General features: G+C 34.4%; 2 pseudogenes; one reads left to right on the top strand and one right to left on the bottom strand.

Annotated features, from left to right (window-relative positions):
* The first annotated feature begins 2,981 nt into the window (after positions 1-2,981).
* Positions 2,982-3,785, top strand: LOC130457406 (metalloreductase STEAP4-like; annotated as a pseudogene).
* Positions 3,786-12,261: 8,476 nt separating this feature from the next.
* LOC100017840 (SWI/SNF-related matrix-associated actin-dependent regulator of chromatin subfamily E member 1-like) lies at positions 12,262-43,034 on the bottom strand (annotated as a pseudogene).
* Between the last annotated feature and the right edge of the window lie 29,055 nt (positions 43,035-72,089).

Below are 72,089 nucleotides of genomic sequence, written 5' to 3'. Positions count from 1 at the left end.
CACTCCTGCCTTCTTTCTATCAGTTGAGGCCCAGAAGGTCTTACTCCATCCTTTAATTCTGACCTTGTGGGTGTCAACCCGCCTCATGTGTGTTTCTTGAAGACAACATATGGTAGGGTTTTGGATTCTAATCCATTCTGCTATTCGTCTACGTTTTATGGGTGAGTTCATCCCATTCACGTTCAAAGTTATGATTGTCATTTGTGGACTCCCTGGCATTTTGATTGCCTTCCCTAATTCTAACCTTTTCTTCTTCGGCTCTACCTTTTAGTCCAGTGATTTACTTTGAATCAGTCCCCCTTGTCCCCTCCCTTGATGTTTCCCTTTTTAGTCCCTCCCTTTTTGTTCCCTCCCCCTCCCCCCTCTCTTTCCCTCCCTTTTTGTTCTCCCTCTCCCCCTCCCCCCCTTGGTTTTCCCTTCTCCTTACCCTTGTTGGGTAAGATAGAATTCAAGATCCCAATGGATCTGGATGTTTTTCCCTCTCAGAGTTGATTTCCCTGAGATTGAGGTTTAAGTAAACCCCCCCCTCTCTTCCTCTCCTTCTTATAGGAGTTTTCTTCCCCTCCCCTTCCCCTGTGAATCTTTGTGTGAGAACCATTATTCTATTTGGTCTTTCTTTACCCCCTATTTATACATTACATTTTCCCCACATATTAGTATACATAGGTTGATATAAATGTAGTCCTTATAGAAGAGAGTTTGAGTAAAAGAAGATAACATTTTTCCCCTTTCCTTAATATTTACCTTTTCAGGTATTCCTTGCTCTTTGATTTTCAGTATCAAACTTTCCACAGAGCTCTGGTCTTTTCTTTGCAAAAAGTCGGAAGTCTTCTATTTTGTTGAATGCCCATACTTTCCCTTGGAAGTATATAGTCAGTTTTGCTGCGTAGCTGATTCTTGGTTGGAGACCCAGCTCTCTTGCCTTTCTGAAGATCATGTTCCATGCCTTACGATCATTCAGCGTAGAACTTGCAAGGTCTTGGGTGACCCTGATTGGCATTCCTTTATATCTAAATTGTCTTTTTCTGGCTTCCTGTAGGATTTTTTCTTTTGTTTGATAGCTTTGGAATTTGGCAATTACATTCCTGGGAGTTGTCTTTTGGGGGTTTAGTGTAGAAGGTGTTCTGTGAGCTCTGTCAGTGGCTGTATTGCCCCCTTGTTCTAGAATCTCTGGGCAATTTTCTTTGATTATATCTTGTATCACCATGTCCAGTTTGGTGTTTATTTCTGGCTTTTCTGGGAGTCCAATTATTCTTAAATTTTCTCTTCTCCCCCTGTTTTCCAGATCTATCACCTTGTCGGTGAGATATTTTATGTTCTCTTCTAATTTCTTGGTGTTTTGGCTTTGCTTTATTAGTTCTTGCTTTAAAGCCTGGTTTTCTTTTACAGTTTGGTCAAACTGGTTTTGTAGATGCGTGAATTTCTTTTGCATCATTTCCCACTTTTCCTCCCAGAGGGCTTCCATCTTTTGGGTCCTTTCTGATTCAAATTCTTCATGGGTTTGTGGAGAGTTTCTATTTCCTTTGGAAGATTTTGGAGAATTTTCTTGTATATCTTCTTCTATCTGCTCTGTATTTTGTATTTTGGCTCCATAGAATGTGTCCAGAGTCGCCCCTTTCTTCTTATTTTTCTTGGTATTTTGGGGCTTCTGTGCTTCTGTGGAGTTTGTCATCTCTGAACGTGGAGGATTGGCTTTTCTTGTCTTTGTCTGGTGATCAGAGGCTTTAGTCCTGGGCAGATGTTGGTTCTATGAGCGTTCCCTGGGTTAAACTGAATATGCCTCACTGGAACTGGAATGGGAGGGTCGGACCACGAGGCCACACTCTCCCCCTGACTCGATTTCCGGAAGTTGCCTTCAGAATCCCTGGCCGTGAGGCTGTTTCGTAGGCCTGTGGGGGGATGGGCTGCCGCTTCCCCAAGCTCCGAGAGCACAGACTTTCACTGAGACTTGGATAGCAGGATCCAGCCCGTGAGGCTGTCTTGCCCGCCCTGAGGGTTGCTGTTGTTTTGACCAGCTCTCTGCAGCAGAGGCCCCAGGCAGTAACTTTCACCCGGACCGACCAGCTCTTTGCAGCGGAGGCCCCAGGCAGTAACTTTCACCCGGACCAACCGGCTCTCTGCAGTGGAAGCCCCAGGCAGTAACTTTCACCCGGACTGGGACTTGGGTAGAAGACCCTGAGGGTTGTTGTTCCTCAGACCCTGCTCTCTGAGCCCGGCGCGGCTGCCGCTTCCGGGAGCCTTGGACTCTGCGCTCCTACCCCTGAGGTCCGAGGGATCTCGGGTTCTGGCTTTTAAGGGGAGCCATACCTTTTGAACCGGGTCCAGGTCCAGGAGGAGGGTTCCCAGGGTCTGTGCTGTTGATCGTTTTGAATTTCGGCGCCTTAGGAGCTTCTAGTTTGAGATCGGTTGGGAAGGGTTTTCCGGAGATCTGAACTTCAGCTTTCTCTAAGCCGCCATCTTAACCGGAAGTCCAAAGAAGTATTTTTAACAAATTCCTTTTATGTCACAAATATAGTACTGATTCCAATGCCAGGAAGACCAAAACCAAGAAAGAAAACTACAAACCAATCTACTTCATAAACATAAATGCAAAAATATCAAACAAAATATTAGCAAAAAGACTCCAGCAAGTGATCATGAGGATTATTGATTATAATCAGTTGGGATTTATACTAGGAATGGAAAGATTTTTCAATATTAGGAAAACCATCCATATAATTGAACATATCACTAATGCAATTAATAGAAATCACATAATTATCTCAATAGATGCAGAAAAAGCCTTTGACAATATAATACACCCATTCCTATTGAAAATACTAGAAAGTAGGCACTGAGTAACAAAGCCTCCCCACCTCAGGCTGCTTCTGACAGCTGCCAGCAGCAGCAGCAGCAGTGGCAGTGGCAGTGGCAGTGGTAGTAACAGAGGAAGCTGCATGCAACAAAGTTACAAACTTGGAATCTGGGCTCCTCTCACAGTTATGGAGGAAAACTCTTCCAATGAGAAGTCTCTTGCTATGAACAGGAACTTTCCACCCAACCAAGACACAGTGTGTGTGTTTGGAATGGGAGACTTTGGAAGGACAATTGGCAATAAGATGTTCAAATGTGGCTATTCTGTGGTCTTTGGCAGTCGAAACCCTGAGATGTCCGGTCTGCTCCCCAAAGGAATGAGCATCTTGAGCTAGGCAGAAGCTGCCTGGAAGTCCAATGTTATCATCACAGCAATCCACAGAGAACATTATGATTTTCTTACAGAATTAGCTGAAGAACTAGAAGGAAAAATATTGGTGGATGTCAGCAACAACCCTAAAATTAATCAGTATCCTTAATTCAATGCAGAATAGCTCACTCAAATGGTGCCAAGAGCAAAAATTGTGAAAGCATTTAAAATAGTCTCAGCCTGGGCTCTCCAGTCAGGCACCCTGGATGCAAGCAAGCAGGTATTGCCTGTGGAGATGACAACGAATCTAAGCAGAGGGTGATGGATATTGGCTCTACACTTGGGCTTACTCTGGTGGATCAAGGAAGTCTCATGGTAGCCAGAGAGATTGAAAACTACCCCCTGCTTTCCAATGTGGAAATTTCCTATATACCTCTCTGCTGCCTCGTGTATTTTCTATTTTGTTTACTGTGTGATAAGAGAGATCATCTACATGTACATTAATCAAAAGAAAGACTTTTCATTTCTCTTGGCCATTTCTGTTCCAAATCATATCTTCCCAGGGATGGAACCAGAAGAGGAAACTCTCTTCTTCCCTCCATTCCCCACAAAGTCAAGATGAGGTGGATCCAGATAAACAATCTGGTATTGTTTTCTCATGGATCAAGTTGTACTTGTTGCTTCAGTATGCTTCATTATATGTATATGTCCAATTCATTCAGGGCTGACAACATGTAATATTATCTTATTACACAATCCACAGTAATGATTGTTCCTATAACCTTATCAAAACTCATTCTTACGGTAAACAATGAAATGTAAAAGGAAAATGTAGACATGCCAGATCTAGGGGTTAGTTGAAGGACTGGTGGTATGTGAGTCTACAAACATCAAGATAGGTGGGAGATGACAGATAACCTCAGATTTCTGAAGGGCTCCCATGTAGAAAAAGGAGCATAGTTGGGTGATGCAGTAGATAGAGTACTGGGGATGGAGTCAGGTAGACCCCTCTTCAAATCCAGCCTCAGATGCTTATGAGCTGTGTAATCCCACAAAAGTCAATTAACTCTGTGAGCTTCAGTTTCAAACGACTACAATATCTATCTTTGTTAAAAAACAAAACAAAAACAAAAACAAATGGTGTCAGAAAGAGTCTGACCTGACTGAAAAATGGCCAACAACATGTAGAAAAGGGATTAGACAGATAAGTTCTTGTCTCCAGAAAACAGAGGAAGAAACTAGGAGAAATAAAGGGATGTAATAATGTTTTAACAACCAGCTTTGGGGGAGAGGGAAACATTTTAAAATATGATCTATATTATTAACCTTTTTTCCCATCACTTTCGTAAGTCTGAAATGATCAACAAAACAATAAATCAAAAGCATTGTTTGTGAAATTTTGACAATTTCTGATGTATAAGTGCTTACTCTAGAAATTTAACTGTCAGCTATTGGTTGAAAGTCCAGGCCAGTCTGTCTCTGGAATAATGGGTAGAAGATGCAAAAGCACAAGATATGATTTGGTATCAAGGGAAATACCCTAATAATGAGACCTATGAAAAATCTAATTAAAAGTCATCATGCAAGATCTGGATAACCATTTGTTTAGCATAAGGATCTACTGTATCTCCTGTACCTAGTATATGCATGGCACATAATAGGAACTTTTAACAAATGTTCATTTCTTAAATCCTAACTTTCTGTTTTGGAATTGATATTATCAATTCCAAGGCAGAAGGTGTGTGAGGACTAGGCAATTTAGGTTAGGTGACTTGTCCAGGGTCACATAGCTGGGAAATATTTGAGTCCACATTTGAACTCAATTTTTTTTGTCTTCAAGTCTGGCTCTCTTATCCACTGAACCATCTAGCTGCCCTGATAAGTGTTTGTTGATTTGACTATGGATGGGACTTTTTATTTCAAATATTATTGGGTTAGATGACCAGCAAGCTCCATTCCAAATTCTAAAGTGCTAAGATTTAGGGTATTGTGATGATCAAAGATTATGGAAGATTCCAAAGCAGTTAAAAAAGATGATGGTCAAGAAGAAACAGTACTGGAGGAAGAAACAGAACAATTTTTAAAAAAGGAAAAGAAAGGAGAATGGGTTGATATAAAAATACAAAGAAAAACAAGTCTGGAAGGAAACATGAACAGAACAATTTTGTTTCTACCATGATAAATTTAATACACATTTTGAGAAATAAACTGTACATAACGAATTTATCATGCCATATTCATGTTTTTCACTTGTGTATTAAACATATCTTTGATTATGTTTATGAAAAATAAAAATTTAAAGAGGAAAAAAAAATACCAGAAAGTATACAAATCAATGGGCCTTTCCTAAAAATAATAAAGAGTATACATTTACAACCATCAGCAAGCATCATCTGCAATGGGGATAAGTTAGAAACCTTCCCAATAAGATCAGAGTGAAGCAAGGATGCTCATTATTACCTCTATAATTTAATATTGTACTAGAAATGTTAGCAGCAGCAATTAGAGAGGAAAAAGAAATTAAAGGGATCACAATTAGAGATGAGATTAAACTATCAGTTTTTGCAGATGATATGATCATCTACTAAAGGAATCCTAAAGAATCAACTAAAAGGCTAGGGGAAATAAACAACTTTAGCAAAATTTCAGGCTACCAAATAAGTCCACATAAATTATCAGCATTTCTACATATTTCAACACAACTCAGCAGCAAGAGATATAAGGGAAACTCCAGTTAAAATCATTCTAGATAATAGGGCTTTACAGGTGTTGGATTTTCTTTCAATGAAAGGCTTCAATTCAAGACCAGATGACAACTGTCTACAACTTTTAAAAAGAGAATGTTTGGAAAGGCATATCCTGAAATAATTAGCTGTTGTTGTCTCTAATCTGATATTTTATTATTCATTGAATTTTAAGTTTAAATGGGTTCCAAGATTTTATTGGTAATGGTATGGTTATATATATATATATATATATATATATATATATATATATATATATATATATATATATATATATATATATATATGTGTGTGTGTGTGTGTGTGTGTGTGTGTGTGTGTGTGTATGTGTGTTTAAAATATTGTTATTAATATTTAGTGTGGACAAGGACTGTGATAAATTCTTCTGACCTTTCAGCCCTTGGGCTTTGAATAGCAGATTTTTTTTTTAGTTTTCTCTAGTTTTCTAACAATTGAGGGAGAAGATAGTGTGTGGGGCTCTGGGAGATTTTATCAAGGGGTAAAAGGTGAGAATGTTCAGCAATCCATGTTAAATACTGAATATTTAAAAGGGCGACAGCAATACAGACTACTCTTTAATTCTTTCAAATTATGAAGTGCTAAAATTCAAATACTTTATTCAAGTTTGTAATGAATGTGATACAAATTGAACTTATTATTATGACAGGGATTGTAATGAGATTTGGAAATGGTATAAAATAATAGGACAGAAATATTTTTCTCTGGATTTCTTTGATTTTACTTTTTTATTTTTTTTTCGGATCAGGGCTGGGCAAGTCAATAATATCTTTGGGAACAAAAGGTTATAAAATAGAATAAAATAAAATTAATTTAAAGCAATGGATTGCTCAGTACAAACAAATCTTATAATTTATTCAGTGAAATTATAGAGTGAGAAAACAAATCCCATGTTAATATCAGAGTCTTTTTATATCATGAATTTATACATTAATAAATCAATGAACTTGCATGTGCAGTATATTCAACAGACCTGAAAACTTTCTATGCTTTCTCCATTCCCTGTTTTAATTTGTTCATGTTTTCACATGAATTTTCTGTAGAAGAATGATAAATTACAGTGAAGAACTGAATTATTCCTGAATTGTAGTACAATAGATTTGTCACTTGTCATCCCAAAGCAGTGGCTATGCCATACCTAGATTTGACGCTCCTCATGTGCTATATGAAAAGTGGAAGATAAATTAGGCAAATGAGACTGGACTCCATCTTAACTATGAAATGACTGACAGAGAAGAAAGAAAAAAGAGCATGCCATGATTATTGAGTATTTTTGAAAGATAGAAATAATTTTGTCTCAATAGAATGAATAAACTTAACAGTTCTGTAATTAGTCATACTTTGAATATAGCTTAAGAGAGTCAAAATTTAAATTATTATTTAAATTATATTATTTATTATATTATTAAATTATATTAAATAATTAATATCAACTATTTGTATGTGTTTGTGGACATAAATCTTGTTTTTTTTACTATTTGTGTAACAAGAATAGATTAATAAATACATCCCATAAAATAAGTTTAAGAAGTTATCAGTGAATCCTTAAGAAAAAAGTTTTAGGACCACATAGTTCATAAGTGATTAGTACCAAACATTTTAAGAACAATTAATTCTAATAATAAATAAATTATTCATAAAAATATCAGAGGAAGAAATTCTACCAAATTATGTTCATGATACAAATATGGTACTGATCCCTAAAGAAAGAAGGGCAAAACAAGAGGAAGGAAGCTATAGATCAATGTCCCTAATAAATATTGATGCAAACATTTTGAATTAAATACTAGCAAGAAGATTAGAGCAATATAGCATAAGGTTCATACACTATGGTTAAGTAAATTTAACATGAGAAATTCAGTGATGGTTTAATAATATGGAAATTATTCATGTAATTGACCATATCAATAACAAAACCAACAGAAACATATGATTATTTAAATAGATGCAGAAAAAAATCTTTTGAAAAAAATACAGTACCCCTTATAAAAAACACTCAGGAACCTTGAAAGGGATAAAACATTCCTCAAGATAATAAATGACATTTTTCTAAAACGTTTAGCAAACATATATAATGGGGAAAACTAAAACCTTTTTCAATAAGATCAGGGATAAAACAAAGATTATCACTAGAACTAGACAATATGTACTAGAAATGCTAGCTATAGCAATGAGAAAAGAAGAAATTGAAGAAATTAGAGTATGCAATGGGTAAATAAACTATTAATCTGCAATGATATGATTACATACCTAGAAAATAATAGAGAATCAAGCAAATAACTAATCAATACAATGAACAACTTTAGCAAAGTTGAAGAATATAAAATAAACCAACAACAAATAATTTACATTTCTATACTACTAAAAAAGCCCAACAGCAAAAGATAGAGAAGTCCCATTAAAATTTAAAAATAAGTAAAGACAATATAAAATACTCAGGAAACATACCTGTCAAGACAAATCCAGGAATTATAGGACTACAACTACAAAACACATTTTCATGTAAACAAATCCAAATCTAAACAATTTAGAAAAAATAATTTCTCATGGCTAAACAAAGAATATACTGAAAATTATACTTCATTCAAAATTAATTCATTTATTCAGTTCCATACCAATCAGACTAACCAAAAAATATCTCATAGGTCCAGAAAAAAAGAAAACAAAATTCATATGGAATAACAAAATACATTGAATGCCATAGAAATTAATGATAAAAATATGGAAAAAAGGAATTTAGCTATATTGATCTTAAATTATAGTTTAAAACAATAATAATGAAACAATCTGGTGCTGGATAAAAATAATATAATTCTATTCCAATGGAATAGAATAGACACTACACACAATGATAAATAACCATAAACTAGTGTTTGACAAACCCAAAAATACATGTTTCTTTAAGAACTTCCTATTTGATAAAAATATCCTGGAAAAACTATAAAATAATCTGGCAGGAATTAGGCATGAATAAACATCTCATACCATATATCAAGGTAAAGACAAATGGGTATATTATTGAAAAATAAAAGATAATACCATAAACAAATTAGTGAAGGAAAAAAATAGTTTACCTGTCCAACCTATGGAGAAAGAAATAATTTAGTTCAAAACAAGATGGAAAGAACATTTGAGATATAAAAGAGATAACACTGTTCATTTTAAATTTAAAAGTTTCTGCATAAAGCAAAACAATGCAACAGAGGCAAACAACAGACTGGGAAAGAGGGACATTATAGCAAGTCTCTCTGATGAAGGCTTAATTTTTCAAGTATAAAGGTAACTGAGTCAAATTTATATTTCCCAATTGAGAAATGGTCAAATGATATGAAGAGACACTTCTCAAATGAAGAAATTAAAACCATCTTAAGTCATATAAAAATTCTCCAGATCACTATTGATTAAAGAAAAACAAATAAAAAGAACTCTGAGGTATCATCTCATACCTATCAGACTAACATGACATAAAAGGAAAATAATAAATACTGGAGGTGATGTGGGAATAAAAAAAAAACACTGGGATGTTAATACGCTGCTGGTGAAGTTGTGAATTGATAAAACCTTTGGAAGAACAATCTGGAGCATACTCAAAGAGCCATAAATCTGTGTACACACTTTGACCTTTGACCTAGTAATATTACTAATAGGTCCATATCCCAGAGAAATTAAAGATAGGGAGAAAGTACCAAACTGTACAAAATATTTATAGCAGATCTTTTGATAGTGACAAAGAACTCCTAACTCTGAAGTGTAACATTTAAAATTATATCTCTACTAATAAAAATATCATATTTTATGAGGTTTATTAAGAATCATTAAAAGTCAAGCAAATAAGAAGATACAAAATAAAAAGCCACATGCCAATGACTGATGAGCCCATTTAAAATCCCCCCACTTAGCTTACAACTATACTTGCTACATCATTGCAATGAAGGAAGAGAAGAGAGCGTGGAAGGCATAACTGCCAGTTAAATACCAATTGTGATCTCGCCAATGTGGAGACTCGGGTGAGATTACAGGGAATTCTGGGAAATATCAAGGACTTCTGGAGAATGAAGTCTAGGGTTCAAACATCTCCATTTATACAGAAGGGATGTCCATCAGTTATGGAATGACTGAATAAGCCATGGTATATGTTTGTATTGCAGTACTATTGTGCAATAAAGGATGAAAAACAAGATGATCATAAAAAATAGCTGGAAAGACTTATATGAGGTGATGCAAGTGAAGTGAGTACAACCAGGAGAATGTTGTATACATCAACAAGAAAAATATATGATGATCAACTGAGAATAACTTAACTTTTATCAACAAATCAATGAATGATAATGGACACCTATAAGAGACTCATGACCAAAAAAAAAGATATTCACCATCACAGAAGGTATAAATGAAATTTGAAAGCATATTGAAGTTTAAAAGGTTTATGCAATTTAGATTATTTTCTCCATGAATGTTTCCCTAGTGTAAACAATATCTTCTTTCACATGACAAAAATGACAAAATGTATTGTATGATAATATATTTAAGATCTAAATGATAGTATCTGTCTTACTGTAGAAGTTGGCTGGGTAGGAAGGAGAGTGAGAATACATATTGGAAAATATCAGAAAATGAATATTAAGAAATTGAATTGACAGGTAATCTGATAAAAATGATATTAGAAAATAAAAGATATATAACTAGAGAAATTTCAATTTTCTCATCTGCCAATTCATTGTGCATGTCTTTAATTCAAGATTTGTTCTTGGACAAAAAGGGGCAATTTGATTAAAATATCAAAATAATCATCATCATATCTTTATATCTTTATATATACATATATAATCTTTATGATCATGATGGTAGTTATTACGACTCTATATTGACTATGTAACATTGAGGACTTTGAAGGAACAATCTGAGTAAAACTAATAAAAAATGTGATAAGCAGCTACGCGACTTATCCAGTGGGGGCATGGAGTATGTACAGGATGAGGAAGAGCTTTCAGGAGAATGTAGTCTGTTTTGAAAGATATTCTTCATATTATTGTGGAGAGTTTCTCTTTATACTTGTTAGGTTGGAAGGCTTATCACATTTGGATTAAGAATTATTTGAAAAGAATCAAGGAAAGCCCATGAATTCCTTCATTCCTTCCTCTCCTGATAGATTTTCATGTTCCTTTTACCTCTAAGTCCTTTATAACAATTTATGGATGGAAAAAATGAAGAAAAATACTTTATATTTTTAATTCAGATTCTTATTAAGCCCATTACTTTCCCTTATTTTATCGAGGCTAACTTGTTGAATATTACCTAGCCAAAAATAAAAAAAAAAATAGTTCTCATTCCTTCTGCTATCATATCAAATGGGAGCTTGTACCATATTAGTTCATTTTTTTTCATTTTTAATCATATAGCACTCTTTTGAGGACAGGGGATGCTGCATCATTAATAAAGTATTACAATCCTGAAAAGGCAAGGGATTGATAGCATATAATTTCTTAAAATTTCTCAAGAGGATGACAATATCCACAGTAAGGTTATGTCTGTTCAACACAAAAAAGGGCAGATCTGGCAATTATCCAGTTAATTGGATCAATGCAGAAATTCAAATTGGATTGCAGAGACCACAAAAGTGTACTTTAGAGCTTTAGATGTCTGGTTTGTCTAATTTAATTGATCCAAAGATAATGGACACTGAAGCCAGCTGTAGAAAAATGAATTGTCCTATCCCAATATGTTTGTGTAGTGAAAATCCATTTTATCTTTTGGGACAAAGCTATTTCACATATGACTTTTGAAAACTCAGCTGTAAGCAATTGAACATAGCATGTGGCAGGCTAGTCAACTGATAAGTATATTACTAGCTAAGATATCAACTCATTAACTTAAGGAATACAGTGCATAAAGAAGCTTTAAAACAAATGGCCCTGGGAGAAGAAGAGAGCAACATAACTAAAGGACAAGAAGATAAAGTTAATGTCCAAAAATTGGGGGACTCTGTGATTCTAGGTATTAGCACTTAGATTTTCATAGCCAGATTCTATATAGATTTAGACAATTGCCTGGAAAATTAACTAATTAATAAAATAAAATAAATTACTTAGCATTAAATTTGTACCAAGTGCTGCACTAAGCCCCATCATTAGAAAGATAAAAATATAAAAGAAAAATCTGTTTAGTTAGTGAATAGGAGATAGAGAGAGAGACTGACAGACAGAGACAGAGTGACAGAGACAGGGAAAAAGAGAGAGTGCTTGGAATGGGTTTAAGACATGAAGTACACCCGGAATCTAGTAATTATTACTAGATTTTATGACTTCCATAGTACACTGTTACCTTTTTTTTAATTAGTCAACATTTATTCTTCTCACTGTCCTTTGGTGTATGATTTGTCATAGGCTCCTCCATGGTGACACTGTTGCCCTCTTAACCAGTGTTGCTGTCACTAGGACCTTCTGCCATGCTACATTCTATTGGCCACTCTCTGTATCTTCAGGGGCAGATATTCTTTCTTCACCATTCTGTTCACTTTCTCTAGCTTCTTCTGGGTGTGTCTCTCATGTTTCCATCAGGGTGCTTTCCTCTTCCTTCTTCTTATCACCTTTGCTAGCTGTCTGGTCATCCTTTGCAGTGGCAGTGGTAGCAGTGGTGGCAGAGGCAGTAGAAGAAGCAGAGGCAGCAACTAATACCAGTCTGACTTCGCTCTGCTTGCTCCATTGCTTCTTTCTCTCATTTCCTACTGTAGTTTGCAGGCTTGTTCCTCTTCCTGGATCATTTCAGCTGCTATTTTTTCCATGTCTGCCTCCATCTTTAAGTTGCATTACCTCTTGGGTTCTTGTTAAAGGAATCTGTGCTTTCTAAGAAGGTCCTCTTTCTTTTCCTGGTGACATTCTTCTATTTGTAAGACTTGAGCTTCTAATTTTCTCTGGTGGACCATTACGGACTGAACTTGTTGTTTGAGAACCTGCATTCTGGCCGTGGTAACCTCTAAATGAACTTCTGGTACCACAATTTCACTTGATATCTCACAGATTAAATGGTGGCTTCTCTGGAAATGGACAGTGGCTCTGTGATTCATTGAAAAACCATCATCATAGCTATCTGCATCTTTGCTGGTTGGATGCTCATATAAGGTTCTCCTTATAAGTTTCAGTCACATATGCTTCAACGTATTCACTCTGACACACATGCACATGTTAATCTTACACATAAGCATGATCCTGTAGTTCTGGATATCTAAGATTGTCTTTCAAGGTGAGATGACAGGCAAGTATGTATCCTGTAAAGGAAAAGGCATCCTGGACCAGTGACTACTTCAAGCAACACCAAAGGATGGATGACACTGACAACTGGAAAGAACTTTGCGTCAAAGACATTATGGGGAATGAACTTCAGGAAAATGGGTCAGGTAAGACTAATTGCCAATCACATTAATTTCACATAAAAGGGATTGCGTCCACATAGACATTGGAATCTACATAGGAAGAATGAATAAGAGACCTTCAAGCAAAATGAGAAGAGGCTTTCCTGAAGAGGAATAAGTATGCATCCACCACGACATATCTAGAACATGAACAAATTTCACACTGACATTAGGGGCTGTGAGGTAAATAAGGACAGCCCATAAATTGTTTATCTGTAAATATATCTCTAGTACCAGAGAATGTGTGTGTATATGTATATAAATAACATGTAACATATGTAAATGTGTAGAAAACCCAGACACGAAATATGTAGCATACTAAGAATCTAATCCACTAATATAGGTAGAAAGGAGAGAGTTAACATATGAACCATTAACTGACAGGGACAGAGTAGTTTAGGGTAGAAAAGGGAATGTTGTAAGTAGAGAAATAACACAGGGACAGAATAAATCAGATTTCATTAGATATAAGTTAATATATATATATGAATATGTACATATATCTAATTGTTATGACTTGTTACATTGGAATTAACATTACATAAGGCATAGGATAGTCAATTTTACTTGAGAACTAAAAGTCTTATTGACTGCCATAGGAATTACTTTGTATTAAGAAATTGTTATATTTTAAAATATTTGTTGGCACATAATCCTAACCCTCTTCCCACAACTCAGTGTTAGCATGAGATAGGATCTTAGATTAGCAAACAGACAGTATAAGATTTATTATTTTGGGAAGGGGGAGGTTAGATGGGAACAAAAAGTAGCACAGATAGATTAGAATAGACATAGAAGGTAAGTAACTGGCATGGGCCAGGGTGGCACCGTGAGAACAATAGGAAATGGAGTATTTGTGACAGAGGTTGGCACATAGGAAACGTTCCAGGCTGAAGAGTGTGTGGAACTGATCACTTCGATGGGGGAGAGGCCCCAGGACTTTGGAATCTGGAGGAGGAGAAGATTCACACTGGGAGAGCACTTGGTCTGTCAGCTGGGAGGAGCAGAAGAGAGAAGGTTGAATAAGACATTCTCCTCAGGGTTACCCACTTTTATCTGCTTGTGACTGGAAATCCTTCCCCTCAACATTTCCCAATTGAAGAGACTCAATGAAATAGAAACCTGAGAAAAGGCATTTTGAATGTCTGTCAGATTTTACCTCAGCTCCTGTTGCCCTGGGTCGGAACTGTGGCCAAGGGATGCAACCCAGGGTGAGCCAACCTGACTCTCTCAGGGGGCTCAGGCTGCTAAAGCCTGAGTTTCCCCAAAACTCAAGGAGGGAGGAAAAGGGGTTTTAGATAGAGACAGTGACCCCCTTTTCCCACTTTCCTTTCCCATTCTTTTCCCTGCCAGTAATTCTTTGTACTACCCTGACTGAGTTGACATTAAAATAGTTATCTTTTCCCCAATCTGAGCATCAAGTGTGAGTGAACAGATCAAGGCAAGATGCTTTGGTCTCAAGTAGTGGAGGAGGGACCAGAGGGACAAGAGCAAATATGAGAGAGCAGCCATAGATAAGGAGGGAAGGCAGAAGAAGAAAATCTTCAAACCCCCTCTCCTCTCTCTGAGCCAACCTTAAACATCAGCTGTCTCCCCTGAATCCTACTTTGAGAAGGGATGTCTCCTCTCTTATCTCTCTCAATTTTGAAATACCAAACCATCTCTACTACATTAATCATTAAACTCAAATTGTTTATATTCCTACATAGAAAGATGATATTTGTGTCTCTTAAAATTTTATATCATAGTAGTCAGAAAAAGTCTACATAGACAGAGATATAAGAGTAAGCTATTTACTATGACATGCAGATGAAAAATCAAGAGGTAGAAAAGAGGATTGCACTAAGAGAAAAGAGAGTAAAATGGGGTAAATTATGTCACTTAAAGAGGCATGAAAAATATAATGGAGGGAAGGATGAGGGTAGTGACATTCAATGCTTAAAACTTTCATTAGAATTGGCTCAGAGGGGTAAATAACAACCTGACACATTGGGGTATAGAATCCTACCTAACCCTTTAGAGAAGAAAGGGAATAATAAATCTGATGGGGTAGAAGTATAATATAAGGGAGGGGGGATGTAGTGTAGAGGGGCAGAGTGACAGGAGAAAATGAAATATCAAAAGGGAAAAATAAAATGAAGATGAATACACATATGATCTTCATAAATGCAATGAACTCACCCATAAAACTGAAGTGATATGAAATATATAGATTGTGTTTACATATCTTTCCTGCATCTCACATGTACCAATTGTAGCTTAAGCTTGACTTAGGACAGCCCAGGGGTCTGTCAGTTGTTTCTAATTTGTCATTTGCTAGTTCATGTCTGTCATAGACCATCCTCCTAAACTAATTCCTTAAGTATGGGTGTAGACATTCCTGTTTTTGTTAGACTAAGTAGAGTGGAGTAATATAAAGTTCACAAAATGAATGTAGAAATTATATGAACATAATTATAAAACAATTTTATACAAATAAAGCCAGATCTAAAAAATTGCAAAAACATTCATTTCTCCTGGATAGTCAGAACTAATGTGTTAAAAATGACAATTCTACCCCAATTAATTTATTCATTCAGTATCATACCAAACTATAAAATAATTATCTTATTGGACTAGAACAAACACAACATTATTCATCTGGAATATCATAAGATCAAGTATATCAAGAGAATTAATAAAAAAAATGTAAAGAATAGTGGCCTAGGAGTACCAGATCTCAAATTGTACTATACATTAGTAATCATCAAAAGAATCTGGTAATGACTAAGAAATAGAATATTGGATCAGTGGGATGTATTAGGAATAAATTATCTTAAAATTCTAGTGTTTGATAAACCCCTAGATCTCAGCTTTTGGGATAAGAGCTCACTATTTGAGAAATAACTACTGGAAAAACTGGAAACTAGAATGATAAAAATTTAAGTATAGACCAATATCAAAAGACAATTTATTCCAATATAATGTCAAAATAAGTATATGATTTATATATTAAAAAGTGATACTCTAAGTAAATGATAACATAGAATGCATGGGAAAGGGAAGAATTTATAACCAAAAAAGAGATAAAGACCATTACAAAATATAATATGAATAATTTTAGTACATTAAATTATAAATGGTTTGTACAAATAAAACTAATGTAACCAAGATTAGAAGGGAACCAACAAACTGGTGAAATTTTTATGACAAATTTCTTTGAAAAAGTTATAATTTCTGAAAAATAAAGAGAATTAAGTCAAATTTTTAAGAATACAAGTTGTTCCCTAGTTGAGATATGGTTAAAGCATTTGAAGAAGCAGTTTTCAGATGATGAAATAAAATCCACAATCACATGGAAAAATGTTCTAATTCTCTCTTTATTAGTGAAATGCAAATTAAAAGAACTCTATTCCCACCTAACACCTATCAGATTGGCCAATATGACAGTAAAGGAAAGCAATAATTGTTGGAGGAGATGTGGCAAAATTTGGACATTAATGCATTACTGTTGGGGTTGGTAAATGATCCAACCATTTTGGGGGGTAAATTGAAAATATGTCCAGTGTTGTAAAAATATACATTCCCTTTTGATTCATAATACCACTACTGGGTCTGTATCCCTGAAAAAGAAAACTGCCTCCCAAAGGAGATAGTTTGATTAGAAAGGACCTAGATGGATTGGTAATGGAGAAACACAACTAGGGACCTTCCAGGGCCAGTAAAGCACAAACCCTTTGAAACTATAGGAAACCAAGTTTATTTATTTTATGAAAGTTAGGGGAAACTGATCAATAAACTCCACAGGGTCTTTGTCTCTAAAAAGTTAAATCTCCACCCACTTTTCTACCCTCCTCTCATAGGGATGTTCTTCTGTTCTTCTCAAGTCCTCCTTAACAGCTCCCTGATCTATCTAGACCCCAAAACCATCTGACTACTTTCCTAACCTGAATATCCCAGATTGTGTCTAAAAGGCTGAGGAGACAGGACTCACAGATGGACTGATTCTTTACCCAAACTGGGAGTTGACTTCCTAGGTAAAACCCAAAGTCCCAGATGCAAAACCCTTTGGTTTACCTTAGCCAAATTGTCACAGCTAGATTGTCATCACAGTATTTCAAGGAAACATAGATCTCCTCCCAGGTATTCCTCGAAATCCCCAAACTTCCTAGTTTTTCCACAAAACTAGTTAGTTCCCAGGAGTTGATGAAACAAGTGTTCTCCCTTCTAGCTCAGAGAGAAGGCAGTTCCAGGAGTGACAGTTTTTTTTTTCCATAGTAAACACTCAAAACCCACTTTTGCACAGAGCCCCCCTTCTAAATCTTTTCCCAGGGTTTGTGGCTAAATTCTCTTCTCTTCCTCTTAGAGACAACCTTTTCATCTTCCCCCATTCCTTACCCCTTATACTTACATCCCAAAGAGATAAAAAATGGATAAGAACTTAATTCTCAAAAAATCCCCAACAATTTATAGCTCATCTTTTTGTGCTGGCAAAGAATTATAAATTAAAGGTATGTCTATCAGTTGGGGTATGACTGAACAAACTGTGGTCTATGATGGTGATGGAATACTATTGTGCTATAAAAAATAATGAACAAGATGATTCAGAAAGATCTGGAAAGATTTACATGAATGAATGCGGATTGAAATGAACAGAATCAGGAGAACAGTACATCATAACAATAGTGTGTAATGATCAACTGTAATAAACGTAGCTATTCTCGGCAATACAATGATACAGTACATTTCTGAGGGACTTATGCCAAAGAATGGTATTCATCTCCAGAGAAAACTTTTTTGGAGTTGGAATGCAAATCAAAGGATATAATTTTTAACTTTAATTACTTTTGTTTTTATTTTTAAGCGGGTGTTATTTTTTGTTTTATATAATTATTCTCTTACAAAAATGAACAATATGGAGATTAATTTTCTGGGTTAAATATGGTTAAATATATATTTTCATAAAATGTTATGAAAATATATATTTAACCCAGAAAATTAATAAAAATAAAAAGAAGTCTTGTAAAGTTTTAAATACTTTTTCAGTTAAAAATTATAAATGCCTAAAACCAAATAGCAATGCAAAATTTAGTGAAAATATCTATGCACTTTCAATTCCAAATTTATATACACCTTGCAATCTATTCACAATCCCTTATACATCCATGGTAGCCAGTTATATAATCTTCATTTTAAGATCTTATACAGGTCCAACAGTTAAACACTTTGAAGGAATCATTTGTTTAACCTCAAACTTATTCTAGAATCTCCAATTGTTATTACAACTAGAAATGAACATTTTCTCCTATACTACATATAAGTACTTAATAATATTTGAGTAGTAAAGACTGCCTCCTCTTCAGTCTCCTCCACTGATGGGTGATTATTTCATTCCCTGAACCTCCATTCAAGGAAGTTTCCTTGCTAGTCATTTAGCACCATGTTTGTCCTATCATAACTACTTAAATGCTTTATATTCTACATCCATCTATTGATATTTATCTACCAATCATACATCTATCTAATAATTTAACAATATTGATATATGATTCCATTACCTGAACTTATCATTTAGAGCAATAAAGAATCAGTCTATTTTTGGCCTACTTATTTGAATTTGTGTGCCTCTGTTTTCCTTACTGTATCAGTCAAAGAAATGTTTCTTTTAAAGAAAACTTTTAAGAATCCAATACTTTCTATTATTTGACTATATTTATTTATTTATTTAATATATATTTAATAAATAAAGTTATTTTCATAATAGATGAGAAAAGATATTTAGTTTCAATTTTTTAAAAAAGCAAATCAGTACACTATCCTTCTCATACAGAAGAAGAAATTGACAATTCACATTCACTAGAAGGACCATAAGAGGGCCATGGTTGTATAACTAGGAAGTACAAGAGCAAGGACTCAGATATACATAATAATAACAGCAATAGAAACAGAAATAATTAAATTTACTTAAATTATTATAGTATATGTTATATGTATGTCATTTTCCTTATACTCACCTGGGATATAAATAGTGCAAAAATTGTTGTTTTCATTTTATGCATTGGATAACTAAAACCTCCAATAGGAAAGTGAATTTTGAATATTCATATAATCTGTGATTGAGCCAGGATTCTACTCCAGTCTACCCCTTTCCACTCCATATAGCTAAGGCTTTGTTATCATGGATAGCTATATATGCAAAAATCAGCTTCTGGAGATAAAGACAATTTGGAAGAAGACTACATGAATAAGACAGTCTTTCTTTTCAAACTGTAATCCTGCCAACTTCTCATGTGGATTTGTATAGTATAAGCTAATTTACATGTCAGAAAAAAAAAAAAAAAACTAGTACTAAGTGATAAATCTCATCCAGGAACACACCCATCTAGGACTAAACACTGTGGTCTACCTTGACTACAGTTGCCAAGAAGGGATTATTCTCAAGCAAGCATTCTTTACTCAGACTTTCATTGCACCTGAGAATAGTGTACTATCTAACATGAGCTCTTGAACCTTGAGATTAATCATTATGTGTGTGTGTGTGTGTGTGTGTGTGTGTGTGTGTGTGTGTGTGGTTCTCTTCTTTAAAAATCTAGTGCAAATAATTCACTTTTTAAAAAATCTAATGCAAATAATTTTAGACAAACTCCCACTATTCTGCTGTCAGCTCTTTAGACAATTCTTCTTTCATAAAATGAAAAATTCATTTAGTCTTGGCCAGCATACATTTGGAAACTGAAATAAATATGCCAAAAATGCATCCACATGATATGGGAAAGGAGCTTTGCTCTTCCTTAAAAAAAGGATATGGGAATATGAAGCTAATTATCAGAAGAGTTGTTTAAGGTAGAAGAAAGAACAGTTGATTTCTCATTCTCTTAACTATGACGTACTACCATAGGCAAGACACTCCTTTCTCTGAAGCTCCATTTTCTCACCTGTAAAATGAATTCACACTTGAACTCCCTCCATTTCTAGGCTTAATCTACAAATCATAAGGTTTTTCTACAAAATCATAAGATTTTGAGTTTATTTAATCCTTACATGCAATGTAGCCTACCTACCTTATCTTATCTATCTGTGTGTCTATGTTTCTACCTTAAAGATAAGCAATAAGAGACTTAGGTAGATTAAATGACTTCCCCTAATTCTAAATTCTTACTTTACTAAATTGTATATATTCCTTTGTTCTCTAAATTAAATTCTAGTTCTCATATATGAAATAATTTTATTATTCATAAACCAAAATATGAATGGTAATTGCTAAGCTTTAACATATTGGGTTCATGCCTCAATGGTGACATTAAATCACACTATGACCTTCACAGTTCATAGAACACAATAGTAGCTTATTAAAAGCTTTTTGGCTTTCCTTGCTTGAATTGACTTGACTTCTAGCAAATCACTTCCTCATATTATTTTGCTATTCCAAAGCCTTCTGATTGCCTCCAGCATAAAATAAAAAATCATCTGGTGTTCAAGACTCTAAAACAAGACCTGTCTCACTTCTACCCCTACTATGGACAGCTTTGCATTCTTTTTTGTACCAGTAGATTTAGATCATGTGACACATCTTCCTTTTTCACAAACAAGACACTTCATCTTTTAGCTTAAGGCATTTTTGTTGACTGTTGCCCAAGCCTGTTATGTTATCCTCCATCATTTTTGCCTATTGGCTTTCCTGACTTCCTTTAAGGTCCAACAAAAATCATAGCATTTATATGACATCGTTTCATTTCCTTCTGTTCCTAGTATCTTATCTCTTATTAATTTTTATAATTTATTCTACATGTAGGTTACTTGCACATATTTGCTTTTCTCTTCCATTAGATTATGAACTACTTGAGGGCAGAGATTCTGACTTTTTCTTTATTCTCAGTCCTAGCACAGTGCCTGACACATAGTGGGTACTTATAAATGATTACTGGCTGACTGACTTTATTTAGTTTTAATTGTCTCATTCATAAAATATGTATATGCCTGTAAAGATGAATGTCTTCTCTTCTTTCCAGATCCAGACTATATGAAACAATAACTTAAAAAGTCAAATGTTAAAAAAAAGTTAAACATGTAAATGAACCAAAGGAAAACAAACATTTTTTCTTAATTTTATGATTTGATACATTGCTACCTGGTTATTAGCAAAAATGGTAATCTAATAATATATTTTCATCTCATAATTTTTTCCTACATTTTCCCATAAATTCTTTGCCCAATAAAGTCCTTCTCTTAATCTTTTATGGTTACCACTTGCTCTTACAACACAACTAGCCTACCTCCTTTTCTGGTCTTCCATTTCTTAAAAATTGTTTATATATCCCGCCCCCCCCCCAGGCCAATCACTGTTGGTATTATCTAACACTTTCTTACAATAAGGGGGCATTTCTCTATTACCTACTGGGTCACTAGTTAAAAATTTAGTTCTTTGGAGATCATAGTTTTTACTGTTTTTTGGACATACAGTATCATTGAGAAAATATCAGTGATAAAATAATGGCTTTTGTGTTGGGAAGCAGGCTGCAACCCAGAAGATTCTTTTATTATATATGAAGATGCAAATATGAAGACATCTAATGATAGATGAATATATTTGGATTTGTGTAAAATGAAATGTCATGTTACATAATAATTAACTTCATCTAATTATATCTTAGAAGGAAAATTTAATATTTACTGAAAAAATATTTCAAAAATATGATTTTTGTGATTTTTTTACATTTTAATATTTCTTGAGAAGTATTTGGCATTTCAGGACTATTTACTAAAGATGATTTATTATCCACATATCACTTTCTGGACTGCATCCATTGTATGATACTACTGGATTCCTCTTTCCCAAGTGCTGTGGAAATAAAACATTGGATCTTGAGAAAAGAGAATCTGGTTCAGATATTGCTTTTGAAGATGCCAATTCACTTTTTCACTGAGAACCTCTATTTTTTTTCAAAATGAGGTATTTGGATGAGATGATTTTGAAGGTCCTTTCCAGCTATAGAGTCTATGACCTTATATTTAACTTGATTTATAATTGTGGAAATAGATCAGATGTCTATTAGGTCACTTGTTCAAATTTTAGATCCCAACAAACTATTTCCTCTGTTATCTGAAACTCCCTTCATAGTGTATACAATGATAATAGATTCCTTATGAAATAATAGTGTTTTATTTATTTGCTTTTCTCTGTATCCCTCATATTTTGCACAGGGCCTGATGCAATTGACTTGCAATAAATACTATTTGATTGACTGATAGACAGTGAGAGAAAATGGCTTAGAATACAAGCACTCCAGGTAGGGGTAACAAAATTATATTCTCCAATGATACATCATTTTCTCATTTTGAATACTTAATCCATAGACTTCTCCACAGCCACTCCATATCTAGGACAATGGCTTCCACAATTTTATATAGACAGAAAAATCCATTCTCTGGTAAACAAACAAATGGTGTTAAAGGACTCCAAATTCCAGCTAGGCTGATTTTCATACCAGAAATGCATATGACTGGACCAGAACTTAAAACCTAACAACAAGGGGACTTCAGTTAATCTAAAAACAATGAATAAATAATATAGCTTATGACATTCATATTGTATCATTATTCAATAAACATTAATTTAGCACCTACTATGTACTAGGTTCTCTATTAATTGTGAGGACAAAATTAAGAATAGCAAATACAGTCCTTGCTCTTGAAGAGCCCATAATAAATGGGGGAGACAAGGTATAAATATCACTGTATGAGCAAACTATGTAAAGGACAAATTAGAGGTGATCAGTAGAGGGAAGGTACAAGGAGTAATAGGGATCAAGAAAGACTTCCTGAAGAAAGGAACAGTTAAGTTGAGACTTTAAGGAAACCAGGGGAGCCAGTAGAGAGAGATGGAGAAGGAAAACATTCCATAAACAGCCAGCAAAAATGCCCAGTTGGGAAATTGAATGTCTTTTTTTAATGGAAGAGCAAAAAGGCCAATGTCACTTGATCACAGAGTATTTTGAGGTAGGAGATGATGTATAAGAAGACTGGAAAGTTAAAGGGGATAGTTATGAAAAGCTTGAATGACAGAAAATTTTATATTTGATCCAAGAGGTGATAGGAAGCCAGTAGATATACTAAGTTAGTAAAATTACTTTTCTAGCAGTGTGGTGGGTGAACTGGAATGGCCTTTCCCTGATGATTAACTCTGATTTATCTTCTGTCTTGTTTGTACATTTTGTGATTGTTTGTTCCTTTCATTAATATCCGACTCTACATGGCTCAGTTTTGAGGTTTTTGTGGCAAAGATACCGGAGTGGTTCGTCATCTTTTCCAACCCATTCTCTAGATGAGAAATTGAGGCAAACAGTAGTCGATGATTTTCCCAATTCACACAGCTACTAAGTATCTGAGGCTGTATTTGAAGTCATGAAGATGAGTCTTCCTGATTTCAAATCCAGTACTCCATCTACTGTGCAACCTAACTGTTGTCCTCTTTGTACATAACTATTTTCATACTGTTTCCCCCAGTAGATTGTGTGCTCTTCAAGAGCTCATAGTCCCTTTGTTTGGACATCTTTTGTAGTGAACATTATGCCTGGCACATCGAAGGCTTGTTGACATGAATTATGGTCCAAAGATCTAGAGCTGGAGGAAGTTTCAAAGAAAATTTAATAATGATAATACTAACATTGTTATCCACATAATTTTAATGTTATTACTAATAATATTAATCTCATTACTATTGATAAAAACAGCTAACATTTATATAGTACCTATTATGTACTAAGTAGTTGATAAATGTTATTTCATTTAGTCTTCACAACAATGCCAGGAAGCAGTGCTATTATTATCCTTGCATTATACTAGTTGAAAGTGAGGCAAACAGAGGTTGCTTTACTGTCATGAGGATGAAAGGATTAAATTCAGATCTTCCTGACTCTAGACTAAAGTAACAAAACATGAAAATTATAAGAATCCACATCCTAAGAATGGATTCTATTCCAATAGACTACATAGCTCAGTTCCCACATCTCTAAAATATTGATTATAAAAGCATCTATCATATAGGGTTGCTGTGAAGAACAAATGAAATAATATTTGTAAAGTACTTAGCACAGTGCCTGACTGATCGTAAGTGCTCAATAAATGATTGATTTCTTCATCTTTTCTGTCTTTGATCATTGGATTTTTCTCCTGTGAAATAGTATACTGCCTTAGGGAATATGTTTGAAGCTCATCAGTTTTGAGATTGAACTGACATTAGGATCATCGCATTCAAACTCATGTTACTGGGATGCTTAGAAGGAAAGTGACTTACTCAAAGATTTACAAGAAGTAGGCGGAATTGCTACTATTAGAACTCAGATACTCAAACTCTGAATCCCGTCCTCCATCCTCTATAGATAATAAATATCAAAGCGCTGAAGAAATTTAGGTTGTTTCACTGTTGTCATCATCATCATCAAAATTGTTAGTATTTTATTATTATTAAAGAGGCATTTTAAAGGTACAGAAATCTTTTTACAAAGGCTTTTCTGAGCCTAAGCTGTCAGCATATTCATAGCTTCCAAAAAGAAATGGTATAAGACAGCCTGCTGAGTGTTTGGACAGAAAGAGACAATTATTGTTCTGTTTAAGGGGAAAAAAAATCCAAGTTTCCCATAACAACTGTTTCATTTAAAAAAAAAATCTGATCACTGATAACATTTAGATGGAGCTGGAGGGTCAAATTCTCCCCTCAGCAATGACTCCCTTATAGCATCTGGGGAAAAAAGACAGATAAAGGACTCCTCTTCTGAAATAATTATACCTCAACGCAGATCACTCATTACCCTTACAGGGAAAATGGTGTTCCTTTTTAACTTAGCCGCAAAATGAACTTGGAGAGCCAAGCACAATAAAAGAGATTCCTATTTTGGGGGATGCTTTTAAACTAAGAATATTTTATACTACAAGCACCTACATAGTCTTTAAAGGCCTGACATTATGCAAATTAAATATGTTAATCCACAACTCTGGTGCATATCTCCTCACATTTAAACTTTTCCCTTTTGTTAGAAAAAAAAAGATTTTTTTTTTAAATTTTAGAGGACAAGGGGGAGAGATGCCTCCTGCCAAAAATAATAGCTATGTTCAGTGTTTTCTCTGACTTCTCATTGTTTAGAATGTGTGTCTCCTGCCATGGCCCTGGTAAAGTACATTGCCTCCACATGATAATAACCTCATTAAAATATGAATAAATATTTAAAAGCCACTTCCCAGAAACTTTTTTCTCTCTAAACTTAGATTGATCAAGGAGATGATTTCATTGTGTTTCTCTTTCTCCATTTCTCAAGACCAGACATTTGAATGCTAGCTTTCTAGTTTCTCCTTTGCAAACCCTAAGGAGACAGAGGAGGCTCAGGGTTTTTGAAACAGCTTGATGTGTCCCATGAAAATTTTATTTTATCATTGGTCTGAGTTCAATTTCAAAATGACATAATCTCTAGACTCTTATGTACCCAAATGATATTTTCCAGATTAGATAGATGTCTGGTAATAGAAAAGCAACCACTTAAAACCAGTTGAAACTTAAAACCAGTTGAAACAATTTGTTTCATTATCTGTGGCCATTAAATGCAGAAAACCATTTTATAATTCATAGATTGCTGAACTTAGCCTCAGAAAAACCTGAAATTTTTTTTTCCTGGTTTACTTATTTACTAGCTATATGAGACTTGGGAAAACAATTCCTTTTTGGGGGGCCTCAGTTTCCACATTTTAAAAATGAAGTGATTTGATTTGATAATCTCTAAGATCCCGTCTTCTACAAAATATATGACTCTATTCCAGTTTTTAGAAGAAATCTAAAGTTATGATAAAGTATAATCCATTCCATAATGGGCCTTTACGCTATTTAGGGTGGGAGTGAGAGAGAATTTTAGAGAACAAATTTTTATATGATATTTTTTAGAGGAATAATGAAGAGGGATGTCATTAATGACAAGAATGGAGACTGTCTGAGGGAAAAATCAGAAGACATTTTATGAAACTGATAGTAAGTGATTTGTGTTTAAAAAAAACATTCAAACATCTGGGGAAAAACAAAAACCAAACAATCAAACAAACATGCATTCCAATAAGATCTTAAGCCAGGTCACTGAACTGGGAAGGTAGTGAGTGAGTTTAGGAATTTGGAGATATTTGGCAGAACCTTGATGATGAGTAAATGAAGTTATCTTGTATTTAGAATTTAGAATAGAACTTGCATGAGCAGATCATAATCTTTATAGCCAGAAGAAATATTTGAAATCACCTAATCCAATATCTTGAATTTAATTTTACAATTAAAGAAATCAAAGCACATAGAAGTAAAATAACTTGCTAAAGGTTACATAGGAGGGTAATGATACATATAAAATCATCTGTTTATCATTCAAGAGCCTTCATGACATACCTCTCTCACATTTTAGACTTCTAAGAACTTAACCTCTGACCTCAAACCTCCATGTAATCTGTAATACAGACAACTGGTCTCCCTATTGTTCCATAAGCAAGATATTTGACCTCCAGGCTTTTGGCATTTTCGCTATATGTTTAGCATATTTGAAATATTCTTCCTCCTCATCTTTGTTTTCTAGATTTCTTCAAATCTCAGGTAAAATACATCTTTCAATGGGAAATCTTTCCAATGCCCTTTGATTTTAATGATTTCCTTATGATGGTCAATTCCAATTTATCCTGTAAGTAGTTTGTTTGTACAAAGTTGTTTTTTATGTTATCTCTGACATTAAAGTGTAATTATTATATATAATTCTATCTAATGATAATTACATAGAATATATGTAATTAAACTTGAAAATAGAGAATGCCTTACCTATCTTTGAATTTTTAATGCTTAGCATAGTACCTGGTACATAGATAGATATTTAATATCTATAAACTAACCAATAGAGGCAATATAGGACCTCATATTTTTCTGCATTTTTATTTGGGCTCTTTCCTTTCTAAACTGAGGCTTCTTCATTGCAAAATGAAGTGAAGGTAGGATTTCTGCAAAGGGCAGGAGTAGTGGAAAATTATCCTTATACTTTCTCCATGTTGGGCACAATATTACTTTCCCCAAAATGGCTTTTGAACTTCCTAGAGACTTACATGGCTCAGAGAAATAAAACCTTGAACTAATGACAACTGAATAGAAAGCAGTCATCAGAAATTCCAAGGATGAGGAGCTCATACATGACTGGTGGATGACAATGGGTAACTCAAATAAAGAGCCATAACAGAATTGAATAAACCAGAGATATCCAATGCACTATCCCTGTTAAATATTCTTCTAATAGGACCAAGGAAATCTTTCTTTGTTAACTATTGAATGTCTTGTGAGTGTCTCATTTTGCTCCATCATTGAACTTACTTTAACTGGACACTGGCCTGAGTCAGGCCCAGCTGAGATCAGTAGGTATTCTAATGTAGAAGCATTGATTTCTAGAATTTGAAAGCTTAAATAAACTTTTTTAAAATTTTATTTAATTAGTTAATTTAAAACATTTTCCATGGTTACAAGATTCGTGTTCTTTCCATCCCTTCCCACCAAACCCCTCCCATAGCTGACACACAATTCCACTGGGTTTTACATGTGTCATTGATCAAGACATATTTCCATATTATTAATATTTGAAATAGGGTGATCATTTATAGTCTACATCCCCAGTCATTTTCCCATCAACCCATGTGATCAAGCAGTTGTTTTTCTTCTGCATTTCTGCTCCCACAGTTCTTCCTCTGAATGTGAATAGCAATCTTTCTCATAAGTCCCTCCAAATTGTTCTGGATCATTGCATTGCTACTAATAGAGAAGTCTGTTATATTTGATTGTATCACAGTGTATCATTCTCTGTGTACAATGTCCTCCTGGTTCTGCTCCTTTCACTCTGCATCAATTACTGGAGGACATTCTAGTACCCATGGAATTCCTCCAGTTTATTATTCCTTTGAGCAAAATAGTATTTCATCACCAACATATTCCACAATTTGTTCACTCATTCCTCAATTGGAGGGCATCCCCTCATTTTCCATTTTTTTTTGTTACCACAAAGAGCACAGCTATGAATATTCTTGTACAAGTTTTTTTTTTCCTTATTATCTCTTTGGGGTACAAATAAAGCAGTGCTTTGGCTGTATCAAAGGGCAAGCTTTCCAAATTGGTTGGATCAGTTCATAACTCCCCCAGTGATGCATTAATGTCCCAATTTTACCACATGCCCTCCAACATTTACTACTTTCCTTCTCTATCATGTTAGTTTCCTTCTTTATATTTAAGTCATTAACCCATTCTGAGATTATCTTGGTGTAGGGTGTGAGATTTTGATCTAAACCTAATTTCTCCCATACTGTTTTCCAATTTTCATAGCAGTTTTTGTCAAGCAGTGGATTTTTGTCCCAAAAGCTGGGATCTTTGGGTTTATCATAGATTGTCTTGCTGAAGTCACTTACACTAAGTCTATTACAATGATCCTCCCTCCTGTTACAAGGGAATCACTTTAAAAGACTGATATATATTAATTTAAGGTCGCCAAGGAATTCAGCTATGTAATTCCTAAATGAAAACTCAAGTTTGCAGTCAATCTTTTATGGAGTTTAATTACAATAGGAGGAAGAAAGGAATTAGAGATAGAGAGAGAGAAAAAGGGGGAGAAAGGAATAGGGCTTAAATACCCCTTCTGTTTAGGCTGGGCCAAAAGGCCCAAGCCCTTAGATAGCTGGGGCAAAGAAAGGAGATCAGTCCCTATTACTCACGTGACCAAAATGGAGAAACAGTCTCAGAGGCCTCCACCTTCAGCTTCCTTCAGAGCAAGCTTCTCAGAGTACACTGCCACCACCCCCATCAACTCCTCAACCCCCCCCCCCAAGTCTTCAGACCCTCCTATCTTTAAGGAAACCATCCAAGTTCCTCCCCTCAGTTCTCCCATCTACCAATCACTGTCCATCAATTTCCCTGTGCCAATGGAGGCTCTAGCTTAACCCAGGACCGCCCAGAGGTTTCTGGTTTTTGCACATGTCTGTTGAAGATCATATTTTCAAATGATTAAATCTTTGCTCCTTTGCTACAGCCCTTTCTAAATCCTGTTAACCTGAGTAGGGTAGAGATTGGAATAATTAAATTTTGATCTAGGCTGCAGACCTTACTCAATCCTGTTAGGACTGAATAGGGTGGAGATTGATTCCAAGTATCTCCATTGTATCAATTATAAAATCAATCATGACTCAAAGAAATTCCTGTTCTATGCTTAAGCATAGGTCAAAGTCCTTTCCATTGTTCAGCAAAAGGTTTCTGTCCTAAAGTAATCTTAAGAAGGGAAGAGAAGGAACCTCCCATGCCAATGGGGTTCCCATTCTAATAGACTATCAGTAAGAAATTTTCCAAGTATGAAATATCCCAATGGTGAAATTTCCAACATTTATAAGTCTAAGGAATTTTGAGGTTTACACTCCTGCCTCTTAGCCAGTACCATGTTGTTTTGATGACCACTGCTTTATAGTACATTTTGAGATCTGGTACTGCTAGACCACCTTCCTTCACATTTCTTTTTTTCATTATTCCCCTTGATATTCTTGATCATTTGTTCTTCTAAATGAACTTTGTTATGTTTATTTTTTTCTAATTCAGTAAAAAAGTTTTTTGGAAGTTTGATGGGTATGGCACTAAATAAATAGATAATTTTGGGTAGGATGGTCATTTTTATTATATTAGCTCATCTTACCCATGAGCAATTAATGTTCTTCCAATTAATTAGATCTTGTTTTAATTGTGTTGAAAATGTTTTGAAGTTGTGTTCATATAATTCATGTGTTTGTCTTGGCAGGTAGATTCCAAAGTATTTCATATTGTATAGGGTGGTTTTAAATGGAATTTCTCTTTCTAACACTTGCTGCTGAGATGTGTTGGAAATATATATAAATGCTAATGATTTATGTGGATTTATTCTGTATCCTGTAACTTTGGTAAAGTTGTTGATTATTTCCCATAGATTTTTAGTTGATTCTCTAGGATTCTTTAAGTAGAACATCATATCATCCGCAAAGAGTGATAGCTTGGTCTCTTCGTTGCAAATTTTAATACCTTCTATTTCTTTTTCTTCTCCAATTGCTACTGCTAGTGTTTCTAGTACATTGTTAAATAATAGAGGTGATAATGGACATCCTTGTTTTATTCCTGCTCTTATTGGGAAAGCTTCTAGTTTATCCCCATTGCAGATGATGTTGGCTGATGGTTTTAGATATATACTGTTTATTATTCTTAGGAAAGATCCTTTTATTCCTATACTTTCTAGTGTTTTCAATAGGAATGAGTGTTGTATTTTGTCAAAGACTTTTTCTGCTTCTATTGAGATAACCATGTGTTTTTGTTGTTGATATGGTCAAGCATATTGATGGTTTTCCTAATATTGAATTATACTTGCATTCATGGTATAAATCTCACCTAATCATAATGAATAACCCTGTTTATCACTTGCTGGAGTCTTTTTGCTAGTATTCTACTTGATATTTTTTGCATCTTTGTTCTTAAAGTAGATTGGTCTATCATTTTCTTTCTCTGTTTTTGACCTGACTGGCTTTGGAATCAAAACCATATTTGTGTGATAAAAGGAATTTGGTAGAATTCCTTCTTTTCTTATTATCTCAAATAGTTTCTATAATATTGGGATTAGTTGTTCTTTGAATGTTTGATAAAATTCATTTGTGAATCCATCAGGTTCTAGGAATTTTTTTTCTTAGGGAGTTCTTTGATGGCTTGTTCAATTTCTTTTTCTGATATGGGATTATTTAAGTATTTTATTTCTTCTTCTGTTCATCTAGGCAATTTAAATTTTTGTAAATGTTCATCCATATCAACTTGATTGCCATATTTATTACCATATAATTGTGCAAAATAGTTTTTATTGATTGCTTTAATTTCCTCTTCATTAGAGGTGAGTTCTCCCTTTTCATCTTTGAGACTGTTAATTTGATTTTCTTGTTCCTTTTTTTTATTAGATTGACCAGTACTTTGTCCATTTTTGTTTTTTTTTCAAAATACCAGCTTCTAATCTTATTTACTATTTCAATAGCTCTTTTATTTCAATTTTATCAATTTCTCCTTTAATTGTTAGAAATTATAATTTAGTTTTCATCTGGGGATTTTTTAATTTGTTCACTTTCAAGTTTTTTTTTAATTTCCATGCCTAATTCATTGACCTCTGCCCTCCCTAATTTGTTAATATATGAACTCAAGGATATAAATTCTCCCCTGAGTTCTGCTTTGGCTGCATCCCATAGACATCTCATAGTCAATTTCTTCAATGAAATTATTAATTTTTTCATAATTTGTTCTTTAACCAGTTTTAAATAATCATACTGTTTCATTTCCAGGTAATTTTTGATTTGCCTCTCCATGTACCCTTACTAGTTATTATTTTTATTGAACTATGATCTGAAAAGGTAACAATTATTATTTCTGCTCTTTTGCACAATTTTGCTATGTTTTTATACCCTACTACATGGTCAATCTTTGGTAATGTACCATGTGCTACTGAAAAGAAGGTGTATTTTTTCTGTCCCTATTTATTTTTCTCCACATATCTATTAACTTTAATTTTTATAAGATTTCATTCAAACCTCTTACCTCTTTCTAATTTATATTTTGGTTTGATTTATCTAGATCTGATAGGGAAAGATTCAGATCTCCCACTAGTATACTTTTACTGTCTATTTCCTCCTTCAACTCCACTAATTTCTCCTTTAGAAATTTGGATGCTATGCCATTTTGGTGCATATATGTTGAGTACTGATATTTCCTCGTTGTCTCTACTGCCTTTTATCAGGATATAATTATCTTCCCTATCTCTCTTAATAAGATCTATATTTTTCTTTGGCTTTGTCAGATATCATGATTGCAACTCCCATCTTCTTTTTCTCATTTGAAGCCCAATAGATTTTGCTCCAGCTTTTGACCCTCATTCTTTGTGTGTCTACCTGCCTTATGTGGTTTTTTTTGTAGATAACATATGGTAGGTTTTTGGTTTCTAATCCACTCTGCTATTTGATTTCATTTTATGGATGTATTCATCCCATTTATGTTCAGAGTTATGACTTCTACTTTTTTATTCCACAACATTTTTAAAAGTTCTCCAAGTTTTGTCCTTTCTTCTTTTGCTATTTCCTTTTAAAATCACTGGTTTACTTTAATCAGTCCCCCTAATACCCACCCTTATTTTTCTTCCCTTTCTGTCCCCTCTCTTTTTGTTCCATTCTTATTATTTTTAGGGTCTATTAAATTCCCTCCTCCCTCTTTTTCCCTCCCTTTTTTTACTCCCCATCCCACTGCTCTCCCTTACTTTTTCTGTTCACACTTTCCTTGTAGGGTAAGATAGAATTAGATACTCCAAGGCATCTATATGCTCTTCCCTCTCGGAATTGATTCGAATTAGTACTCTCTTCCTCTCCTTCTTATAATAGTATTCTTCACCTCCCCTTCCCATGCACTTCTTTGTGTGATATACATTGTCATATATATCTTGTTCCTTCAAGTTTCTCCTGGTGTTATCTTCTTTTCCCCTCCCCCATTTTTCTTTATTTTTACATAACATCTTAGACCACTTATTATCCCCAATCTCTACCTATGAATGATTCTTCTAATTATTATAAGAGTGAACATAATTTTTCAATTACAAATAACATTTTTCCATATATTAATATAAGCAATTTGATATTGTTGAAGTCCATAACAAAGAAAATTTAAGTAAAAACAATTTTCCCCTCTCTTTATTATTTACATTTGTCATGTATCTCTTGATTTTGTGTTTGGATATCAAACTTTCCTCATATTTCTGGTCTCTTCTTTACAAATACTTGGAAATCTTCTATTTTGTTGAATGCCCATACTTTCTCCTGGAAGTATATAGTCAGTTTTGAGGGGTTTTGATCATTTGTTGAAGACCCAGTTCTATTGTCTTTCTGAATATCATATTCCAAACCTTGAGGTCCTTTAGTGTGGAAGCTGCCAAATCTTGTGTGATTCTGATTGGTGCTCCTTGATATCTGAATTGCCTCTTTCTGGCTTCTTGTACAAATTTCTCCTTAGCTTGCAAGCTCTTGAATTTGGCAATTCATTCCTGGTGGTTGTCTTTTGAGAATTTAGTGTATCAGGTGTTCTACGAACTCAGCTATCTTGTTCAAGAATATTGGGGCTATTTTCTTGTATAATTTCTTATACTATGATGCCAAGATTACTGTTTACTTCTGGTTTTTCAGGTAGACTAATGATTCTCACATTGTCTCTTCTAGACCAGTTTTCATGATCAGTTATCTTCTCCATGAGACATTTCAAGTTTCCTTCTATTTTTTTGGTCTTTTGACTTTGCTTTATTAATTCTTGCTATTTTTCAAGATCATTGGTTTCCAACTGCTCAATTCTGTTCTTTAAAGACTGGTTTTCCACTATAATATTTTGGTTTTCCTTTTTGGCTTAGCCTATCCTGCTCTTCATGGCTTCCAGCTATTTAATTGTGTTCACCAATTTATTTATCATTTCATTTGATTTCTGGGTTTCTTTCTCCAATTAGGAGTTCTTGTCTTTTAGACTGTTATTTTCCTTTTGAAATATTTCCAAATTTTCCAGCCAAAACTCTTCCATTTTTCTCAAAATTTCAGATTTAAATTCTTCAAGAGTTTGTTAACAATTTCTGTTTTTTTGGGAGGTTTCGGTGCATTTAATTGTTTGTTGTACTCTGCTATTTCCATTTAAGTCTGGATTTTTTCTCCATAAAATTTATCAAGGGTCAAAGTCTCCTTCTTGATCTTCTTGGTGGTTGGAGGTTGTATTTTATGGGCATTGTTTGCCACTGATAAACTGGTTTTTCATTCCCTTTCCAATCAGAAGTCTGAGTAAGGAAGGCAGGCTCTTTGAATGGTGTTGGTCTTTTGTGATTTTAGTCAGCTGCCAAGGACCTAGAGGTGCCTCTCACTTGCTGATTCTAGCATGAACTGGCTCTGAGTCTAGCACACTGACTCCACAGGTGGTGTGGAGGAGGTTGTGTGGAGGAGGTGTGGAGGAGCTTCCACCAAAACATGAAATAGCTCATGTTTTGATGAAAGCTATTTCACCCCCTTATACTGTGGAAATGCCCAAATCCCATGTACCTTCAATGTTGCACCCTTCTGTGGAGGCCCTTCATTCATATGAATTCTTTTTTTTTTCTTTTGGCCTTTTGAGGTAGTCTATATTGGTAGGCAATGTGTCTAAACTGCAGTTATGTTTACCCAAATGTCCAAATAGACTAGAGAAATTGTAAGGTAGTCATATCAAACTGAAAGAAAAATGGTAGACAGTATTTCATGCAAAAAAAAATCTCTTTTGGCTTTTTGGCTGCATATTGACTTGGAAGAGAGAAGAGAGAGAGAGAGAGAGAGAGAGAGAGAGAGAGAGAGAGAGAGAGAGAGAGAGAGAGAGAGAGAGAGAGAGAGAGAGAGAGAGAGAATCAGCTAGTCTCCCCAGTAACTACTTCAAGCACTTGAATACACTAATCTACTGCTTGAAGGATGCATGTTATATTCATCTATCTATCTATCTAACTATCTATCCATCTGTCTTTCCATACTTCTGTCCTTCTGCCCATCCATCCAATCATTTGTCATCTATCTATCTATCTATCTATCTATCTATCTATCTATCAATCTATACTTCTTTCTTTTTTATTATTTCTTCTAACTTCTTTATATTTATCTATCTATATACATACATATATTTTCTAAATTGTGTGAGTGTGGAAAAAAAGTTGGAGTGGAGAATATAGTATTGAAAAGGGAGCCTAGGTCCATGGAAATTTTTTCAGTATTAATAGAATTCAACACATATTTATTAGCTTTATGACTTTGGACAAGCCATTTTCTCTCTTAGTCTCCATTTCCTCATCTCTCATATAGTGATAATTGTATCTATATTCTCAGACCTAATGTAATTTTTCACTAGAAAAGCTATCTTTAAGGAAATATGGACTATAAAGGAATTCCTATAAAGGAATATGGACTATTATCATTATTTTTAATATAGTCACTCTGTTTATTTATGACTCACTATTTTTGATGTTCCATTTATCATGTCCCATTTAGTAATGAGTTAAGAATTCAGAATCTTCAGCATGTACCAATCTCTCTCTGTCCTTCCCCATCTCTAACAAACTTGAGGCTTGCTAGTAAAAAAAAAAAAGTACTTTAAAGATTATTCATCTATGTTGTGCTGTAGGCATTTTTGAAATAAGATAGCACATGTTTCTTAAATGGAGAAATAAAAGCCTTACTTAAACCCCAAACAATAATTATAAAGAACAAGTTAAATTAGAAAAAAAAATCATTGCAGACGAGAGGGAGCTGAATTATTATATAATATGCATATATTTTTCTCTTAGGAAAGATTTTATTCTAATTAACTAAGTTGAAATAGACACATTTCAGACAGCCCCTCCTCCCTCCAAAAAAAGTCCCTTTTATGAAATAATTCCTTTGGCCATTGACTATCCTTCAAACACTGTGTGGCAAAAAAGAAGAGTATCCCAAAGAACTTAAAAGTCAGAAAGACGTGCTCCAACCACTTGCACCATGATACGCTTTAAGCATCAAACTACATGCATTCTGGGAAGAATACTATTACTTATAAAAATTACTCTTGGGATTTGGTCTTACCTTTCTAGGCATTTTTCTTTATCTCTGAAAGAAGATTGGACTAAGTCAGGGGTTCTTAATATGGGGTTCATCCATTTGTAAATTTTGAGGGTGTTGTTCCATGAATTTTGAGAGAGAAAATATACATCTTTAATTTCACTAGTTCCTAAATGAAATTTTTATTCCCTTCAATTATGAATTTAAAAAAATGATAAAAATGTCTATAGGTAATAACAAGATGCCAAAGGAGTCTATAACAAAATAAAAGGTTAAAACCCATCAAAATGTTTATAGTTCTTTTCTCTTGTAGTTTTCAGAGAGGAGGAGGAAAAGGTGAAAGAGAAAACTGTGTATCAGGCATTGTATTCAATTCAATGTTCAATTTAACACAGCAATAAATTACATAGCATTTATGTACAAGGCACTAGTAATATGAATATAAAAATAATAACCCCTACTCTCAGAGAGGAATGTGTGTATATAATATATGTATTTTTGCCCTCATGCATGCATACTTGAATTATGCTCTTGTTTATGTGCAAGCAAGCACATGAACATGACTTTCAGTAATGGAGATGAGAGGGAAATGAGATTTGTCTTTAATCATATGAAGGCCTTGGTTTCAGAGGTCATAACTAAGTTTAAGGAGTAAAAGCTATAAAGGGTCAAAATTGCCTTGCTATGAACCAATCCAGACCCTATGCTTCTGTTTCATCACCATTTTTGCTAGTTTCAGCTTTCACGTGTTACCAGACCTAATATCCTGCGGCTTCTAAATGGTGAAAAATCACTATTTCCAGCTCGATGTTTCTACTTCCTTGGCCATGCTATAGAAATCACTTCTACCTGTAGCTTTAGGAACAACCTTTGAATAAATCCTATTACTCTTCTCTTTTATTGTACTCTCAATCCATTTTTACTTATCAGACTGAAACATTCCTACCTAGACTTCGATAGTTTATATATGCTGCCTTCAACTACTAGAATGTAAGTTACTTAAGGGCAAGGACTATCTGTACTGTTATAGTTACATGCAGAGAATATAGTACAGTAATTTTGTTTTGTTTTATTATTTTATTCTACAATACAATGAAAAGAAAAATCTTAATATTTAAAGCCAACCAAAAATGTAATGGAATATATTACCAGAAGAGGCAAAACTGCCATCTCTGGAAGACAATAAACAAAGACTGAATGGCCACATATTTCTGAGTTGTTGGGACTTTGAATAGGCACCTGGAGTCAGAAAGACCTCAGTTCTGCTTTAAATATACATACTACTTGTGTTAAGGTGATAAGTCTCTTCACTGTGATCTGACTTTATTTCTTGATCTGCAAATTGAAACACAATAGCACTTTTATCCTTATAAGTATAAAATGAAGTAATATTTATAAAGTGCTATGTACAGTTTAATGAGCTGATAATAAAATTTTTTTCTACGTTTTTTCTAGGATATTTTATGCTAGATGAGGTCTCTAAGGTTGTGGTCAGTTCAGCCCCATATTTTTATTTATAAAAGCTGAGTACAATCACTGACTCAACACCCTCATCTACCCACAATGTTTCTTCTCATATTTGTATACCAGCATTTACCTACACATAAGAGGACAATCTTTTACTCTTTTTTCCCATCAGCTATAAGAAAACACTTCATCACTTCATCCCATGTATCTATTATTATGTAATCAAGATTTAAAGACTTATTAGAAAAATACCAACAAAAATTCAAGTTAAAAAACAAAGTGAGTATGAATATACTCTCTCATTTTTATAAGGATGCAAAAGCCTTAATAACATTGTCTTGGGTCTTTAAACATCCCTCATTTAAATCTTCCAAGAGTAATGCAATGTTCTATATAGTATAGACAAAATAAGTGTTAGATGAAAATTCAAGTTTTCATACTTTTTGTCTCCAGCTATAACCTAGAGCAAATATATGTCTAGGCAGGTATTGGTTTTAACTGGCTTAATTTTATATTTGTCTGGTGTTCTTGACTTGGAGGCTGATATTCTGTATAAAAATTATGGACCTGAAGTTTAATTCCTATGCAATTTTAAACATCACATTTTTAGAATCAATATCTTTATTTATTCATTCAAAACCTTACATTTCTTTAAAATAATTTAATTAATAAATAAATTTAGAATATTATCCCTTGGTTAAATGATTCATGTTTGTTCCCACTCCTCCTTTCTTCCCTCTCCCTGAACCAATAAGCAATTCCACTGGGCTTTATATGTATCACTGATCAAGACCTATTTCCATTTTATTACTATTTATAATAAAGTGATCATTTACATTCAACCTTCCCAATCATATCCCCATCAAACCATGAGATCAATTATATCTTTTCCTCTGCATTTCTACTCCAACAGTTCTTTCTCTGGATGTTGTATAATCAGAATTTTGTACTCCTAGACTTCATTTCCCAGAATCCCTTTTATTTCATCCCCACATTTTATCCATACATTGAATAGATAAATTTTTCTCTAACTCTGCTGTCTAACTCTGCATTTGTAGTGTAAGAGTTAAAATTATGGCTGAGACTGAATGTAATAATATTTTTTGGTGGCCAAGGATTTTATTTATAAAATCCTAATGAACACCCAAGTCAACTGGAAATTTTATGTTCATTTAATTGATAATGGAGGAGATTCAGGAGAAGGAAGAAGGAAAGGAGTAGGTTTTCTACCCCCTTCCCCCCCCCTTCACCTGGCCTGACTGGTACTGAAAGGAGAGATTAGGAGATAAGGTTTTGGAGTATGAAGGAGGAAGGAGTCAGGCTTGAACTCCAAAAGGGAACGGGCTAAGCCAAGATGCCCAAACCTGAAATCAGCTCCAGGGCAAAACTCACCACCAAACCCAGACAATAGCTGCCACCACACCAAGATGTTGGGACACTTAGCACACTGCCAGCCAGAGTCATCTCTCTGGGGAAAGAGCAGGAGAGAGGAAGTGACATGCCTTATATAGACAGTTTTACATCATATTCCTGCTTCTCATATGTACCAATGATGGCTTAGCTTGATTTAGGACAACCCAGGGGTCTGTCCTTTTTTTTCCCTTTTTTGCACATGTATATTGAAGGCCATTTCCTCAGATAATTAAATCTTGAGTTTGATGCAGACCTTCCAAATCTTGTTAAACTAAGAATGGAGGAGAAATGTATAGTTTCTAAAACCTGATTCTGTTATTCCAAGTATTTCCATTTTTACTGATCAAGAAATAGCTAAATCAAATCTTCTAAAGAATGGTCAGATTAGGGTGGAATAATTTTAAAATTCACATTCCCCAGAAAGTTGGATCTGGCTGATCACTTCCTGTGAGCAGCCTGGGTGACAGATCATTCCTGGAACTCAGCCTGGAGGAGCTCACTCAGACAGCTTCCTTGAGATAGTCTCATGGTGAGTGATAAGACTGACTTCCTTTTCCCTTGGGCTCAGGGAGGCCCCTTTGGCCAAGACCTTTAACTCCTGCCTGGCTCAGCCTGAGCCAGAGCAGTTTAAATTAAAACTTTTTCCTCTCCCTCTCTCTTCTCCTTAAATTCCTTCCCTCTATATTAATTAAATTACCATAAATTTCCAGACAGACTTGGGAGTTTTATTTGGTAACCTTTTAAATCTAGATTTAAAGTCACAAAACTAAATTTATCCTTACAGGGGGATGGAGTGGGAAGGGACCTTAATGAGGTCTGGAGGTGAATATTAATTTTTTTTTTCTGATTCCATTGTTTTAATGATGTTAACTCTTTAAATTTTGTTCCCCTCCTAATAATAAACAAATTTCTATTGAAATTAGAAAAAGGGACTCTTGAATTCAATACCTGTGTCCTGTCATGATTAATATATTTGCTGAGTGTTTGCCTTAAAATTCAATTTTGTTTATTTTGTTCAGATCTTAATCTGATCTATACTATTCTGTTACAATGAATCATTTTCAGCTACATTTCAGTGTTTTGGCTGTTAGCTATATATTGTTACATTATCTTTATTTGTACTCCCTTATGACTAGACTGGATATAATACCATTGTAAATGCCCATAGTCAACTTGGACAAACCATTTTCTGTGGCAAAACCATAGGTCTTTTAGTGATACTCGGTTTGCCACCAGATCCATTAAGGTCACATGTTGCCTATATGGACTTTTGTTCCTTTTTACGTGCTAATTGTCACATGTTAATTGTGATGATGGTAGGACTTCATCAAACTGGTTACAATCTATATACAACCTCTAGAGAATTTGATGTGCATTTTGTGAATTTTAATATTTCTTGATTGTGCATTACCTGTTGTACTACTGTTTTATAAAGATGTTACTTGCTGAAAATAATTTACTCTTACATTGTGTATCATGGCCAAATTACAAAGGAAGGGGATCTCATTTTGGGGTGAGATACCTTTGTATTCTACCTCTCCTGAGCTGACACAGTGTGTCACTGATTGTAAGCTATATATTTTTTATTTTAAAAATTATTATTGTTTTCCCTTGTATGTGCAATACAGAATTTGAATTTTTTCATTTTTCTTTTATTTTTTGTATTTGAAGCACATGTTACCAGTATTATAGGTTTGTTTGTTTTTGTGTTTTTGTGTTTTTTGTTTTTTGCACTAAGGTAAGTTTAAAATGTCCATTAGCCAAAATGTGAATGCATACCCAAAAGCTTTAGACTATGGAAACCTGCCATTCAATGTTTAAATATTATGGGACTTTGCTTAATAATTGTATCTGATTCCAGGAGAAGAGAACACAAAAGAGCTACTTTACAGTGTCAACGAGCACATAAGAACCTGCATAGTGCTAATGAACCCAAGGTCAAAGAGACCAACCAATCCCAGTGGGATTGATGAGATTCTGCACAAAAAAAAGAGGATTTGAATTTGTTTGAGGTATGAGGTTGAGACTGTTTAACATATGTCAAACACAGGACTTTCTGGAGCCACATTCTACCAAGTACTTAAATTTGGCTACCATCCTTGCTCCCCTATCCCTGAGAGAAAAGGTAAAACAAGACCAGGGAGTGCTATTATCCATTTGCTGCTAAAATCTAGTCCTTTTTCTTTCTTTCATAGTGTGGCAAATTTACGCAGTCCTGGCTGATGATTTGGTAAGTGTATAATTGTTGCTACAGACTTGTGGGACATAAATCTCTTTAATCAGGTCCTGATTCAAGGATCTATTATAGTTTTATTTTTCCTTGCTTAGAACTTTTACACATAAGGCTTAGATATTTTGTGTTTCATCCAGAAGTTACTTTTTCTTTTATTTGGATTTTTGCTGTTTTTGATTTTCTTTTGACAATTGATTCTTATACCTCATTACTCAGCCATGTATTCCTGAGTGATCCATATATCTGTCAATATCCTCATTAGGGGGAGTTTAAATTCTTTTGAGAGTATTTTAAGATAAGAAACTTGCTACTTCCCCAAATCCAGAAAGTGAACTGTTTTGAGAAGGCACCATGAAGATGCCTGCAGAAACCACACACTGTAACAAAAGATCCAAAATGAACTTTGGTATGAGATTATTTGAATTAAGGGGAGTTGAATGCATTTATTTTGGATGTACATTCATGGCAAAGGGGATTCCCAAATTGACTTTTTATCAATATAGCAGTCATTGGTTTTGTTCTTTTGTTCTTTTATTTCCCTCATGTCCCCAAATTATTAAAATTTCCCCTTAGAAACTGCAATGCTATATGTATCTATAGTTAAGGATCTCTATATCCTTTGAGCTGGTTATGTGTACTGATCCATTAGGAAGATTAGTCTGCCAAAGGATCACAGGGGTTATGTGTACTCCTGTACTTCATTTCCCATAATCTCTTTCCTTTTATACCCATGTCACGTTCTTACAATATATAGATACAACTTTCTGTAACTCCACCCTTTTTCTCTTCTCCCCTGAATGTGGACTGGGTAAACTCCTCTTTGCTCAGGCTATCACTTTCCTCTATTTCAAGTGATTATTAATAAATCTTAATAAAATAACACTTATAGTATTGGATATTAATTTTTAATTTTGCAATATGGATAACATTCTTCTCATAAGCCCTCAGAGTTTTCCTGGACCATTGTTTTGCTGTTAGTTAGTTAGTTACATTCTATTGTGCACCAGTGTATCCATCTCTGTATACAACATTCTTTTAATTCTGTTCCTTTTACTCTGTATCAATTCCTGGAGGTCATTTCAATTCACATGGAATTCCTTCAGTTCATTATTTCTTTCAGCGATATAATTGAAAATCTGTTACCTTAAAAAAAGAACTATATTTCCCAACAGCCCACTGACTTTCAGTCATTACATACTTCCTGTAGACAGGGGATCTTAGGCAGGGACTTGATGGGTCCCACCCTCTCTTTGGTTTGCAGCAAGCTTAGATGATGACAGTGGTAAGCTAAGTGAGGGGATTTGAAATGGGCTAATCAGCCATGGGCATGTGGTCTTTATTTTGTATTCTTTTTATACATTGATTTGTAAAGATCACTAATATATTTCTTAAAATAGAATATTTTTATTTATTGAGACTAATTTTAATTTTTAAATTTATGGCAACCACTAGTTAGAGAAGAAATTCTCAAATTTTTAGGATAGCCTAGATAATATTTTTAAGTCTTGTTTCTTCTGCCAAGGCTTTACTCCACCCCACCCCCACCCTACCCCCCTCTGGAACTCTGAGAGAACTCCAAATTCTCTACCTGAACTGCTGCCCTGTTAATGCCAGTTTGTTTGTTGTTGTTTTTTTTTTCTTTCCCTATTTTTGATGGTTGCCCTCTCTACTGACTACTTCTAGTTTGAAGAACTTAGCCCAGGACTCTTGGCTGAGAAGAGATAAGCCACTTCTCTCACCTGTCTGCTTGAGCCCTTGTTCTTCATTCCTCTCTCTCTGCTGTCTTTGGTAGTTGCTGCCTGTTTTGCTTGCTCCTAGTTCTGATCCTTCTCCTGCTCCTGCTTCTGCTCCTGCACCAGCTTTCGCCCTTGCCCCACTTTTGTTCCCACTGGTAGCTACTGCTGTATCTTTGGAACTCACAAACTTGGAGCCTGGTAAAAGCCAGGGTGTATTTTCCATAGGCAACAATTAGCCTCCTAACTCCCTCTCCATGTGGCTGGGGAAACAAACTGCTCCCAACATTTTACATCAGTGGGGAAGGGAAAGGAAAGAAGGAAGCCAGTAAGTAAATTACAGGCATTGTATACTCTTTGACAGAGCAATGCATTACCTATTTCAAATAGCTTCCAGCTTTAGGATATTTTTTTTTCATGCGTGCACTTCTCCTTTTACTTATCTTGCCTGAGATTCAGAGGAGAAATTCATCTCCCTACATCCCTTTGCCATTTGGGCTTGTCCAGTCTCTAAATTTGATCCAGCTTGGGATTTCTTAAACCCATGTTCTCCCTCACTATAGGAAATTCCAGATCTCTGACAAAAGGAATCTGAAAGGATAAAGAAAGGGACTTTAAAGAGTCTGGAGGTGAAAATTTTAAGTCTTTTCAGACTCCATTGTTTTTATGAAAGTCTCTTCATCTTATTATATTTTGCTAATTTTCTGCTCAAGGATTTAATTTTGTGGTTTTAAGTTTATATAATAATCTGATCAATCCTATTCTGTTACATTGAAGCATTTAAATCTACTGTGTTTTAAGTACTGATATATTCTGTTTCCTTTCCTCTATAACTATAGTGAACAAGTATTATTGAATAAGCCCCCCAAAAACTGCTTTTTATTTCATTTTGACTTTTTAAATTGTCACACAAATTATGTATGGACTTGGACAACCTTGATAACAACCTTTGGAAAATGTAATGAGTTAAATATCTCAAATTAATTTTAAGGGGTCTTCAAACATGATTTTTGGATTTTTTCTTTCAAAAACTCTGACTGATCTTTTTGCCTGCTTCTGATAGGTAACAATAGGTAAACCATCCATTTTAGTAGCTGAAGTGAAGCACTATTATAATCCCCATCACTGCATTTGTAAAAATGTAAATGGATGGAAAATATCACAGTCTCATACCTGTTAAAATTAGTTGTGGTTGGACTCTGAATAATATTAATTAGGTGGTAGCCAGGGATTTAATTCTAAATCCCAAAATGAATCACTAAAGTAAATAGAATTTATGGTTATTTATTTACAATATTTACAATAGAAGGAAGATAATAAGAATGAGAGAGAGAAAAAGAAAACTCTGGCTTCTTCTTATGCCAGTTAGAATTTCTAAGCCCCACTCAGAGGAAGAGAGTCTCAAGAATTTGGGCCTTACTTGGAGGCTTCACACCTCCAGAAAGGCGGGATTACTAAATCAGCTATTCACTCATGAAAGGTAACAGTCTAAAAGAAGTCTTGGTGTCTGTATTCCAGTCATTTCTCCGAATCAGTGCCCGAATGTTCGAACAAATCTCTGAATGTCTGAATGTCCATCTTCCCTTCAGCTCTGAGTGACTATTCCTTCACTCCAAGCTCGGGTGACTGTCTCTGAACACATATGAATACCTGAATCCCAATGAATCTTAGTCTTTTTAACCTCTATTTAAAGACCTTTTTCTCTTGTGTCACCTCGTCTAAATTTTCACATCTACCAATCACAGCAGACACTTTCCTCCAGGACTGCCCATTCTTTAGTTCTCACCTTCTTTGGTTAGATTATATCTTTTTGTGTTACTTAACACCTCTTTTGTTAAGTTCTTTTGTAGTTTCTTAACATCTTTTGGTGATTAATTCACCTTTTGTAGTTACTTAATACATTTTTGTAGTTAAAATCTAAAAATAGATTGTAACTTAAAATTCTAGCTTCACTATAATGTAAGAACTAAATCAGGAGATTACAATTTTATTTTCACAATAAAGAAAGAGGTAAGTATCTTCATTTTTATATTCATTGTTATAATCAGGGAAGAGGTTAAATCCAGTCTTCACAATCCCTCTGATGATCATTAGAAGACTAGTCCCCTCATTGATCATTTAACATAATCATCTTGTAGTTTTAAGCACTTCTAACTACAAATGTATTTTACCTTTTAAGAGGAAATTACAATAGTTAGAGAGAAATAGAAAAGAGAAAAGGCAAAACCAATATTTTGCTAGATGCTAGATGACAAAAAGCCAAAATTATGGGGCAGTCCCCTTTGGCATAAAAGTGTACATTTACAATAAATATTCAATCCCCTTCTGTTCAATTGATTATACCCAAAAGTTCATTCTGGATCTTCTTGATGCAGTGGAGATTTCTGCAAGCATCTTTTTTCAAAGAGTTCATTCTTCTGGGTTCAAGGACTTAGCAACCATCTTTTCCTGAAATTCTTCTCAAATCAAATTGTCAATATTGGAATTTTTAAAAATAAAAATACAATACAATCCCACCTGAAAAGGATGTTTATCAACACCTGGTTCAACTCAAAATAGTTGAGTTATGGATGTATGAGTCAATTTAAAAAGAAAAGAAATTAACCAAAAACTTAAAAGAAAAATAAATAAGTGGAAGAAAAAATTAAACTTTGAGAGAAAAACAATTCAAAATTCAGAATCATAATATCAAAAACTATGTATATAAAATTTCTGAATAGCAGCATAAATTCGTAACAAGCCCTTGCTAGTAGGTTTCAATTAAAGTAATTTTCTATCTTTTCCCACAAGTTTGTAGAGGAAAAATTGCATTAATGTTGTATTTACCCATTATAAGTCAGGACTATAGGAAGTTTCCATATTTTAAGAGAGGAAAAAAGCTAGATTTTTGTGTAAAAAGAGGGAAGTATCATTTCCTGGTCTGATATTTCATCATTTCTCAGGGATAGGGGAGCCAGAATAGCCAATTGTTAGGTACTTTCATAGAAATTATTTTACAAGGAGTGTGGTTCAAGGAGTCCTGCATCTTAAAATATGTCAAGTGCTGCTACCTCAAGTCTCACACTATGTTCAAGTCCTTTCATATTGGCGTAGAAGTTCACCAATCCCACATGGATTGATTTCTCCTTTTTTTAACCTGTGTGCTCTTTTTGCACTTTTCAAATTAAATCTGTGCTTCTATTACACTAAGTAGATAAAATCTATGCTCCTTTTTCATCCCAATTTCTAGAGTCAGACACAAATATTAATCACAGCCCCATAATATTTATCAATAAATGGCAGATTTACATAGTCTAATGCTTTTCAGGTATACATTTTTGTGCTAAGCAAATGGATATTTTGGCTTATTGCAAAAATAAAAAAAATAATTAAAAGAAAATCTTTCCAATATAATTACATGTGCTTCAAATGCAAAAAATGAGAGAAAGAAAAGGAATAAAATATTGTACGGCACAAATAAAATGCAATAAAATAGTATAAATCCATCAATATGGAAATCTTATCATAATCAATACTTAAATAAAATCAATATAGTCAATTATTCATTATCAACAGAGGTTACTCCTTTTACATGGCTACAATGAGCCCATGAGTCCCACTCCCCAATTTTAATAGCTGTTGGTATAGTTAATAGGACTTGGAATGATCCATCATAAGCAGGTTCATTCAACCCAGTATATTTGAAATTCTTTATATACACACTGTCACCTGGGTTTAAATCATGAAGAGAGAAGTCCATGGGGCCTGCTTGAAAAGCAGCTCCAGTCATGGAGTTCTCACAATTTTGTTTGTAATTGTCTGATATATGTAGCAATGATTGTATCCCCTCCTAACAATGAGGTATAGGCAGGAGTAAATGGTTGTGCCTGAATAGGTGGGTGTCCAAATAGCATCTCAAATGGTGACATGTGTAAATCACCTCTGGGTCTGCTTCTGAGATAAAATTGGGCCAGAGGTAAAATTTCAGGCCATTTCAAATGAGTCTCTATGCACAATTTTCCAATCATAGTTTTAAATTCTTTATTCATTTGTTCAACATGACTGGAGCTCTGCAAATGATATGGTGTATGAAATTTAGGAGTTATCCCCAAATATGAATAAATTTGTGATAATACTAAATCTGTAAAATGAGTTCCTCTCCAAGTCAATACATGCTGGTAGGACAAAGCATGGAATAATTTCTTTTAAAAGGACTTTGTTAACAAAAGCAGATGTGACCTGAGCAGTAGGAAACACTTCAGTCCACCTGGTCAGTTGATCAAATATGACCAGACAAAATTTATACTATCCAGCTTTCAGCATAGAGATATAATCGATTTGTAAATGTTCAAATGTTGTATAGGCAAGATGACAACCACCAAAAGTTTTTCCACAAAAGGCATGTTGAATAAAGTCCTGGCTGGTAGGGCAGACTATACATACTTTAGAGGCTATAATAGTTATGCCAGTGGCTATCCATACTCTTTTAACAGATTCCATGATGCCCTGGGTGCCAAAATGACCATTTGTATGAATAGATTGGCAAATTTGTTGATAAAACTCCTAGGGAGCAAGGATTTTCCTTCAGATGAAACCCATACTCAATTAATCTATTTTGCTTTAAATTTTTGTTTCCATTTTTCCACTTCCTTTTCATTATAGGAAAGTGATCAATTTAAATCATCAGTGATTGTTAATGTTAAAATTAATTCAGGCCCTTCTATGGCCACTAGCTTTGCAGTGGAATCTGTTCAGTCATTTTCCCTAGAGACAGGCCATTTTCACCTGTATGTGCAGAGCAATGAACTACAGCTATGGCTTCAGGGAGCTGGAGAGCAGAAAGAACTTCATTAATAATTCCTGCTTTAGCTATAGATTTTCCAGCTGAGGTTAACAATTCTCTTTGGAGCCATAGCATGCCAATAGCGTGACATATGCCAAAGGCATAGTGGGAGTCTGTGTAGATTGTGACTCTCTTATCCTTTGCAATACTATAGGTGTGTTTCAATGCTATGAGTTCTGCACCTTGTATGCTTAGATTTGAGGGTAAGGAAGTTGAACACAGAGTTTCATATTCATTAACTACTGCAGCTCTTGTATAATGCAGGCCATTTCTCATAAATGAAGAACCATCTGCAAATAATATTAAATCTGAATTATCCAATTGGGTGTCCAGTAAATCATTATGAGGCTTTTCAACAATGGACACTAAAGATGTACAATCATGAAAATGTTCTTCAGAAGTTGGCAAATCAGGAAGTAAGGTTGCAAGATTAAGTGTTACATAGCATTTTAGTGTGATGTGTTCATTGTTTAGTAGTGTTATTTCATACCTAGTATTCCTTTGGTCAGCAAATGCTTATGTCTTATGTCTTAATAATGTCTTAATAACAATGCCTCGACCTTGTGTGGGCACATTATGGTCAGAGGGCATCCCAATACCAGATCGGCTGATTTAGTTACTATTAAAGACTGTAAAAATGGAGATTTTGAATCCTAGACTTCAATGTACAGAAGTCCTTGGTATTTCCCAGAATTCCCTATAATCTCACCTGTCTCCACGTTGGCAAGATCACAATCAGTATTTAACTGGCATTAATGCCTCCCACGAGCTCTTCCTTCCTTTGCAATGAAGTAGCAAGTATAGTAGTAAGCTAAGTGCGGGGATTTTAAATGGGCTAATCAGTCATGGGCACGTGTTTTTTATTTTGTATCCTCTTGATTTCTAATGATTTTTAATAAACCTCATAAAATATAATTTTATTATTAGAGATATAATTTAATTTTTACAGTTTATGGCAATGACTCAGATGAGAACTTCTCAAAAATTTTTTAAGATAGTCTAGATAATTTTTTTAAGTCATGTTTCTCCTGCCAAGGCTTTTCACCCATCCTTGCAGCCACTGATTCACCCTACTGCCTGCTCCTACCTCCAGCCATCCAAGCTTGTCTCCAGCCATCCACACGACCTCCTTGACCCAGATCACTCTCAAAGCCCTGGCCCCAGCCCCAGGACCCAGCCTGCTGGTAGCTGCAACTGTGTCTTCATAATCACAATCCAACTAGTAAAAACTGGTGTGTTATTTTCTTAGAATACAATTAGCATCCACATGGCAGGGAACCTCAGGGGGGAGAATGAGGAAAAGGAAGAGACTTTTCCAAACAGGAAGTTGATTACTATCATGGTGTATTTCAAAGGATGTTTTTTTGAGTGCACTGATCCTTTTACTTATTTTACCTGATATTTAGGGGAGAAATGCAACTCTTTGCCATTTGGGCCTGCCCAATTTGAGATTCCTAAAACCCATGTTCTTCCTCAATATGGGGAATTCCACAGTATTGACAAAAGGAATCTCAATGGATAAAAAAAAATGAACTTTAAATAGCCTGGAGGTTATATTTTTAAGGTTTTTCAGACTCCAACGTTTTATAAAAATCTCTGTATTTTATTGCATTTTGTTGATTTTTTTTGTTTTGGATTTAATTTTGTTGGTTTTCAGTACATATATTAATGTATTCAATACCATTATATTATACTGAATCATTTTAATGTACTGGGTTTTAACTACTGTTATATTCTGTTGCTTTTCCCCTATAACTACTGAACAAATACCATTGAATAAGACCATATTAAAAACAACCTTTTTCTATTTTGATTTTGTAAATTGTCACATAGAGGATGGATGGACTTCATCAAAACTGGTTATAATGGTATAACAACTTTTGGAAACTTTAATGAGCTAAATGTCTCAAATTCATTTTAAGGGGTCTTTAGACAGGATTTTTAGATTTTTTTCAACAACTCTAATAATTTTCCCTGCCTCTAACAGGAGGTAAGGTCCACTTTAGTAGCTGGAGTGAAATACAATTATAATACCCACCTCCCACATTTATAAATATGTGAATGGATGGAACATCACAGTCTCATAACAAAGGAGCTAGGAAGTTAATCCCAGGACATGGGACCACTGGATGGCTCCCCAAAAGGGAGAATCTCTCATTTATAACTCTTCAGCTCACTGTAATTCTACCAGAACAATCTAGATTTCTTGATGATGTGCTAGACCCAAATAAGTTTTACTTTCTTTTTAAATATATCAGCCAAAGTTGAAACATTACTATACCTAAAAAACTTGTGACAAGTATCCATTTTCTTTAAATTTCATACAATAGACTAATGTGAAAAATGATAGTGAGTTTGTTTGCTATTTTATTTAACTGGGCTATTGTGAATGGTGGGGATTTTGATAATTTTGAATGTGTATTACCTATTGTACTACTATTCTTTATTAAAAAAAACTGTTACCTTGTGGAAATCATTTGCTTTGCACTCTCGGTGGATCATGTCCAGGTATGAAGAGGAAATGGATCTCATTTTTGGTGAGAAATCTTTGTATTCTATATTTCCTTAGCTGACACAGTGTGTCAATGATTATAAGCTATATTTCTTAATTTTAAAACTCTTTTATTTTTATATTTTTCTTGCATGTGCAATATACTATTTCACTTTTTATTTTTTTCTCTCCTTTTTATATTTGAAGCACATGTAACCAGTATTAAGATTTTCTTTAACTCTTTTTTTGATACAAGGGGCTTAGTAATCTCCCCAAAACAAGGAATCCACTGTTGACAAAATCTTGTTGCTCTGAGAATCTCCCTTAATTGCTTTTTATTGGCAGGAACACTTGATTTTTTAATGTTTTCTATATGCTTAGGAGAAATTGTGCAGGCACAAGCAGTTAGAATAAAGCCCAAATATTCTACTTTGGGAGACAGCACTGAAACTTTTTCTTCAAAATCTTGTGTCTTCTTTTATGTAGTTCTAGGAGGAGGTGCTTACTATCCACTTGGCATGATTCATCACCTGTTGAAGCCAAGAGTAGATCATCAAAATATTTTATTAATTTACTTTTTTTAAATCATATATTCTCAGTGTCTTGACTTAAAATTTGTGCAAAAACTCCTGGACTTTCCATGTAACCTTGAGGGAGATGAGCCCAAATCCCTTTAGTCCTTCCTTGTGAAGGCAAACATATGTCTGGAAATTTTGTTTTGTTTTTGTTAACATTTTTTTTGGTCAATTTCAAACATTATTCCTTGGTTAAAAAAATCATTTTCTATTCCTCCCACCCGTTCCCCCACCCCTCCCCTAGCCGACATGCTATTCCACTGGGCATTACATGTGTCCTTCATCAGAACCCATTTCCATGTTGCTGTTTGCACTAGGATGTTCATTTAGAGTCTACATTCCCAATCATATCCCCCTCAACTCATGTAATCAAGCCTTTGTTTTTTTTTTTGTTTGTTTGTTTGTTTTTGTTATTGTTGTTGTTTTTGGTGTTTTTACTCCCATAGTTTTCCCTCTGAATGCGGATAGTGTCCATTCTCATAGATCCCTCCAAGTTGTTCAGGATCATTGCATTGCCACTAATGGAGGAGTCCATTACATTCAATTGTATTACAGTGTATCAGTCTCTGTGTACATTGTTCTCCTGGTTCTGATTCTTTCACTCTGCATCACTTCCTGGAGGTTGTTCCAGTTCCCATGGAATTCCTCCACTTTATTTTTTCTTTGAGCACAATAGTATTCCATCACCAACATATTCTACAATTTGTACAAACCTTCCCCAATTGATGACCATCCTCTCATTTTCCAATTTTTTGCCACCACAAAGAGTGCAGCTATGAATATTCTTGTACATGTATTTCCTTATTATCTCTTTGGAATACAAACCCAGCAGTGCTATGGCTGGATCAAAGAGCAGGCAGTCTTTTATCTCCTTTTGGGGATAGTTCCAAATTGCCCTCCAGAATGGTTGGATTAATTCACAACTCCACCAGCAATGAATTAATGTCCCTACTTTGCCACATCCCCTCCAGCATTCATTACTTTCCTTTTCTGTCATGTTAGCCAATCTGCTAGGTGTGATGTGATACCTCAGAGTTGTTTTGATTTGCATCTCTCTAATTATAAGAGATTTAGAATACTTTTTCATGTGCTTACTGATTCTTTTGATTTCTTTGACTGAGAATTACCTATTCATGTCCCTTGCCCATTTTTCAATCAGTGAATGACTTGATTTTTTGTACAATTGATTTAGCTCTTTGTAAATTTGAGTAATTAGACCTTTGTCAGAAGTTTTTTGTTATAAAGATTGTTTCCAAGTTTTTTTATTTCCCTTCTTATTTTGGTTATATTGGTTTTATTTATATAAAAACTTTTAAATTTGATTTAGTCAAAATTATGTATTTTACATTTTGTGACTCAGTCTTGCTTAGTTGTAAAATCTTTCCCTTCCCAAAGGTTTGACATTTATGCTATTATGTGTTCACATAATTTACTTATACTTTTCTTCTTTATGATCAAGTCATTCACCCATTCTGAGTTTATCTTGGTTTAGGCTGTGAGGTGTTGATCCAAACCTAATCTCTCCCAAATTTTCTTCCAATTTTCCCAGCAGTTTTTATTATATAGTAGATTTTTGACCCAAAGCTAGGATCTTTGAACTTGTCATAGTCTGTCTTCCTGAGGTTACTTACTCCAAGTCTATTCCATTGATCCTCCTTTCTGTCTCATAGCCAGTAGCAAATTGATTGGATGACCACTGCTTTAGAGTATAGTTTGAGATCTGGTACTGCAAGGCCACCTTCCTTTTTTTCATTATTTCCATGGTTATCCTTGATATTTTGTTCTTCCAAATGAATATTGTTATAGCTTTTTTTTCCTAATTCAGAAAAAAAAGGTTTTTGGAAGTTCAATGGGTATTGCACTAAATAAATATATAAGTTTGGGTAGTATGTTCATTATTATTATTTTATCTCATCCTACCCATAAGCAATTGATGTTTTTCCAATTCCTCAGATCTAGTTTTAGTTGTGTGGAAAGTGTTTTGTATTTGTGCTTTGTAAATATTAAAATTTAGGGAGACTGCAGCAGGTAGAAAGTAGTTTCTCTCTGCAAGGAGTATTATATTTTGTGAGGTTTATTAAAGATTAAGAATTAAAGAACATACAGGATAAGAAATACGTGCCTAGGCCAGAGAGGCCTAGACAAGTTAATCTCACATCATCGAAGAGCCGCGTCTGCTCCAAAATGGAAGCTCAAAAGATCCAAAAGCCTTTGCAATCAGGTTAAATCCTTTCTCGATCTCGGCCCACCTGAGAATTCTGTGAGATTACAAAGCATTTTGGGGAAGTGGAGCAAGGGACTGTGGGGATTGAAATCCAGAGTTCAAGTCCAATTTTTACAGTTTATATAGTTCTTGCATTTTTCTTGGCAGATACATTCCTAAGTATTTTATATTGTCTAAGATGATTTTAAATGGAATTTCTCTTTCTAATTCCTCCTGCTGAGATGTGTTGGAGATATGTAGAAATACTGATGACTTATGTGGGTTTATTTTGTATCCTGCAACTTTGCTAAAGTTGTTGACTATTTCCACTAGCTTTTTTGTTGATTCTCTAGGATTCTTTAAGTAGACCATCATATCATCAGCAAAGAGTGATAGCATGGTCTCCACATTGCCAATTTTAATACTTCAATTTCTTTTTCTTCTCTAATTGCTACTGCTAGTGTTTCTAGTATAATATTAAATAATAGAAATGATAATGGGCATCCTTGTTTCACTCCTGTCCTTACTGGAAATGCATCTAGTTTATTCCCATTGCAGATGATGTTGGAGGATGGTTTTAGATAGATACTGTTTATTATTTTTAGGAAATACTCTACTATTCCTATACTTTCTAGTGTTTTTTTATAAAAAATTCTTTATTTGGTCATTTTGAAACATTATTCATTAGAAATAAAGATCATTTTCTTTTCTTCCCCCCACACCCCTCCTATTGGCATTGTGTGATACCTCTGGGTATCACATGTGTCCTCGATCTGAACTAATTTCCATGTTATTGGTTTTTGCATTAGGTTGTTAATTTAGAGTCTTTCCTCTATCATATCCCCTCCAACCTTGTAGTCAAGCTGTTGCCTTTCCTTGGTGTTTTTAGTTCCCCCATTTGTCCTCTGCTTGAGGGTAGTGTTTTTATTTTCTCTTTGATGCTTGCAGGTTGTTCAGGGACATTGCATTGACACTAATGTAAAAGTCCATTACATTTGATTGTACCACAGTGTATTAGTCTCTCTGTACAATGTTCTCCTGGTTCTGCTGTTTTTGCTCGGCATCACTTCCTGGAGGTTGTTCCAGTCTCCATGGAATTCCTCTACTTTATTATTCCTTTGAGCAAAATAGTATTCCATCACCAACATATACCATAATTTGTTCAGTCATTAACCAATTGAAGAGCATCCCCTCATTTTCCAGTTTTTTGCCACCACAAAGAGTGCAGCTATGAATATTCTTGTACAAGTCTTTTTACTTAGTATCTCTTTGGGGTACAAACCCAGCAGTGCTATGGCTTGGTCAGAGGGAACACAGTCTTTTATCGCCCTTTGAGCATAGTCCCAAATTGCCCTCCAGAATGCTTGGGTCAATTCACAACTCCACCAGCAATGAATTAATGTCCCTACTTTGCCACATCCCCTCCAGCATTCTTTACATTCACTTGCTGTCATATTAGCCAATCTGCTATGTGTGAGGTGATACCTCAGAGTTATTTTGATTTGTATCTGATTATGAGAGATTTAGAATACTTTTTCATGTGGTTATTTATAGTTTTGATTTCTTTGGCTGAAAATTGCCTATTCATGTCCCTTGCCCATTTATCAATTGGAGAATGGCTTGATTTTTTGTACAATTGATTTAGCTATTTATAAATTAATTAGACCTATGTCAGAGGTTCTTTTTCTGAAGATTGTTTCTCAATTTGTTGTTTCCCTTCTAATTTTGGTTACATTGGTTTTATTTGTACAAAACCTTTTTAATTTGATGTAATCAAAATTATTTATTTTACATTTTGTGACTTTCTATGTTTTGCTTTGTTTTAAAGTTTTTCCCTTCCCAGAGGACAGACATGTGTACTATTCTGTGTTCACCTAATTTACTTATAGTTTCCTTCTTTATATTCAAGTCATTCACCCATTCTGAGTTTATCTTGGTGTAGGGTGTGAGGTGTTGATCCAAACCTAATCTCTCCCATACTGTCTTCCTGTTTTCCCAGCAGTTTTTGTCAAATAGTGGATTTTTATCCCCAAAGCTGGGGTCTTTGGGTTTGTCATAGACTGTCTTGCTGAGTTCACTTACCCAAAGTCTATTCCACTGATCCTCCTTTCTGTCCCTTAGCCAGTACCAAATTGTTTTGATGACCATTGCTTTATAATAGAGTTTGAGATTTGGGACTGCAAGGCCTCCTTCCTTTGTATTTTTTTTTCATTATTTCCCTGGATATCCTTGATCCTTTGTTCTTCCAAATGAACTTTGTTATAATTTTTTTCTAATTCAGTAAATATTTTTGTAAATTCAATGGCTATGGCATTAAATAGATAGATAAGTTTCCATAGGATGGTCATTTGTATTATATTAGCTTGTCCTAGTAATGAGCTGTTAATGTTTTTCCAATTGCTCAGTTCTAGTTTTAGTTGTGTGGACAGTGTTTTGTAGTTGTGTACATATATTTCCTGTGTTTGTCTCAGGAGATAGATTCCTAAGTATTTTATTTTGTCTAAGGTGATTTTGAATGGGATTTCTCTTTCTAATTCTTGTTACTAAAATGTGTTGGAAATATATAGAAATGCTGATGACTTTTATGGGTTTATTTTGTATCCTGCAACTTTGCTAAAGTTGTTGATTATTTCTACTAGCTTTTTTGTTGATTCTCTAGGATTCTTTAAGTAGATCATCATATCATCAGCAAAGAGTGATAACTCAGTCTCCTCATTACCTATTTTAATGCCTTCAATTTCTTTTTCTTCTCTAATTGCTACTGCTAGTGTTTCCAGTACAATGTTAAAAAATAGAGGTGATAATGGGCATCCTTGTTTCACTCCTGCACTTATTGGAAATGCATGTAGTTTATCCCCATTGCAGATGATGTTAGCTGATGGTTTTAGATACATACTTTTTTTTTTAGGAAACACCCTTCTATTCCTATGCTTTCTAGTGTTTTTAATAGGAATGAGTGTTGAATTTTTTTCAAAGGCCTTTTCTGCATCTATTGTGATAATCATGTGATTTTTGTTGTTTTGCTTGTTTATATGGTCAATTATGTGGATGGTTTTCCTGATATTGAACCATCCTTGAATTCCTGGTATAAATCCCTCCTGATCATAGTGAATAACCCTTGGGATGACTTGCTGGAGTCATTTTGCTAGTATCCTGTTTAAGATCTTTGCATCTATGTTTATTAAGGAGACTGGTCTGTAGTTTTCTTTCTCCATTTTTGATCTTCCTGCCTTTGGAATTAGTACCATATTTGTGTCATGAAAGGAATTTGGTAGAACTCCCTCTTTGCTTATTATGTCAAATAGTGTGTCTAGTATTGGGATTAGCTGGTATTTTAATGTTTGATAGAATTCACTGATAATCCATCAGGTCCTGGGGATTTTTTCTTAGGGAGTTGTTTGATGGCCTTTTCAATTTCTTTTTCTGATATGGGATTATTTAAGAATTCTTTTTCTTCTTCTGTTAATGTAGGCAGTTTATATTTCTGTAAATATTCATCCATATCACCTAGATTGACATATTCATTGCAATATAATTGGGCAAAATAGTTTTTAATGATTGCCTTAATTTCCTCATCATTGGAGGTGAGTTCTCCATTTTTATTTATGATACTGTTAATTTGGTTTTCTTCTTCCCTTTTTTTTTATTAAATTGACCCGTACTTTGTCTATTTTGTTTGTTTTTTCAAAATACCAGCTTCTAATCTTATTTATTAGTTCAATAGTTCTATCAGTTTTGATTTTATTAATTTCTCCCTTAATTTTTAGAATCTCTAATTTGGTTTTCTTCTGGGGGGTTTTAATTTGTTTGCTTTCAAGTTTTTTGATTTGCATGTCCAATTCATTGACCTCTACATCATCATATCTGCATAGAATGATAGTTTAGTCTCCTCATTGCCTATTTTTATCCCTTCAATATCTTTTTCTTTTCTAATTGTTATTGCTTGCTTCTCTGGTGCACTGTTAAGTAATAGAGGTAATAATGGGCATCCTTACTTCACTCCTGATTTTATTGGTATGGCTTCTAACAATTTATTTCAGAAAAAGAAATTGAACAAGGGGGCACCTGGGTAGCTCAGTGGATTGAGAGCCATGGCTAGATACAGGAGATCTTAGTTTCAAATCTGACATCAGACACTTCCCACCTGAGTGACCCTGGGCAAGCCACTTAACTGCCATTGCATAGCCCTTTCCACTCGTCTGCCTTGGAACCAATACACAGTATTAATTCCAAGATGAAAGGTAAGGGTTTAAAAAAAAAGAAATTGAACAAGCCATCCAAGAATTCCCTGAGAAAACATCTGATGGCCACCTGGATTCACAAGTAAATTCCATCAAATATTTAAACAATAAGTAACCACAATTCTATGCAAACTATTTGATTAAAAACAAAGAAGGGGTTTTACCAAATTCTTTTTATGACACTAATATAGTACTGATTCCAAAGGCATTTAGACCAAACACAGAGGGAAAAAAAAGTAAACTACATACCAATCTTCTTAATGACAAAGATGCAAAATCTTAGAGTATAAACAAAAAGACTCTAGCAAATTATCACAATGCTTATTCCCTTTGATCAAGGGAGATTTATAACAGGAATGCAAGGTTGGTTTAATACTAGGAAAACCATCCATATAATAGACCATATCAATAACCAAACCAACAAAAAGCTCATGGTTATGTCAAGAGATGCAGAAAAAGCCTTTGACAATATATAACACTCATTCCTATTGAAAACACTAGAAAATATTGGACTACATGGGCCTTTCCTAAAAATAAACAGTATATTTATAACCATCAGCATGCATTATCTGCAATGGGAATAATTTAGAAGCCTTTCCAGTAAGATCAAGCATGAAGCAAAGATGCCCATTATCCCCTCTATTATTTAATATCAACAAGTCACTTTATATCCATGGACACATTTCCTTAAACATAAATAAGGGGCATAGATTACATGATCTTTGTAGTAATGTGCTGATAAAATTTTTAACAACCAGCTTTCTTTAAGAAAAAAATATATACACAACATAGTTCTTCATTATTAAGTGTTTGCATCACTTTTTAAACTGAGACAATCTACCAAAAATCCATTAATTGAATTAATAATAATAGTTCATTAGTTGTATATAACACACAGGTTGGAGTTTACCAGAATTTTTGACCATTAAAAATGAGGCTATTTCACCAATAACAATGATACTTATTAAGAGGTAAATGTGTCTGCTAACAAAGAATGGATCTTTCACAAACTTCTGAGAACAAAACAAAACAAAACAAAACAAAAAAACAAACAAACAAATGCAAAACACTCGGGACACTGATTTTCACTTTTATAGGAAGCTTCTTTCTGATTGGTCTAACAGACCAATTATTCAACAGACCTTTGGACCTCCCCTTAGAGTCTCCACTGGTGGATATTTTAAAAGAGGAGGTGGATTTAGAAACCTCAACTCCTCCCTCCTTATTTCTTGACAGAGATAGTGAATCCCTGCCAAATTAAGGAAGAAGTTAGACATGTCCTACTTTCACCAGTCAGAGAAACAGGGATGACCCATTGTACTTTCAAATGGGTTAAAATTCAACACCTAGAAAAATGTGTCTTCTTAAGATAATGAATGTAAGAAACAACTCTGAGGTATCACCTCACACCTAGCAGATTGGCTAACATGATAGCAAAGGAAAGTAATGAATGCTGGAGGGGATGTGGCAAAGTAGGGACATTAATTCATTGCTGGTGGAGTTGTGAACTGATCCAACCATTCTGGAGGGCAATTTGGAACTATGCCCAAAGGACGATAAAAGAATGTGTACCCTTTGATCCAGCCATAGCACTGCTGGGTTTGTACCCCAAAGAGATAATGGACAAAAAGACTTGTACAAAAATATTCATAGCTGCGCTCTTTGTGGTGGCCAAAAATTGGAAAACTAGGGGATGCCCTTCAATTGGGGAATGGCTAAACAAATTCTGGTATGTGTGGGTGATGGAATACTATTGTGCAAAAAGGAATAATAAAGTGGAGGAATTCCATGGAGACTGGAACGACCTTCAGGAAGTGATGCAGAGCGAGAGGAGCAGAACCAGGAGAACATTGTACACAGAGACTAATACACTGTGGTATAATCGAACGTAATGGACTTCTCCATTAGTAGCGGTGTAATGCCCCTGAACCATCTGCAGGGATCTAGGAGAAAAAAACACTATTCATAAGTAGAGGACAAACTGTGGGAGTAGAAACACCGAGGAAAAGCAACTGCCTGAATACAGCGGTTGAGGGGACATGACAGAGGAGAGACTCTAAATGAACACTCTAATTCAAATACTAACAACATGACAATGGGTTCGAATCAAGAACACATGTGATACCCAGTGGAATCACGAGTCAGCTATGTGGGGTGGGGGGGGGAGGAAAAGAAAATGATCTTTGTCTTTAATGAATAATGCTTGGAAATGATCAAATAAAATATTATTTAAAAAAAAGATAATGAATGTAAGGAACTGCTATGAAGTCCAGCTTCCTCTAGCAATCTTTTGCTAGAAAATACAAGTTGTCCCAACAATAAATTCAGTGCCTCTTTCCTTTGTTAGGGCCCTGATTGCCTTCCAAAGTAAATAATATGTTTAGCAAGGACAAAGAGGGCTTATGCTTTAAAATGCCTCAGAAAGAGTTCTCAATTATAGATGAAGAATGAATGGATCTCCATCCTGCCTTCCATTGGAGATTTTCCAAAGTAGGATATTTTTCTGAATTTTTGAGGAAAAAAGGAATGAGGAATGAGTCTGAGCCCCTGAGAGAGCTTCAGAAATAGAAATAATTCAATATTTTAAAAAACTGCTTTCAGTTGTTACAAGCTCTGTGCTAAGTGCTTTACCATTAATCTCACCTTTAATCCATACAGAAACCAGGGAAATTAATTGCTATTATTATCTTCATTTTATAGATGAAGAATTTTAGGAAAAGGTTAAATACTTTCCCTAAGGATACACAGTAAGTATCTTAGGCAGGATTTGATTTCAGCTCTCCCTGATTCCAGACCCAGTTCTCTATCTACTATATCACACAATGATTCAATATCTAGATACCTATAATAATAGGCACATTAGTACATTATAATACTGTAAAATGGTACAATGGGTGGAGTGTTTGTAACAAGGACATTAAGATAAGGAATATACCTATATTCTCATAGTTGCTTCCAAGCAAATATAACCTATGAAACAAGAAGATATCAACTTTTTTTCTTTTATCTCAAGACACCAAATGTCTGAAATGTTTTAAAATTTGGTGACCCCTTTTTCTAAGATGTCTTAAAAGGAATTTCTTAGGTCCATAGATTTATAATTATCAGAGATTATAAAGACCTTGATGTACAATGCCCATTTTTGTTGTAGACAAGGAAACTGGTTTACAGAAAGGTTAACTGATTTGTTTGTGTTGATACAATTAATAATTACCTGAGAATGGATCCAAATGTAGAATTTTCAATAGAATTTATAGTACTCTTTTCTCTTACTAACAGGCTACATTTCTGAAAATATTTGCAATTAATACAGAAGTCACACCGATGAAATGTAAGAAAAAAGTTTGTTGTGTTTTTGCAAAAACATTATTTTCATTAGTATAGAGATTTCCAGATGAGGAAATTTCTCTACCAATTTTAGTTGATAATCCTCTTCATCTATTTGCTTACAGCACTGAGTTTTAACTTTCTCTTCCAGGATCTCAAGATAGTTTGCATAACAGAAAAGTCTTGAACACAAACTTTCTGACTTCCAGACTAAAATTTTATCTTCAGGACATTTTGCTTCCAGAAAGTTATTGTCCAAAGGTATATGCAATTATAAGAAGAAAATTTAAAGATTCCCTGCTTTGTTCACATCAATATAGCTGAGTTTTAAGGGTAGCCAAAATATTCTTGAAAAAAGAATTGATTAGAAGAACAAATATCAGTTATTATATTGTCATGAACACTTTACCATAACTGAATCAACTTTAAAGATGATTGAGAACATTATGATCTTTGAAGTCACCATGGATATCCAGGTCAGGAGAAATTTGACAAGTTATATAGAAGCTTCATTAAATGGAAGAAATCAAGGTCAACATACTGATTTACCCTTATGAATTTCCATGATCCATTAGGTTTTGCCAACCAAAATGAAAACATAAGTAGTATATACCATTACTATTCTTCAAATGCTAAAAAATAAATTATAATTTAAAATTTCATTGAAGAAACAGAAATCTTAGCTAGCTAACAAGTTGTTTAATCACTTCTTCCTGTTGGTATGAAGTGACATAAAGATTCATAGTTTTTAATTCAATGAGAACATCAACTAATTTATTTTTTATATCCAAGCATCTCTTTCTTATAGATAAGGGTAATCCTCATAATTGATAATACATTTTTAATGAATTAAAATAATAGTCATAAAAAGAGATGTTCAAGTCCTGGTGGAATAATGGAAAACAGTAATAGATTGGAAGTCAGAAACCTTAAATTCCTCTTTCAAGTCTGTCACTAACTACATTAGCAAATCACTTCATTGTGAGTTTAGTATTCATAATTATGAAAGAGGATATTATCACACAATGTCTATATCTCAAAGAGTTTAAATATAAAAGAAAAGAAAGATTGTGTACAAAAAATGTAAATAATTCCTTTTGCTGTATCAAAGATTTGGAAACTGAAAAATTGTCCCTTAACTGAAGAATGGCTGTTATGGTTTATGATTATAATGGAATATTATTATGCTATGAAAATGAACAGGACAATGACCAAAAAAACTGGAGAGACATATGAAGTGATGAAAAGTGAAATGAGCAGAACCAGTGCTGAGTTATACATAGTGACAGAAATAATGCATGATGATCAACTGTGGATGAATTAACTATTATTAGCAATGCAAGGATTTGTGACAATCTCAAAGAACTCATGATGAAAAAGGTTATCCACTGCCATCAAAGGAAATGATGGATTCTGAATGCTAATTGAATCATATCATTTTTTTAGTTCCTCCATGAATTTTTATCTAATGTAAGCTATATATGCATTCTTTCACTACCTGAATATAATGGAAATAAGTATTGTATGATAACACATGTATACTATATACCTTATTTCTTGCCATCTTGGGGAGGGAAGAAGGATGAGAGAAAAGGAAAGAAAAACCTAGAATGAAAATTTCATAACATGGTTATTAAAATTTAATTATATCTAAATTTAAAAAATAAAAAAGATAATTCCTAATTGGGCTTATTAAACAGAGCTATTGTAAAGATCATCTGAAATAATCAAAGTCAATGTCCTTTTTAAATGCAGGTGTTCACAGTTATAATAATAGTTCACATTTATATAGCTCTTTGAAATTTATCAAAGATTTTATTTTCCTCTCAAAATAAATTCTGTTAAAGTGATATAAGTACTTATTATTCTTAATTTATAGATGAACGGAGGAATAGTGAGGTAAAGCCAGTAGTCTAGAGTCACCTTTCTAGTTAGGGCTGGAGTCAGGATTTATCCACAACTCTTAAGATTATTTTCATTGTTTTCATGCAGCCTTTGCACTTTGCATAGTTTCTGGCACATAATTCCTTAATAGTTGTTTGTTGACACTAATTATTTACTGACTCCAAAAATATTCTTTCTCTACAGCACATTACTGCACTCCATAATGTAAAATAACATTATCTTCTGCCCATTTGATTACTCTATTTTTTAATGTTCTCAGTCTTTGAACACAGATTCTAGAAAATGCTTTGATTCCATGATTTCATGTTGTAACAAAAAAAAGGTAATAAACTGTCAGAAGATGCATCAATGTACATACCAGGAAAAAATCAATTTGTACCCATGTCTTTATTGATCCAAAATGTGGGTTATTTGGGTGATGTGGCCAGGGGCCCATCTGTCCTGGGTTCCTAAGGTAAAAAAACTATGAGAGCAAATCCAAGATTTAATGGGACAAAACTTAAAACACATAATTATGACTCTACAGTGACATTTCTGAGAGCAAAGGTGTAAGCTTCTGTACATGACTGAACAGGAATGAAGAGCCATTTGACTGTGGCATATTATAGGCCTGCCAGACTAGTGTGATTAAGGCAATTTACACGTGAAATTCGATTATGAGTAGAAGGGTTTCCCTCCTTCACATGCAAGTGATGTGAAGGAAATTGGTGAGCAGTCTTAATTAAAAACAACTCATGGCTGATTGGCAGTTGGGCATCAGGTTGGAATATGGCAGCTTGTCAATGGGAAAAAAAAAGATGGAAAATTAATGACAGGTGAAGGTTTCATCAAAAAATGACTGGATGCCTGCCATCAATCATGCCATCAGTTGCTGTAATTGTGATTCTCCTGAGATTACAGCCAGCGAGGCTAGTTTAGCTGATAAAATATAGCAGTCAGTACTATTTTCTTTAGGAACATAAACCAGAAGTAAATAAGTGGCCTTGTAACATGCTGGATGGTGCTGAAAATGGCATTTGTGACTTGGTTCTCCGTTCACCAAAGTGGCTTCCTGTTAATGGATTTCACTTGTTCCTTAAACCTTGATCTATGTCTATATGATATTTAAAAAGAAAGAAATATGTATTGAAAAGGTTAGAAGCAGAAAGAGAATAAAAATCAAATTGACCAACATTTTCATTCCACAAAATAGGAGAGAATTTAGGAATGAAAAGAGAAGTTAGTCATCAAAGTTCTCACAAAGAGTTGGCAGCAATCCCAAACCTCCATTCATTTTAAAAATATTTTACACTGAAGTGGTGGGGAGACACAAAAAGAGAGACAGACAGACAGACACAGACAGAGATACAGATATACAGACAGAGATACAGTGATACAGACACATACGGCCACACACACACAGAGAAACAGGGAGAGGAAAAGAGGCAGAGACCGAATGAGACAGACAATAAGAGAAAAATAGAAAGAGCATTTGACAAAGAGAAATAAGATATCACCCAGAGACTGAAATAGAGAAAGAAACATAGAGAAAGAGATAGAAAGAGACAGAAACAGCTCATTCAAAGACAGAAGAGATATTAAAAATCATCCAATTTGAGGTCATAAAATTATATGTGAAGAAACTAAAGTCCAGAGGGGCAAGTGATTCATACAAGGGCACAAAGGTAATAAATTATTATAATTCTATTGAAACCTAAGTCTCTGTATTCCAATCTAGAACTTTTTCTCTTATATTATACTTTATGTAATGTATCTTACATAAGATACTATGGCTTATTGGGTTCTCTTCCTTCCCTAAACTCCCAGAATTAAGAAATATTGTGACTCAAAATACCAAGTGCAATTTTAAACTTTAATATTGAATTAAACTTAAAGCTGCATTAACACTTTTTGAATACCATGTGTATATGTATTTGTCCCTGAGTGTTGAATTTGTCCCTTATATGTGACTGAAGAGGAATAAAAGCATTTAACTACAGAATCATATAATCATATTGAAATATGTTAAAGAAAGAGAGAGAGAATTATATACATGTATATATGTTAATATATAATATGCATATACATATAAATATACATGTACACATCGATAAAATCCCATTCATTTCTACAGTCAGTTCTCTGCATGCATCATGGCAGTGTTATTTATGACTCAAAGGCAGGCAGAAAAGTAATCTCTATCCTCTTCTTTTGTGACCTTTCCTCAAATAACAATTTATTTCCTACCAGAAGGAGAAAGAAGAGGTTCAGTACAAGGAAATGGCTTTTCTGCTCTCCTCAGAAAGTGAGTAGTTACTGGGGTAGTATTATACAATTTGAATTTTATTAGTTGAGGGGAACTGATAAGGTTCAAATTAACTTCTCATCACTCTTTCATGACTAAGGAAATAGAACCCAAGATTTATATCAGATAGTTAACCCCTTTCCCTCTAAATTCTAGTACCACATTTCTTTTATAATTCATTGCAATTATCTAAGAATACCCATTTATTTAAATTAATAGCAAAACAAATCAAAGAAGGAATATAGAGTAGAAATTTAGACCAGACAATACAGAGAAAAAACTCTCCTATTGGGAGTGAGGTAATGGCCCAAACAAGACAGTTAGATATCATCCAAGGAGAAGTTCCCTATAGTCTCTTCTATAATAATGTGGGAAATAGGAATATGATAGGGATACCTATTCTTTTCATGTCTTCCCAGAACCATTTTCTTTTAGTAACCTGAAGCAAAGTTCTCATCATCCAACTTCTTTGGTAAAACTGGAAGCCAGATGCCCCCAAGCAATCACAAGGCTTGAAGCAATTTGAAGTGTGACAACTCAGTTCAAACTTGGAGAATATTGAAGAGACTAACAAAGTATGTTATACTCTCAACAACTCCACCCCTCCCCTTACTCAGGATGGGGTGTTCATCTCCACCAATGAGGAGAGAAACTCAAAGCAATGGCTTTGAGACTTCTAGAGTTATATATAAATTACATCTATACATAAATATATACATACATATATACATGTGTATGTGTATATATACATATATGCAATGCTATATAAAATAGAGGAGCACAGGGACTTCCATCAAGTGTGCCAAAATCCTTCATTTTTGTTTATTCTCTCTCTCTTTCTCTCTCTCTCTCTCTCTCTCTCTCCCCCCTTGGTCAATAGCTCTGTATCTGTCTGTCTTAATGAACTTATTTTTATTGTATATAATCTTTATCACTATTATTGATGATGTTCCTTGTATTGTCCATCTCTTCTCAATATAATAAAATATTTTGATGGAAAATATTATTCTATTTTTCTTTGTATTCAATATTTAATACCATGACTTACACATAGGTATTTTAAAACATCTCATAAGTTTTATTGAGTTGACATAGAAGATCTTCAATAAAATATATGTGGAATGAATGAGTAAATGAAGAAAATACTTAGTGACAGAATTGATTATTAATATTTTTAAATGGCTTCACCAGCCACCTACAAAGAAAGAAAAAGAAACAAACATAAACTTTTGAGTGCATACACAATTAGTCTGAAATGAAGAAAATTTAAAGAAATTGTGGCTTGAACTATACCAGGAAATCATTAAAGAAAAATTGAATTTTAAAATATTAGAAATGATAATTGTTTTTGAGAGATCATTTCGGAAGAGCTTCATTTTAATTTAATTCAACAAATTTTTTTAAATTATTTAAACCCTTACCTTCTGTCTTGGAGTCAATAGTGTGTATTGGCTCCAAGGCAGAAGAGTGGTAAGGGCTAGGCAATGGGGGTCAAGTGACTTTCCCAGGGTCACACAGCTAGGAAGTGGCTGAGGCCGGATTTGAACCTAGGACCTCCCGTCTCTAGGCCTGGTTCTCAATCCACTGAGCTACCCAGCTGCCCCCCATTCAACAAGTTTTTATTAAAAGCTTACTATGTAAAATGACCTTGACTAGGTGCTGAGAAGACATCTAAATATAATATATACCATATATGTATATATATATATATATATATATATATATATATATATATAAAGAACTTTGGAATAAGCAGCAAATTATCAACTGAGGTTATACAGGATAGTCTTCTTGTAAGAGGCTTACATTTGAATAAAAATTTCCAAGGAAGCTAGGGATTTTAAGAGAGGAATGACAAAAATGCAAGTTCCAGACATCGGAGGCACACTTTGACACAGATATGGGAAATGAGCAGCTGCATGTGATAAACACCAACTTGGACAGTTGTATCATATAGATTATAAATTTGATTAATAAGTAATGAAACTAAAGATGTGTTGAAGATTGTAAATGACTTTATGAAATAAAGGGAGACTTGTGTACTGTAATCCATGGGAAAGAAGGGAATATTGACCCTTATTACATGTGGTACATCATCATATCCATGATACTTTGTTCCCCTAACCTCTAAGTAAAGAACCATGTTTCATAATTCACTTGAGATATATAGGCCATTCTCTTCAGTCTTCTTTTCTAATTGTTCTGCATCTAAATCATGTCTCCTAATCATACATTTCCCTATATCTAGCTGAGGGAAAAGAATTAATTCAGAATGATACTGAGATTTAAAATGTGGGTACCCAGATATATGTTGCATTCAATATAAAAATGAAAATTCAAAGGTAGGTGACTTTGGGGGGAAATACATATGCATTTTTTGGAACACATTGAGTTTATTTACCTGTAGTGATATCTTCTTAATATCGTAGATAGGCATATGGAGTTGTAAATTTATGAATCATGAGAAAACAGAATTTTATCTTTTAGTTTGGGGAGTAATGGTCACATATTTGAAGTTAACCAACAACAGTTCATGATGATCTAGAGAGAACATAGAGAGAGGAAAAGACTCAAAACAGAGTCTTTACTTTCTCTATGTAAGAATAGATGGGAATTTGACTTGATTTTCTACTATCACTGCTAATATTGTGTGGGGGAGTTTGTAACACTTTTATTTTTACAGTTATTTTCATATTTGCATTCTTATTTTGATACTTTATCTGTGTGCGATCTTTCATGAAGGAACTCCATTCTTACTTACTCCTGCTATGTCCCTTTGTCCACATCCTCCCCAAACTTTTCCTGAGGCAATTTATTCAACATTCAAGGATCTTTCCCCCTAGATCCCTTGACTTATTTTAAAAATGGAAGCAGTCAGCCACCTGCTATGAATACTTCTACTCTCTCAATCCCTAACTATACCAACTTCTTTTCTGGTCACAAATATGTTTGATGATAAATCTTATGTCATTTCTCTCAAGCAATTCTTCATTGATTATTGTTTCAGTCTACTTGTGGCTATCATAAACCTTGACATTGCCTAGTGATCTGAAAGTTTAATTATTTTTAGACTAATATCCCATGACTCAGAATTGTATAGCATCATTGGCACTATTTTAAAAAATATCTCTAGCATAACCTTGGATAATTAAGACCATTACTTGATTTCCTAAATTTAGTGCAACTTCATCTCTTTCTATTACTTAATCTGGTCCAAACCCTTTTCACTTTATGGAAGTAGGAGTAGTTTCATTCAACATACTTGTAACAACATTACCTAGCACAGTACTTGGCAAATAAGTCACTTAATTCTTGTTAAGTGATTGATTTTCCTACTGATGGGCTAGCTTCCCACGTACATATACATACAGAGAGCTTTATATATATGGAGATAAACATGCCAAAAAGTATTCTCTTTTGAGTGTTTATTAACATTAAGCCAGGGCTTAATAATTTCCTAATGTTGTAATGTTCTGACTTGATGCAGTCAGCAAAGTATTATGCACAAGCAGAAACATCTGGAGTACCTTACTATCTATAAATAATTTCCATTCAGACCTTACTTTGAAAGCTTCTAAGACTGCATGATGATAACATTTGACATTAATAACTGGAGTCTACATGGAATGTTCTCTATTTTTATATATTTAAGAAGTAGAGTATTTTAAAATATCAATGACAAAACTTTTTTGGATATAAATATTTAAGGTATATCTGAGCACATTAAATTATACATACCTACAAATACATATCCATATGTATTCATAAATGTTCTTATATATGTGTACTTATATAAACTTATGTACTCATAAACTAATATACTATAAAATCAATGAAATGGATATGTAGCTAAAAAGAGAAATCTAGAAAAAATATATAGCCCACCCCCATCAAAACATTAAGACTGACATCCTGAAAAATCAGAGATATTAGTAAATTTTAATGTTAAAAATATATTCAATAAATAAATAAAATCAGGAGGTATATGAAAAACCCTAACAAAATAAGTAAAACATGAGTTTGATTAAAGAAATGAAATAAATTACTAATATCAACAATGAAAAGGGAAAAATCACCAACACTGATAATGAAATTAAAAACATATGTATATTAGGAGTTATTTGGCCTAATCATTTGCAAGTAAAATGCACAGACTAAGAGTTATTGTACTGTTAGGCCACTTTCCTTTCCTTTTTTTCCCATTAATTTCCTTTATATTCTTGAATATTTGTTCTTCTAAATGAATTTTGTTTTTATTTTTTCTAGCCCTATAAAATAATTATTGGTGTGGCACTGAATAAGTAAAACAATTTAGATAGAAATGTCATTTCTATTATATTAGCTCTGCCTACCATTAAGTAATTAATTTTTTATAATTATTTAGTTCTGATTTTTTGTGTGAAGGGTTTTGTAATATTTTCATAAAATTCCTCTGTCTTAGCAAATATATTCTAAGATATTTACTATTTTCCACAATTATTTTAAATAGAAATTTTCTTTCTATCTTTTGCTCCTCAACTTTGTTGGTAATATATAGGAACATAAATTATTTACATGGATTTCCTTTGTATCCTGCAACTTTGTTGAACTATTAATTATTTCAACTAGTTTTTTTAGTTTATTCACTAGGATTCTTTAATTATACCATAATATTATCTGCAAAGAATTTTAGTTTATTTATTGCCTAGCTAAACCTTTCAATTTCTGTTTCTTTTCTTGGTGCTAATGCTAGTATTTCTAATGCAATATTAAATAAGAGTGGTGATAATGGGCATGTTTTCTTCAATCCTAATCTAATTATTAAGGCTTCTAACATATCCTCTTATAGATGATACTGACCGATACAACTTATTTAAAGGAGTAATCCTTTCATTCCTATGCATTTAATATTTTTAATAGGGATAAGTGCATTTTTTGAATTTTTTTTCTGAATCTATTGAAATAACTATGTAATCTCAGTCAGTTTGATTATTAATATGGTCAATTTTCTGCTATTTTTCCTATTATTAAACGAGTTTTTCAGTATAGGAATAAATCTCAGAAGTGATATATATATATATATTTATATATGTGTGTGTGTAATATATATATATATATATGTCATTTCCTTGCTAGTCTTCTTTTTAAATTTATGCATCTATATTCAATAATGAAATTGGTCTATAATTTTATTTCTCTATTTTTGTTCTTCCTGGCTTAGGTAAAAGTACTATATTTGTGTCATGAAAAAAAGAATTTGGTAGAATTGCTTCTCTGCCTTTATTCACAAATAATTCATATAGTAATGGAATTAATTGTTTTTTAAATGTTTGATATAAATTGTCAGTCTGGCATGGGGGATTCTTTCTTAGGGAGTTTATTGATGACTTTTTATATTTATTTTTCTGAGATGGCATTATTCAAGTATTCTATTTCCTCCTTTGTTAATATGGGCAATTTGTATTTTCTGTAAATATGTGGGGAACCGACAAAAAGCCACTGGTTGACAGGGTCACAGTTGGAAGCTGGGAACTGAAAGGTAGCCCACCAAGAACAAAGGCCACAGCTGACCCTCTTCTGTGTCTTCTCTCTTTCTAACATTCCTTACTAATGGACTTGTTATGATTATTGTTTCCTCCCCAATACAGGAGAAATTATATGAGGTAAAAAACTTATAGGATTTATATGTATATGTATATATATATGTGTGTGTGTGTGTGTGTGTGTGTGTGTGTGTGTGTGTGTGTGTGTGTGAGAGAGAGAGAGAGAGAGTGTGTGTATGTTTGCATATACATATATCCTACTTTAATCCACCTATAATATTACCCCCAAAAGATTGCATTCACAGAATTAAAGCCCAAAGTTTATTGCCTATTACCCCTCCTTTCTCTCACTCAAGCAAAGATACTCTCCAAGGCCCTGCAATGAACACTGGCCAAATGCTTGAATACCATAATAAATCTTTCTTTACAGTTATCACAGTCCAATGAATTTGTTGATGAACAGAAACCAGGCAGCATTGCTAGGCACTTCAAACCAATAAGAAGGTTCAACGGCTGAGATGGCGATGCAGCAAAGCACTGTGGAGTGCATAGGGCATGTTGGAACACAAAAGACAATATGGACATCCAATGCAGATGAGGAAGTCTCCAGACTTAACAATTTTTCATGCCAATGGACGCAGGCTTCCAACGCCGAGAGAGTGGGACTGTCTCTGTGCATCGACTTTTCCACTTAAATCTCCTTCACGCACAAGTATCTCTGTGCACATTCAACTATACTAACCCCATCCACGCTCTTCAAGACCTGTGGTGATGGGGGAGTGGCGATGCAACAGGTGGAGGTGACCACTGGCAGTTGTAGTCACGATCCTGCACGTAGGTGGCCCACGGACAAGTGGTCACTCAGCCCTGTGGGCAGCAGGGACATTCGGCAGCATCCTGGGTGACTGAGCAGCCCTCTCTAGGACAGCTCTGCTCACCCTAATCAAGGGAGGGAACTAGAAAAGGTGTCCCAAACATTGCCTGCCCTACAAACATTCGGTCAGCACACCGCGGCTGGCGGGTCATCCCTTTAAGCGGTTGAAATCAAAAGAAACATAATACAAAGAAACTCCTACTAGGAGCATGGAACATCAGAACATTACTTGACAGAGAGAATAACCCAAGACCTGAGAGAAGAACAGCTCTAATAGGTAAAGAACTGGCATGATATAACATCGATATCGCAGCCCTAAGCGAAACACGCTTACCAGAAGAGGGATCACTCAGTGAACCCACCACTGGATACACCTTCTTCTGGAAAGGTAGAGCCTCAAATGAGGACAGAATCCATGGTGTTGGCCTGGCTATCAAGACCAGTTTGCTCAAATAGCTGCCAGACTTGCCTGTGGGCATCAGCGAGAGGCTCAGGAAGATCTGTTTGCCTCTCAGCAAAGACCTGTATGACACAATCATCAGCGCATATGCCCCTACACTGACCAGCACAGAGGAGACCATTGAGCAGTTCTACTCTGACCTGAGTGCCGTCCTGCACTCAGTGCCCACAAATGACAAGCTGATACTACTGGGAGACTTCAACGCCCGCCTTGTCCAGTACCATGAAAGATGGCAAGGAGTGCTTGGGTAACATGGGATGGGCAAAATGAACAACCACGGCCTACTGCTACTCAGCAAATGCTCAGAGTTCCACCTCACCATCACGAACACTGTGTTTAGAATGGTGAACAAATATAAAACAATGTGGATGCACCCACGATCACAACAGTGGCATCTCATTGACTACATCATTGTACGCCGGTGAGACATCCAGGATGTACAGATCATCAGAGCCATGAGAAGAGCTGAATGTTGGACAGACCACCAATTGGTTAGAGCAACTCTTCAAATGTGCATTGTGCCTCGCCATCCAAAACGCACCCAGAGAGTTCGCGCATTTTGCAACATGAGTTGTCT

The sequence above is a fragment of the Monodelphis domestica genome, chromosome 1 (assembly GCF_027887165.1).
Source record: "Monodelphis domestica isolate mMonDom1 chromosome 1, mMonDom1.pri, whole genome shotgun sequence".
Classification (NCBI taxonomy): domain Eukaryota; kingdom Metazoa; phylum Chordata; class Mammalia; order Didelphimorphia; family Didelphidae; genus Monodelphis; species Monodelphis domestica.
This window is presented reverse-complemented; position numbering and strand designations above follow the sequence as displayed.